Source organism: Crinia signifera, chromosome 2 (genome assembly GCF_055691185.1).
Source record: "Crinia signifera chromosome 2, ASM5569118v1, whole genome shotgun sequence".
NCBI classification, from domain to species: domain Eukaryota; kingdom Metazoa; phylum Chordata; class Amphibia; order Anura; family Myobatrachidae; genus Crinia; species Crinia signifera.
Window position 1 is genome coordinate 198,178,693 of NC_139218.1, and position 72,089 is coordinate 198,250,781.

A 72,089-nucleotide genomic window follows, 5' to 3' on the forward strand; every position below is an offset into this window, starting at 1 on the left:
GATTTGCTATATTGGCGGTATTTTCACAGATATCTGGAGAATTTAGAATGCCAGGGTTGAGGTGTTGATCTGTGATGGTAAACCGTGGTTGCTGGAGTCAAAAGTAGAAGTAAAATATGCATTATATAGGAAAGCTGCTTGTTTAGAGCAGGAGAGAAAGAGAACAAGAGAGATATATGATTAAACTATAGAGGATAAAGAAATGGTGTTGACGACACCTGATTAACCAAATGCCCACTCACATGGGAGGGTGAAGTGGTCGATTGGGAGAGACCAACTGATGATGTGACGGTAAGGAGCTTAGAGGTAGAAGATTGTGTGAGGATATTAATTTGGAAGTTGAAATCAGATAAAGAGGGAAGATATGAAGAAAGGAAGTGAAGGAGCCAGAAAGCAAACTTGTCAAGGAATTTGACAAGGAGTGGCAGGGCAACGACAAATTACAGCTACTCAAAGTTGAACAGATTGGAAGAATCAAATATGTTGCATAGACCTCAAAATTAGAATGTTAGAAATAATTGGAGAATAGAAGGATGCCAACCATGTGTGGATTGGGAAGTAAAACCAGCCCAGGAAATTTATGGAAGCAGCCCTGGAGGCGGGGTCTGTTGAAGGGGTGGAGTCTGTCAAAAGGGGGAGAATCTCTATTAATATAATCTGATTCAGCGTTGCATGCACTTGCGGGATTTCTTTTTTTATGCAGTTGCATATAATACACTTATTGCTACTTGAAATAAATAAAAAGCAAAAAAAAAACTCACTCCCAACAGGTAACCAACAGACTGACCTCCGATATTGGGGAAAGAAACCCCAAAGAAAACAAATACATATGCCACAACTCAGTGGCCCCCAAACAAAAAAAAACCTGACTCCAGACAAATAAAAAGGAAAAAAAAAACCATTAAACATTAGCCCCCACAGGAATAAAATAAAAACACATTGGGCTCCACAATGGCAAAGAAAATGGCATGGGCTTGCATGGACCATGTATGTACCTGAGGGCAGGGATATGGTCAGTAGTGTATTTCCCTGGGGTTGGGGCAGGGATACTGTGTTTAGCAAGGGGTGTATATTTTGGAGGCTGGAGTTAGATCGGATTGCGGCTATGTGTCGGGGTGCTGTATGGTGAGGCCTGAAAGAAAGCAGGGGGCAGGCTGGAGTAGTGGCAGTGCAGATATGGGCACAGGCTGAGAGTGGTAGTGCAGATAAGGGAGCAGGTAGGTAGTAGTTACGGGGAGAAAAGGGCAGGCTGGAGGTAGCAATGGGAATCAGGAGCAGGTTAAAGTAGTGGTATTGCGGATAAGGGGACAGGCTCGGAGTAGTAGTGTTGGAAGCAAGAGACCGGCTGGAATAGTGGGAGGGAGTAGTAATAGGCTGTGAGGGGCAGGGACCTGCAGTCAGGGGAGGCAGGTGAGGTAGTGCCTTCCCTGTCATTAGTGATAAATATAATAAAATAATACAAAGAATATACTCATGACACATATTATGTGTCATAAGCATACTGTATGCTTTATATTAATCTATTATTTTTTACACCATAATTTGTTACGAAGGCACCTAGAGCAGTGCCTCTAGCTCTTAATGTTAAGTTTAAAAAAAGAGGGGTGGGCAGGGGGCAGGGGGCAGGGCCAGGCACCAGGCTGCAAAATCCCATTAAAAAAACCTCTACAAGCGGCACCTATAGCGGTGCCTCAGTGACAGGGTCATGCTTTGAAAGCAAGCCCCTGTCAGTGAAGCAGCTGCTATTGGTCAGTGCAGTAGAAGTAACCCAGCTGCACTGGCCACAGTCTTTCGCAAACCCACCCCCTTCCCCCGCACGGCGAGAGCACGGACCTCCGCACCCCCCCCATCCTCTTCCCCACCCGGCGGCTGCTTGGTCGAACACCCCACCCCCCCATCTCCTGTTATGCGCATGATGAAACCTGCACACCCCCACCCCCATCCTTACCCGGCGGCTGCATGGACACCCACATCTCCCCCCTCTGCTGGTGGACGCATGATATAACCACTTAAATCTCCCCTTCTCCACCCGACGGGTACACGGATCTCCATACCGGCGTACCCCAGCCCCCCTCCCCGCATGTCTGTGATAGGCAGCTCCCAAAACCTCTGCTGTTTACCAAGCACGGGGGCCGCAGGGGACATCCCAGGAGCCATGCTTAGAGACGGAGATGGAAAAAAGCTGGAGACGGCATTGCAGCAGCCAGGGGTAATGCAGGTACCGGGTGCCTTATATCTGGAAGTTGGTTGCCGGTGAGTGAGAGCCGGGGAGCGGACAGGGGGAGGGGGCGAATGCTCGCTGTTGGCACAGATCACTGCACGGTGATGGTGTTCAGCGGCGTAACTATAGCACCGCAGCCCCCACCACCGCGGGGGGGGGGGGGGGGGCGCTGTGCATGTGGGGGCGCCGGGGGCTGCAGTGCTATAGTTATACCCCCCTCCAATCCCCCACAGACTTACCTATCTCGCTGGTCCTGGCGGCTCCGTTCTTTTGCTGAGGACCATCACAAAATGGCCGCCCCCATATAGCACACAGTTCTCTGAAACTGTCTGCTGTATGGGGGCGGCCATTTTGTGTAAGGGTCATTCTGTGTAAATGGGCCATTTAATAATGTGGGGCAAATATAAGAGGCACTATGTGGGGCATTATGTGTAAAAGGGCATTTAACAATGAGGGGCATATGTAAAGGGAATTATGTGTATATTAGAATTTAAAATTTTGGGGCATCATGTGTCATGTGTATAAGGGCATTATTAGTGTGGGGCATATGTGTAAAGGTCAATTTTGTGTACAGGCAATTTTTATGGTAAGGTGCATTATGTGAGAAAGAACATTAATAATTTGTAGCAAATAGTTTGTGTATGGGGGAATTATTTGTATTAATGGGATTAAGTGTGACATACTGTAATGTGTAAAAATGCATTAATAAGGTGTGTCATATGTGTAAGGGGCTTTATTGTGTGGTAATATATGGATAAGGACATTACTAGTGTGTGTCATTCTGTGCATATGGTGTATGCGTACTGCGAATAAAGGTACGACTGTGGAGGTTGAGCGCAGTGGCATAACTACCACAGGTGCCGGGGATGCGGCTGCTATGGCACCCTCGATGTTTGCAGGACCCGGCGCTCCCCTGCACCAAGTCATGCTGCTGCCATTGCCTCACCAACCACTGACCTCACCTCACGTCACTGGTGAGGGGGTATGTTTAGAGTTAGGCTGCTGGGGGGTATGGTTAGAGTTAATCTGCAGGGAGGGTATGATTAGAGTTAGGCTGCAGGGGGAGGGGGGTTAGAACTAACTCGCAATGGTGTGTGTAGGGCTACAGCTAGGTTACGACAGTGTGTGTCTTGCTAGGGGCATATGCCACACTCTGTAATGCCCATTACACATTTCGGCACACACCGTGATGCCCATTACACATTTAGGCCCACACCGTGAGGCCCGTTACATTTTCTGTCAAGCACCATAATGGCTATTACATATTATGCCACATTATTGCCGCTTACTTACATGTTAATTGCTAGGGGTTTCTGCTCAATGCTTGATGCCAGGACCTTCATTCTCGATACCATGGGGGATTACATGCTCATCGCCATGGGGGAGTGAAATGCTCATTGCCACAGTGGCAAACAGGCAGCCGGGCTGAGTGTGTTGTGCAACCTATCCATGGAGGACCTGGTGAGTAGGATTTACTTCCACAGGTCCAACATGGATTTTCTTCAGACAGGACGCCGACCTGGAGCCGCCGACACTGGAGCCGCCGACACCGGAGCCAGCGACCTACCGACGGGATCAAGATAGGTAAGTATCAGTGTGTTTGTGATGTGTGTATTAAACTTTTATTTAAAATGTGTGTCAGTGTGTTTTGTGTACTATTTTTTTAACTGTGGAACTACAAGTGCCAGCGGGCCCTTTAATGCCCAGCAGGCTGGGACTTGTGGTTCTCCAAGTCCCAGCTTTCTGGGGAGGCTTGCTGGCACTTGTAGTGCCACAGTAAAAAACAATAGTTTAATCTTTTTTTTTACACTTAATCAGCCCGATGCCCACCGCCCAGGGGCATCGGGGACAGTACCAGGCTTCAGCCTGGTCAGGTAAGTCCTGGAGGGGGGGTCCCCACTCCCCCAGGGCCCCTGGCCAGGCTGAAGGGATGAATGCTTTGGCCGGGGGGGACTTGTATAAAAAGTCTCCCCCCGGCTGTGGCATTACCCTGCTGGCTGGTTTTGCCTGGGGCTGGTTCTTAAAATAGGGGTGACCCCTAGTCATTTTGTCCCCCGTATTTTGGGAACCTGCCCCAGAGCAGGAGCCTGGGGCTGGTTGTTAAAAATCGGGGACCCCCTATTTGTCGGGTTCCCTGATTTTTAATTACCGGCTCCAGGCTCTGTCAGCCTGGTGCTGGTTACAGCTGTGGGGGGGACCCCACGCCGTTTTTTTTTATTTATTTATTTTTCTATTTTTTTACACCTTGCAGCCTGCACGGATCTGACTGATCCATGCAGACTGCTAGAAATAATTTGTATTAGCAGCCGTATATATGGCCAGCTAATACGAATTGTTACACCATCGGAGGGTTACAAAGCAGTCGTACATGACTGCTTTGTAATTTCCCCTCCGGAACACGACTTTGCATACGACTAAAACAGTCGTATGCAGCCGTAGGGGAAATACCAATACGAAAAACGAGGTTTTTCATATTGGTAAATTTCCCCCCATATCTCCCTATGCATTCTATAAATCACTACTCAGTTATGTGTCCCATAGCTCCCTACATAGTATAGACCCCTACATGTACAGTCTATGCTCATCTGCCCTCATAGATCTATACAGATATATAGATATGTATCCCTGCTCCATATAGGGGCTTATTTTTATGCTCCCCATATATCCTATGTACATATGTCGTCGTCGTCCCCCAGGTGTGCCTGGCCTATGCTCCAGTGCCCAGAGCGGGCGCACACTCACAGGTAAAACTGCAAAGTGGTAACCACAGCTCAGGGCAAAAGCACCAGCATCACTCCAGCAGCCGGAACTAAACTCCACTTTCAGGACTTGTCACGTGGAAGAGGTCACTGGGAGTGACGCCAAACACAAGAGGATGAAGGAGTCAAAGAGTAGTGACTCCCTGTCCCTGCAGCTGCTGCCTGTACAGTGGTTAGGGAGCGTTGGTCCCGCTATCTATCACAAGGCGAGCGCACACGCAGTGTAGAGTGAGGAAGCGTTGGAGGTGTGCAGCTGCTGGAATGCCGGACTCTGCTGACCCAAGCACCACAGGAGTAGCTGTGTGCGTCTGCACATGCGCACCAGCTCTCCCGCAGCCATTTTGACTTTGGTAAGAGCAGAGGTTGGCTGCCGCCATCTTTGTATTGGGAAAGTTCTGCAGCCGCTAAGCACCGAGATGGCAGTTCACATGTCCGCAGCCCAGCCAGGGGGGTGAACGTCCCCTTCCTGCCTGGAATGGGCCTGCCCACTGAGAAATGGCCCAGTTTCTCGCGGGGCCAATCTGCCCCTAATGCCAACACCACCGCCATGTATTTATTTACCTTCTTATAGAGCGAAGCATATTTTGTTACGTTTACAAACTACTATGATGATGTCTGGCATGAGTGTTTGTGTGTTTGTTTTTGTGTGTGTGTTTTTGTGTGTGTGTGATAGAATGCGACTCCCCCAGAGCAAAGATGAGCAGAATAAATTGGGTCAGGAACTGGTGGGAATTCAGTTTAGTAATGGCTAGGCGATTCAGGAAGTTGGGAAATGAAAGATAATGAGTGTGGGGTGTGGACCAGTTTCTTAAAGATTTCAGTTTTTTATGGTGTCAAACAAACATCAACAACTGTAATAATAAATGACATTCATGAATTAAAAAATTTGATCAAAATTAAATAACATTATGTTATGAAGGACTGATTACATATACTCCTCACACAGTGGCTGTCATCATCAATGACTGTTAAATTCTTTGACCATAAACATTGTTCACTTACACAATGGGTGGCAACTCTCAATTTAAAACAATATTCCTCAGAATGCTGTACACTTTCTTGAAGTTTGGATGGAAAAAAAAAACATATTTTATACTCATTGTTGCCATCACTAAGTTATTGGGCCTGCATGCTTTAACTATTCTAATAATTATTATACAGTATGTTCACAATTTTTTTAACCCATGTAGTGTAGATAATTATCATAATATTTATATTATATTATTATATTTATTCTAGAAGGTGATTTTTGGTGATGATCCCTTTATCTCTCCTCATACTTAACCAAAATTGATAAATGAGGTACTATTGTACAGATTAAGTTGTCCACTTCTGGCAAATTGTTAAAATAGAATTGCACATTGTACAGACTTCCGGTTCTGGCTTCATGCTTGCAGCAGCGTGAGCAAGCTGCTCCGCCGAGAGACCAGCTCACCGCCAACATATAAGGCAGCAGATCGCCCAGATTCTTATACCGGAGGCTCCCTAACATCTCCCAGAGCCCATGGAGAAGTTTCTGACCCCCGGAGGTGCCGCTCAGCCACAAACTCCACGACAGGAGAAACGCCGCGCAGAAGCCAATACGGCGCCGGTCCCGGCTCAGCACCGCAGTCCCTGGCATCTAAGAAAACGGCTGGAGCCCTAGACGCATTTTCACATACACAGGTACCCCACGACCCAGACGCCCCTGTGACATACAGGGACATTGTAGATGCAATTTCCTCCACCATGACACCACTTCTTTCTAAGGCTGTGGCTGAAATTACACAGCAAATACAGCATCTAACTGTAAGAGTCACTGACAATGAGCAAAAAATAGGAGCTATGTCCCATGATCTTCATCTGGCTCAGAGAGATGTTTTAAAATTACAAAAATAGAACTTTCATCTCTTGAATAAGCTAGATGATGCTGAAAAGATATCCATAAGAAATAATATTAGAGTAGTGGGTCTGCCGGAAACCATTAAAGGTGGAGCATTGGAGTTGTTTGTCACTACCTCACTGCCACAAATTATAGGTATACAGGAAGAGTGCAAATACTTGATCATAGAGCGGGTTCACCGAGTGGGTCCTAGCCCAAAATCCCATGACACAAGGCCCTGTGTTGTTCTCTTTAAGTCTTTGAGTTACCTACACAAACTCTCCTTCTGGAAAGCCTCCCGGAAAATTCAGACTCTACAATGGGAAGGAAAAAGACTGCGTTTGTTTCAGGATTTTTCTGTGGAACTATCTAGAGCCCGCAGAGCTTTCTCCCCAATCTGCTCAGTCTTAGTAGCGAAGAAACACAAATTTGCAGTGATGCACCCTGCCAAACGGAGGATTTTCCTAAACGACATGCACTATGATTTCTCTACACCTGACGACGCCCGAGAATCTCTCAAGGAAAAATTCACTCATGACGCCTCTGATATCTCAGACCACCCTGACTGACGCCTTACTGCCACTGGATAACCTCACTATATCCAATATATTTACATGGAAACTTTCTCTTAGTCAAAATCAAGTTATGTCAGTTCCATACTCTCTGACACCTGCTGAGAATGTGTATCTCATCTGCTCCAAATCTTCATGATGAAACTTTCCATCTAGGGACACTCTTATGGTTATGTTTCCATGCGCATGTGTAGCCTGCTTTATATTACGCTCTATAAGCAGCAATCTGTGGCCTTTAGGCCACTGACACTGACCCGAACAACTGTTTCTCTTAGCATTTTACACTGTTATTACTGTATTGTTATGTGACAACCCTCCCCCCCCCTTTTTTTGCTTGTCATATTTAATCCATTAGGATAACTACTCCCCAAGTTATTCTGCATTACATTATAAGGGTCTCGAATGCAAGCATTGTTCTGTTAACCAATCTACCCCCATATTACTTGCAAGGTTGTGGCTATTCATTAAGCTCTCTATTTTAGGAATAGTACATATTTCGTGCTCCTGAAATGTCATTGTTTCATAATGTTTAGTATGCTGGGCCTACTATCCCTCCTATATTCTACTTGTTCCATGTCTTGTGCTGTTTTGTCTCCCTTTTGTTTCTCTCCACCCAGACCAGAAGGTTTAATCCCCAAGGCGGATTCGCTTCTTCAGAGATCACCAACATATCACTGACTGACTGACTTGACGGTGGGCTCTTTCAATGTCGGAGGCCTTCACTCTCCAGCCAAGCGCAGAAAAGTACTACTATACCTACGTAAGCAATCCCTTATATTGTATGTCTCCAAGAGATACACCTCCTCCCCCCCAGAGATAATCAAGATGCAGATGTTAAAATTGGACGGTTATAGCTTCAGCTCCATATTCTAGCAAATCCAGGGGTATAGTCATTTTAGCATCCAAATCCCTCCAGATTGAAGTAATTTCTACTACCCCAGACCCTAAAGGAAGATATCTCCTTGTTCATCTCACGGTACATAACAGACCTTTTATCCTATGTTCCATTTATGCCCCAAACGTCCACTCTAGAATATTTTATAGAAAGATAATCAGCCTCCTCATGCCACATGCATCGTCTTCTTTAATTCTTTGTGGTGATTTTAATCTCACCTCTCACCCTGTCTTAGATAGGTCAAATTCATCCCAAAAGATCAGACAGTTTCCTAGACTAAGTATCCCATTCATACTTCAATCCTTACAGTTATTTGACACGTAGAGAGCACTTCACCCCACACTTAGGGAATATACATGCATCTCTGCAGCACATAGCACCTTTTCCAGAATAGATTTTATATGTATTTCTATCTCCCTCTTCTCCCAAGTCAGAGATGCTGAGATTTCCCCTATCCTATTGTCGGATCATGCCCTTATTTCAGTATCAATACGTGTCTCCAAAGAATCCTCCCCATACAGATGGCGCTTTCCAGTTCACCTAACACACTCCCCCAAATTCCAGGATCACCTCAACACTATATGGCAGGATTATGACACACAACCGTCAAATGCTATCTGAAAATCCCTCAATTTACTGGATGGCTGCAAAGGCAGTGATGCGTGGAGCCATCATGACATTTGAAGCCTCCCAGAAAAGACAGCATGCTCGCTTGTATTTATCCCAACAAAAAACACTCACTGATTCCTACTCCGCCTATATTGCTCACCCCTCGTTAACGCTTCAAAATAAATATCTACAGGACAAAGCACTTTTAGATGAAACTCTGCAAAATATGGCTGACAAAACTCAATTCCTAGCCAATTACAAATACCACAGATTTGGAAATAAAACCAGCAAACTTCTCACCAATATCCACCCCCTGCTCTTGCCGGACAGATCACTTACCACTTCCAATTCCCAGATAATGGTTCAGTTTTATTCTTCAATTTACACTGCTCCCCCTTCCCAGTCAACCTAGCGATGTGCTTTGATCTGTATCTTCTTACTAGTAGATAAGTACAGTATATAGCACCTTTATTATTGTATAGGATGTTGAGAGCTTCTTTAGGGTTTAACATTTTTAGTTTATTTAAAGTATTTTTTTTTTATCAATGTACCTTTTTTTGCTGTTTCTGTCACATCAATCTGCATACATGGTGCAATTTAACCGATCTAAATTAACTATATAGTCAAAATCGATAGCAAGTTAGTGCAAATCGCACCGTGTTTTGCCAAACCTGATCACGCATCGATCCCGATGTGGGCCCTGATGCATTGGAATCAAAATTAGACATACTGTAGCTTGTGCAGCACAGTCTATTTATAAAATCTCTAAACAAGAGTCATGCTCATTGCAGCATGACCCCCGCTTCCCTCCACACACCCCACGCCCACACCGTCTTTCCCTCCTTTCCAGCCAGTAGCCGCCAATATCAGTATGCCAAATTGCACCATTTGTACACACCAAATGCCATATATTTTGCTTTTTGTTGAAGATAAAGCAACTGTTGATTGTTTTTTTTAACTTGACCAGCTTGTCACTGTATCTATTAATTAATCTACAGCAGATGTCAATTATAAGAAAGTCTGTCTACTGTGCTCCCCAACTGCTTCACAGTATATTTAAAGCTATAAGGTTTTAGAGGGGCATTGGTGCGACCATTGGTCAACAGGGTCATTAGGTCAACACAAGTATTAGGCCTACATGGGCAAGGTCTACTGTCAAAAGGTTGAAATGGGTTTTTCCCCAAAAAATTGACCCAGCAGATATATTTCCGATCCTCGGAAATATCTGACCTTTTTGCGTAGAATAAATCAAATTCATAATCGATCTATTCAATGTTTTTTCTGCATTTTGGAAACATTCCAAACAACATGGATCAGTGAATGCATGTCTTTTCCCATGGAAATAGCTGCTAATTCACAAATTTAACAGCCATTTCCACAAATGCAGATTCATCTTTTCCAAGAGCCAAATCTGCGGCAGTGAGCCCTGGACAAAAACGGCGAGATTGAATAGGCCTTGGCTGACATTTCAGAGTATTGGAAACATCGGCCAGCATTGAATACCCCCCTTAGATGTAAATTAACTAAGACTCATGTTTGGCCGAAATTTAAGTTACTGAGCGTCATCAGGATAGGTGTGAGCTTTTTACAATGTAACACTTACATTTATTATGAATCGTGTCAGAATGATGTGTTTGGATGGTCTGTGCAATCGTGTTTAGTTAAGTTCAATATGATCTGTGCAGAGCTTTTGTGTGATACAGGGTACATAAATAGTAAACAAAAATAGTAAAAGATTACATGTGCCCCCGAAAAAAAAAATGAAAAAATGTAAAGTACTGTATAACCATCTTTGGGCCAAAGAGCAAGTTCTGGTCCTGGAAGAACAAACATCTGCCGCCCCACTTTGCTGCACATCGCTGGCTACCACATGGATGATAATCACATATGCGCTAAGATATCCGTTTATCTCTCTTTATCACTCTTGCATTTATCTCTTGTTAAGGAGATACATCTGCCCCAATGACATTTGGCGCTGAGTAAACCATGACCTGACAAGCCAAGAGTGGCTCTTTTAGTGTGACTTTAGTTAATTTATCCCATTGTCATGTCCCCATTTTCCTTATGATTTATATGAGGCCTGACCACAAACTGAAGTTTGTATGGTCACTCAGTCCCAGAATCATTAGGTTTTATTATTTGCTATAGTCTATTGAGTGCTGAGAAAATTGAAATGGCATGGAGAGGTTAATTATTGCCATGCAATTCATGTCACAACAGGACACCTACAGTGCAAGAATTACACTAGCCACTTCAGGTAGGATATAAATGGAAACAAGCATATGCTTGCTATGCAACTTTTATACTACACAATAAACATTCAGGGGGTAATTTCTTCAAATGATCCCTCCGCTTATGCTGCTTATAAGCATGTTGAGAGCCATAAGCTGTCTGCATGCCTCCTGTTGCTAGAAATGATTTTATCTTAAATGGGATCAATTTAGGGAAAAAGTCACGCTAGCTTTCTTCGAGTCATTTATTTTTGAGCCGGTCTCACTGCTCTTTATTATCATGATCTTACACACTTCACTTGGGTTGTAGCAGTGGCACTTGTCATACTAATGTCCTTTGTGGGAACCTAGTAAATCCAGCACATAAGAGGTTAACCAGTTTAATACCCGTTCTAATGAATTAGAAGAGAAATTGCTTGGACTGAGGTGATATGATCCGGGGAGCCCATTAAGCGAAATCCTAAAGAGCATTGTGATAGAGAGAACAAAAAGGCAGAGATGCATTAACATGTACAAGCCATCAGTCAGCACTTGGAGAAGTGTAAAAATCGCAGTAATGGTTCACAAAGCAGCTTATGCTATTTGGTATACTATGCTAATGAAGTTAATGGGGCACACCATGACCTCTGCCAGACTCATTTCTTATGCTCCGTTAATAGAAGCTGTAGGAGGGATGATTGGCAGAAGCTAAGAACTGAATTGGAACTTTTAACACACTGCTCATGGTAGTAATAGCTCTGAAACATGTGCATATTTGTATGGAGATAGAAGAAAGACATGGAAGTGTTGAACAACTTAAAGCCAAACTCCCATTTAGATACTATAGAGGTCATTTATAATAGAGTGGTGTAGGACAACAGTGCATTTTTTCCCCCTTTGGCATGTAAATGCTTGACTTTTCATTGTCCTGTATAAAGCAAATAAATTGCAAAAATTACCCATAATACACCTCAATGATTATGCGATGAAGTAACTCTTATGACAACTGTTCCCATATCACAGGAAGGTTTCTGTCAATTGGATTTTAGTAGAAGTGTAGATTTGAGTTTTTTGGGGGTCTCTTTGCTGACATCAATCCATTAAAGAGCCATAGCCAGGAGTCATGGCTGGAAAAGAGAAGTGGCACCCTACCCCTCCATGTCAGTAAATATGCTTAACTTGTTCTCCTTGTACAACCTTATAGCCAAGGTAGATATTTCCATTTAAAAATAATCATGGCAGAGCAGACAGGGGCAGGCAGTCTTGAGCAGTGGACCAGTACATCACGCCCTGGGTGATGGCACCAGCTGCACTACCATTGCTATGCCCCTTTAATCATTGCCAACACTGGCAAGTTTAATAAGACTCACTGTAGCTACTTGGCCTGGCCAAGAATGTGACTGGGACCTCCAGAGGGCAGTAGAGGGCTCCGACGGAGGGGGCGCATGAGCATCTCGTGCGTGCTTGCCTCTTTCTGCTGGCTAGTGGCAGCTGGCGAATGACGATTCTATCCTCCAGGAGCGGCTCCAATGGCAGCTGCTCCATCTGTATTGTAAATGTTATAATGTCTGGAATATCTGCTATGGTATATAAATAAAATATATATATATATATATATATATACATCTTTATATAAATAATATAAATAAATATACATCTAACACAACATATATTTAGTGCAGAAGAGGAATAGTATTTCTTAGAAAATCCTTCTTTTTGAAACCCCCCCCCCCCCAAGCCTCCTGATGATGAGTCCCCGCCAGCCCTCCTCCACCCCTTGTGCCTTCTCCGTGACAGTTTGCTGGCTCCCTCTGTGGCAGTGGCAGTTGGAGATGCTTTGGGCAAGTGCAGCATGACCTCTGACACCATGCTGCGTACAACAGCACAGACAGGCAGAACTGGGCAGCATCTGAACTGTCTGCTCTAGGTGCTCAGCACTACCCAGTTTTAAAGAAAACGCCTATGCTCTTGCTAATCCCCAAATCCCAGTATCCCAGTATTCAAATCCTGATAATCTTGGACCAAATCCAGGGATAGGCCTCCCTAGTCATTTCAGTATGTTTGTTCTGTTTAATTACAAATAATAATAATAATAATAATAATAATAATAATAATAATAATAATAATTGTATTTATATAGCGCTCTTTCTCCAATAGTACTTAAGGTGTTTAACAGATAGAATGAATGTAATACAGTACAGAAAAGGTTTCATAAACAATACTTAAGGGAATGAAGGAAATGCTTGAAAAAACAGGAAAGTCTTGAGTCTATTTTTTAATAATATGGTTTTTATTAGAGTTTTTGTTCCGTATTGTACGGAAGGGGAAGGGGGGTACAGAAAGAAGAAGACGGGTGGGGTAGGGAGGAGGAGGGGGGGGGTACATTCCAACATATGACAATATATATTATTTCAAAGAACAATTACAGTGCATTCAAATCCTACTGTGTGAGTATAGAGGTGTCACAACATACAAAGGATTGCCTGGAGGTAAGAGTGGAGTAGGCTAGATGGATATAGCAATGTCTTAGACTATGTCATAGAGTATTGTTGCCCCATCTGGGGAGGCCACATATTCTTGCCAACAGGACCATATCGCTAGGGGAGAGGAAGCATTAGGTGAAGATGGAAGCCCCATGGTTTCCATTTGGAACGAGTGATGTACTTTCTTAATAATTTTGTTAATAGACGGGGGGGATGGATTTTTCCATTCTTGGGCTATTGCTGCTCTTGAGGCTATAAATAAGTGTCCTAATACATAGCATTTAGTCTTTGGGAGAGTCGGTGGGTATAGGTGTAACAGCGCAGGGAGAGGGGACTCCTCAATCGTGGCTCCCATGACTTTGGAGGCTAGGCTAAATACCTCTCCCCATAATCGTCTTAGTTTGGGGCAAGCCCAGAAAGTGTGATAGGTATCTCCAGTCTCACCACAGTCTCTCCAGCATCTATCCGAAGATGAAGGCCAGATTCTATGGAGTTTAGCAGGGGTGAAGTATAAATCATGTAGTAGTTTGTAGTGCATTTCGAGGTGATTACTACATTTAGATATTTTATGTGAAGTAAGATAAATTCTTTCCCATTGGTGTTGGGAGAAAGAGCACTTCAGGGCAGCTTCCCATTTGAGCTGAGAGGGGGTCCTATCCTCTAAGGTGACATTCTGGCTCTCTGAGTACCAGAAGCTTATTGAGCCTTTTGAATTACCAAGGGATAGTTTTGTTAGTATTCTAGGGGGGGGGGGGTAGAAGGATAGGTCCTGAGGTTCTCACCACGCTTTTTAACCAGTGGGCAATTCGGTGATAATTGAAGAGCTCTTTATCTGGTAAGAAAAATTGGTCCTGTAGGGAGCTAAACGGGGTGATGGAGACACCATCTATCAAGGCTGCTATGGAGTCAATACCGCAACCTGTCCAGGAAGATAGATTCATATTGGTTAATACTTTTGATAGTGCATGTGTGGATAGGTTGCGAGCTGGTAGAGAGACTGTTTTGGTCGATACAACCAACATGTCCCACGCAAGAAGGGAGTCAGATATCGCCCGCGAGGTAGATTGAATTGGGGGTCTCTGTTGGGCAGGGGTCCACAGGAGATCTAATAGGGGCATCTGGGGAACTAGTTGGCTCTCCAAATCCACCCACTGTTTTTTGCCTCCGGAGAGGGACCAATCGTTTATTTGGGCCACTAAGCATGCAAGTTGGTATTTTTTAAGGTCTGGCACGGCGAGTCCTCCGTGTTTCAGAGGTCTTGTCAGTTTCTTATATGATATACGGGGGGGTTTATTCTTCCAAATGTATTTCCGAATTAGAGAGTGAATTTGGGTAATGATTTTCTGTGGGACTAAGTATGGGATAGCCCGGAAGAGGTACATCAGTCTTGGGAGGATGGAAATTTTGAAAGCTGCTATTCGTCCCAGCCACGATATTTCTAGGCTAAACCAGGTTTTCAATAAGGCTTCTATTTGGGATATTAGTGGGTTAAAGTTAATTTCATGGATTGTGGATAGTGTATTGGGAATGTTAACTCCGAGGTAGACTATGTAATCTCTCTTCCAGTTATATTTGTATCTCTGTTTAAAAGAGGATAATTTCACTTCACCCAGATTAAATGGCAGGGCTTCTGTCTTCGTGGTATTTAGTTTATAGAAAGAAGCCGCGCTAAAGCGATCGAGAATCTCATGAAGGACAGGGAGAGAGGAATCAGGTTTTGATGCCAAAAGGAGAATGTCATCCGCAAACATGCTGATCTTATGAAGGGACGAGCCGACCCTAATTCCAGGAAATGCTGGTGATTGACGAATTGCCATAGCAAGGGGTTCTATGGCTAGTACATACATAATAGGAGATAGGGGGCAGCCCTGTCTAGTCCCGTTAGAGATTTTGAATGAGGATGAAGTGAAACTGTTACTGAACACTACTGCGTTGGGGGAGCTATATAGGGCTAAAATAGAAGACAGGATCGGTCCATTAAGGCCAAACCTTTTTAATGTGTCCGTGAGGAAACCCCAGTGTAGCCTGTCAAAGGCCTTTTCGGCGTCTAGGGATAGGAAAATGACTTCCTGTCCTGACTGGGAAACATATTCTGCAAGGTCAAATACTCTTCTCGTATTGTCAGATGCTTGGCGACCTTGCACAAATCCCACCTGGTCTGGGTGGACCAGGCTGGGTACGAGGGGGGCTAATCTATTCGCAATTAGTTTTGAGTAGAGTTTGAGATCCGTGTTGAGAAGGGCTATTGGCCTATAATTTTGGCAGAGTGAGGGGTCTTTCCCTTGTTTATGGATCGTAATAATGCGGGCTTGTAGCATTTCATCTGGGAGAGAGCCGGATTCGGTGGCGTAGTTGAATAGAGAGGATAGGGAGGGGGAAAGTTCGGTGTTAAATTTTTGGTAAAATGTGTTAGTGAAGCCATCTGGCCCGGGGGCTTTTGCTCGGGGTAGGGATTTTATTACTTGTAAAATTTCCTTTTCTGTCCATTTTGCATTAAGTGCATCTAAGTTTGCTGAGGACACCTTGGGAAAGGGTAGGGTTTCCAAAAAGGAGGTAATCAATGCGGGGGAGGGTTGAGGGGTGGCAGAGTCTGAATGAAGGTTATACAGATTTTTGTAGTATTTAGCAAATGCTTCAGCTATGTCAGGGGGGTTTAAGATTTTTTTCCCGTCTTGGGAGTGAATAAATTTAATTCTATTCCTGGTTTGGCGGAGTCTGATTTTATGAGCTAGGAATTTGCTTGCTTTATTACCCAGGGAGTAGAATTTCTGTTGAAGTTTCGCGTACGTGTATTTTAGTCGATCTAAGAAAAGCTTTTGGAGTTGATTCCGAATGGCTACTATTTCCCGCTTCAATGCTCGTGATGGGCGGGATCTATTAAGGGACTCTGCCTGGAGTAGCTTCAGCTCCAAGTCCTCTTGTATTTCTAACCGTTGTTTCTTCATCCTGGCTCCCGTTTGGATAACAACACCCCTAATGACCGCTTTTAGGGCGCACCAGTGAGTAGGGATGGATGTATCCGCTGGGGAATTGAATTCTAGATACGAGGAGATCGTTTTTGAAATGGTTGTTAAGGCTTCTGGGGAGTCTAGAATATAATCTGGGAGTCTCCACGTTTTCGAGGAGCTCAGGGATTGGGTAGGGCGCCACGTCCAGGTCACAGCCGCATGGTCAGACCAGGACATGGGCACGATGGCTGATTTGGAAGTGTATTGTAATGACCATTTATCTGTTAATATTAAGTCAATACGCGAGTATGAGTTGTGGACATGTGAGAAGAACGTGTAGTCCTTAACTGAGGGGGAATGAGTGCGCCACACGTCATATAGATCAAATTCTGTTAATAAGCGGCCTAAGGGAGAGGGGGGCTGCTTATTTGCAGGAGTTCTTGGGTGGGTATAGGATTTATCGAGTTTCTCATCTAAAAACAAATTGAAATCCCCCATTATAATTACTCTACCTTTCTGGACTTGGTGGATTGTCTCCAGAAGTTTGCGTAAAAACGGCATTTGGTTAGTGTTTGGTGCATAAAGTGATACTAGGGTAATGTCAATGTCATCTAATTTCCCCACCAAAATCAGATATCTCCCATCTCTATCTGTATGTTGAGAGGTTACTTCGAATTGGACCGAACTATGGAAAAGAATCGCTACTCCATTTCTCTTGGCTGGGCCATTTGAGAAGTATCCTACAGGGTAGCGGGAGTTATGAAATTTGGGGGGGGCCGAGGCTAGGAAATGTGTTTCCTGGAGCGCAATAACTTTGGCGCGTTCTGTGTGGAAAGTTTCTAGGGCCTGGCGTCTCTTGTTAGGGGAGTTTAGGCCGTTTACATTTAGCGAGAGAAATTTAACCATTGGGGAGGAGGAACCAGATTAGTCTTGGTAGAACAATATTTGGATATATCTTGGAATGTGGAAGGGGGGGGGAATGGAGGGAAGGAGGCGGGGGAATAGTAAAGGCCCTGCGGTCAGGGCCACTGTGTTTGTCACACAAAAAGGGTTGTGACAAAACCATAACCATTGGGGGGTGGATCCCAATGGGTCTCACACTTAACAATAACTTTAATACTGTCGAACATATGAGTGTAATAACCATTTTCTCAAGTCCTCACATTGAAACCTAATAATTGAACAAGATCAAAACCTTATAATACTGTTCTACTGACCTAGCTCAAAAGTGAACTTATGCAAATTTACCAGGAAGTAAGCCATTAAACCACTAAACGGGTAATACTGTCCCAGTCACAGAGAATATCCCACTGTTACGGGTGGGCAGCCAACTTGTATGGTATGTGGGCCCAGTGTCTGAGTGGTCGGTTCTGTGGTTACTTCACTCCTGACTTAAAAGGAGGTAAAGTGACTATATTATAAGGCCCACAGATTGGAGCTAAGGGGTAGAACAAGATTAAAACTATTATTTTTTTTTTTTTTTTTTTTTCTAACCCAACTTTTAGGCAAGTTTGCCTGAATTTTAACCAAATAAACTACGAGGTGGAAGGCTACAGTCCCAAACCCGGGGCTTTTCCCACATCTATAGTAGGGTAGCTATCTCGTATAAAACCTCCAAGAGGAGGTTTTTTTCTAACCCAACTTTTAGGCAAGTTTGCCTGAATTTTAACCAAATAAACTACGAGGTGGAAGGCTACAGTCCCAAACCCGGGGCTTTTCCCACATCTATAGTAGGGTAGCTATCTCGTATAAAACCTCCAAGAGGAGGTGCAAGGCTAGGTAATACCTATAAATGAAAAACATGATACGACCTAGGTGCAGGATTTACGGTCAGGTTGGCGCTGCAGATTCTGGTGCTGTGGGTTTGGACTGTGGAATCTGAATGTCCCAATCTTCCAGCAGCTTCACTCCGGACTCAAATGAAGAAATTATGTATGTTGAAGAGTCATGGGTTACGATTAGCTTGACCGGAAATCCCCATCTGTAATGGATGTCGTTATCTCTAAGGGCTGTGGTGATCGGTCGGAAGGAGCGTCTCTTATCCAGGGTGAATTGGGAGAGGTCAGGGTAGATTTGTAGGCCTCCTAAGGTGTCGGAGGCTTCTGCGTTCCTTGCTGCTTTAAGGAGTTCCTCCTTAATATGGAAGAAATGGACTCGAAGGAGCACATCTCTCGGGTATGGTGATGAGAAGCCACCTCGGGGTTTTGGGAGGCGGTGAACCCGGTCGATAATCAGTTCCTGCACGGTCGCCGTAGGTAGGAGTTTCCGAAACAGCTTAGAGACATAATCATTCAGTTCAGGAGGGGTTACCGAGTCTGGGATACCTCGTATCTTGAGGTTGTTTCTCCTCGACCGGTCCTCTATGTCGGCAACCTTTTCCCGGAGGGTTGACACTTCGGTCTGTAATTCCGCATGGGAAGAGAGCAGGTCATTGTGGGAGGATGCAAACTCCTCCATTTTATCTTCCAAGTGTTCTGTGCGGGAGGTGATGCCCACTAGGTCCGTCCGGAGGGCTTGGATAGATGAGTCTAGGCCCGTGAGGATATCCGAGCGGAAGGCCGTAAACATTTTTAGCATCATGTGTGTCGATAGGGGGGCTTGTGGGTCAATATCCAGCTCCAGGTCAGCTGACGTAGAGGGAGTCAGAGATTGTGATACATTTGTAGGGGAGAAATTAAGAGTCGGTGTGGGCGTGGTGGTTTTACGCCCTGGAGTTGAGGGTTTAGGGAAGTGCAGAGGGGCGGGTGTTTTAGGTGCCTTGGTACCCCTTTTCGCTGGCATTGTAGCAGTGTAAGGTGACCAGTGGGTCGTTGCTAAATAAAGACGACCAGAGCACGCAGCCTGTAGGTGGTGTTGTTGTGAAAAGTAAAAGGTGAAACGTAAAGCGGAGGACCTGAGATACCGCCTGCGTTAGAAGCTCATGCGTTCGGGGAGGACAGATATGGTGTGAGACCCCATCCAGAGGGATTAGTAGAGATTCATTGAGAGAGGAAGGCTTCACATCTTCTTAGTGCCTTAGTAAAATGGTTCCTGGCCAGCAGAACGAACCACTTAAGCACGGCTCAGGGGCTGGAGAGTTGGGGACGTCAGAGACTCAGCTTGGTGGGCTACAACTTGTAGATGGGCAAGTGTTTTTTTGTGTGCAACAGGAGCAGCTGCTGGGACTCTGCAAGTGGCAGGTGTAGGGGTGACGTCACCACGGCAGGGGGATAGGGGTGCTCTGCTCAGTGTGGGATACTTCGAGGGCCACAACCCGCAGGGGCCACAAGCGACCTCCCGGCTCCGTAGCCTCCAATGCACAGGGGTGTCTGATGGTTTAGTAGGGGGGTTTGGTCGGGAGCAACCCGTGGGGGCAGGTAAGAAAGTCAGTTACAGTTGTTGTTTTTTTTTTTTTTTTTATTATTATTATTTTTTTTTCTTGCTGGGGGACCCCTGTTTCTGGGAGGGGTGATCAGGTTATGGGGGTCTGTTTAGCAGGCACAGTGAGGCAGGGGGTGCTTTGGGCACGTCAGGCACTGACTCTGTCCTCAGTGCTAAGCTTAGCTGTATTGGCAAGATGGCCGCCGCCTACAGATTCTTGCCTCCAGTGGGCTCAGATGTAGGGGTGCTCTTATTTGCGGGCACTTGTTCACCCAGGGGGGGCCCCGCAGAGCCGCTCAGCGACACCCGCTATCTGGTGTGCGGCAGGGGAGAGTGTGGGAGCGCTGCTGCAGCAGCTTCCGAAAACCAAGATGGCCGCCGCTATAGTTATACGGAGCTCAGGCGGCTCCTGATGTGCTGCCTACCGTCAGGTGGGGAGGCTGGAGGGATGGCTGGGGTCCTGCGGTACCTGGGGTCACTCTGGGAAGGTGGACTGCCCCCGTTTGTTGTCTAGAGGCCCGTCCTCCCGCGATCGCTGGCGTGGGGATCTGGCGGCGGGTGGGCAGCCAAATCGAGGTCCCGGCTTGGGGGGGGGTACTAGGCCACAATCTGCGGAGACCGGCGGAAAGGGTCTCCCGACTCCGTGGCTGTTCCCACGCTGATCCACCAATGTGCAGGGAGCTGCTATGTGTGCAGAAAAGGGCAGAGTCGGCCAGATGAGCTTTCTTTTTAGCAGTTTTGAGGGCTAGGGAAACGGAGCTCTGTGTCAGTGCTGCTATCTCCTTCCCTGGTCCCTTGAGTCTATTTTTGAACCATTCTAGAGTGGGCGCCTCTGGAACTGTGCGGAGAAGTGAGTTCCATAAATTTGGGGCTGCATGAATAAAAGCTCGACCACCAGAGGAATTATGGGAGATCCTAGGTACTGCTAAAAGTCATTCATACACAAAATGAGGATTTGATAGTGGATTATATCTGATATTTAAGTGCCAAACCACTATTCAGCGACATGTCAAGGTTCCTCACATGATCAGACTTTTAAAATTCTGTACCCCCAGGTGTCAGTCCAGTTGGGTGGCTATGCTGCATTATTTTCCTTTGATGTTGAGGTCCTATCATAAGGACCTCTGTTTTATCAGGATACAGTATCAGCCAACTGGCACTCATCCATTTCTGGAGCTCAGCTAGACAGCCATTTAGGGGTTTTATTGGATTTTCAGTGCCTGGAGTAAAGGACAAGTACAGTTGTGAATCATAATCTAGATTAGCACCCCTCCCCCACCACCCTCTATGTTTTTAAGCAGGGAACCAGCATGGACTGCACTGAGACAGAGGCACAATTCCAAGTAAGTCCTATTTATTTGTGCATAGTGTCAGAAAATTTGGGGTTGGCATCTGGGCGTGGGGGCCCCGGGCTGCTCTGGCTGGCCTGTCTCAGGGCATCACAATTTAAATACACAGTCACTTTTTACATCATGTTTGTTTATTATTTATGTATGCACTCTTTATTTCACATACCTTCAAACATATAGTAGGGACCTCCATACTTATAATTTCACCACTTTATCCCTATTCTTTATTGTGATGCCCTGGGGGGGTCCTTAGCTGGATCGTGTTTCGGGGTTCTCTGCGTCCCAGGTGGTGACCCCAGAGTGTTAGGGACCTGCTGGACAAGAGGTGACCTGGACGATTGGTGGGCAGGCCAATATCACTGGCCATTGATATACCAACAACCTCTTATTATATATTATATTATAATGTAATGATAGCATAGTGCATTTGCACTCTCTTTCTCTGTGTAACACATTTTATTCTCAGCAGATGGCACCTTTCATTACTAAGAGTGTGCAATTTAGAGCCAATTTCCCCTTCCATTCAATACCCGCAAGTTCAAGATGTGACGTTTCGGTGATTTCATACCTTTCTCGTCTTTGATCAGATCTTGAACTTGCGGGTATTGGTCTGCATTATTTTAACACATTGATAATCCGAAGAGTGCCGTCTTAGGATACCCCGTGTATCTACCCTGTGCATGCTACATTGGAGGGCACCACGGTTGTTGGCTCTGCATTTTGAGTGCCGTACTCCAACCCCTGTTTATATATACAGTATATATATATATATATATATTATAGATAGATAAAATCTCCACTGCAACATGAATGCTCCCCTGTTATCGCGATATTGTGAAGTCGTTTTCAAATACTGCTGCACACTTATAAACACATCCATTATAAATAAATCCACATTTATACCTTTTTCTTCTATTACGTTGCAAATGGTTTAAATACTGAATTTGACATTTCAGAAACATTCTTAGCAAGAAATAATTTTTTCATTTGTTTTTCTTTGGATGATATGGCTTCAAACCTTAATAGTGTAAGAGATACTGTATTACATAGCTACGGAAACAGAAGAAACAATGGCCCTTATTCTAGTTTGTTCGCTCCCCAGCGCGATTGCACATGTACATCTATGCGCTTGTGCAGCCGCACTGTACAAGCGGGCACGGTGATTTGCAGTGTGGGCAGGGGGCATAGGGGCAGCGGCAAGGGGTAGTGTCCATGGGAACGCCAAGCGTTTCCTGAATTAGAAACTGTACAAACTTGCTTTTCATTTTTGTTTTTCTTCCATTATAATTTCATGCTATTTCCCCTTCATAGTAAGTGCATAATATATGCTGATTTTATTGTAAAATAAATTGTATATAATAAAAGTCATTCTGTTTCCTCTTGTGAGAATCCTGAGCAATAAACCAGTCAGTTAATTTTCCATTGTTAAAGGTTCTTACTTTTTAATAGATGTTTCGGATATTTTAAGAGTCAGAAACTCTGTGTGATGCTGAGAATCGCTCCCAGTGCAGGGATAGTAACTACACTGCCAGCAATATTGTCACATGAATAATACATAAGTTTATCATAGGAGATTGTGTATGTGATCAAAACAGCTACACTCATCATAAACAAAGCAGCATACTGTATCTGCGATGAAAAGGGTGACTGCTGACAGAAAGGAAGAATGAGGCAGCAGGTAACACCTGTTTGGGTCACCTTCTGTATACTGTGGGGCCATTTCTGTCCCTGATACATACTGTAAATGCCAAGCCCTTTTAATCCTATTCCTTCTTAGATTTTAGTTTTCTATTTGTTTCAGTACTAGCTAGTTGTAGTATATTTTTCCTAAAGGGGACAGGAGGAAATTAATCCAATGGCATGCGCTAAAATGGAATATTCATGAGATTTTTAAAATAAGAACATCCTCCTACATCCTGTCCACTTTCTTAGTGAAGTGGACAGGCCCAAGGCTATAATCATAGGCTCTGGAACAGGGGGGCACAAGGGGTTGGCCTCCCCCCCAATATATTAGAGGCACCAGTCTGGGTTGAGAGACGCAGTGCAGCTGTCCTTTACACTTAATATGGGCAGTGTCAGGAGGGAGGATCCCCTTTCCTGGCTACTCCACCTCCTCTCTCCAAACAGCCCAGAGCTGGATTAAGAATCTCCTCTCTCCAGTCTGCCCAGAGCTAGATTAAGAATCTGGCGGGCCCGAGGTAGTTAAAAAGACTGGGGGCCCTAAGCTAATTACAAACCTCAAAATGCCAACATTGCCTGCTGGCATCCGACCAGTGAGTATGCGGGGTGGGCTAGTATGTGGCTGAGGATTTTAACATTAATTGGAGGGATTTAGGGTTGGCCACGGGAAGGGGAAGGTTATGGTTAAACTGTAGGGAGAGGGATAGGTTTAGACACCCACACAGAGGTATAGGATCAGGTGGCGGGTTGTGGGGGTTAGGTTTAGGCACTTGCAGGGATGGTTAGAGTTACGCTACAGGGGGAGGGAGGGGATGGGGCAGTAGGAAGGTAAGTATACTCACCTGAACCCTGTCGGGATTCCCTCTTTCAGGATGCTGGTATTGGTATTCTGACCACCAGTCATCCCTGTGTATCCCATATGGTTTACCATTTGTACCCATAGAGCATTGGGCATCTACCTACTGAGGAAGGACTGCTCCTAATCCTGTCCCAGAGGCATCCATCTGTAATACAAATTTGTTTTTTTTTAAAGTCAGGAGCTTGCAAGACAGGCTCAATACACAAAGCTCATCTTAAACCCTACCAAGCAGTTTTCACTGGTCTAGACCATGTTATTTCGTCTGGGGACTGCTTTTTAAGACACTTGGTTAGTGGAGCCGCTCTAGTGGCGAAATCTCGAATGAACCTGCGATAATATCCCACCAGACCGAGAAATGTCCTAACTTGTGACTTACATTTAGGTTTAGACCAGGTGAGGACTGCTTCTATCTTATTAGACTGAGGTTTAACTTGTCCTTTGCTCACAATGTACCCCAAATATTTGGCTTCTATCATACCAATGGCACATTTATCAGGGTAAACACGTGTGCCGTAGAGACTTTAAAACTGCCTCAACATTTGGTAGGTGTGATTTCCAGTCAGAGCTAAAGATAACACCGAAAAAAAAAGAGTTTAACAAAGGTATTAAAATAGTAGCAAATGTAATATTAAATCATAAATACAGAATAAAAAAAATTATAATGATAAAATGCACTGAGGACTAGTCAATTGAAATATAGCATGTGAGCCCTACACAGCCACCGCTGGTAAATATATATTCGGAAGCTCCCTGACTCCATATCATTGTGACCTGTTAATCGCTGACACCACAGTACCTGGAGCATACCCCTGATTAAGGGGAGAACTATACTCTAAACAGAGATTATCACAGTGCCCAGGAAAGGACTTGGCATTAAAAGCACATGGTCAATCGAGATGTGCATACCATGAAGTAGGACTGGTAACTACGCAGTAACTTTTCAAATGATTGCCTCAATTCATGATCTATTATAAGACTATGAATTTAAGCCATATCAGAAATACTGTACTAGCCTTATGAATTTACTGATGTAGCTCTTTTCATCACCAGCCGCCGCCAGCGGCCAGCTACTGCCAGGGGTGCGCGCCCATGAGACGCTCACGTGCCCCGTGGCAATGGAGCCTGCCGGGGGTCCCCCTGTGCCTTTCCCGGCGTCACCACCGGTCCCACTCGCCGCCCTGACACCCCCCCCCCAAAGTGCGCAGCTGCCCAGTCGCCATGATACTGGGACGCGCGTGGACACCAGTCCCTATTGTCGGCACTCACCAGTGAAAGGGATCTGGCGGGTGCCGGGCAAAGAAGGGGGGCTCTACATCTGTATGATAATTGATAGTATCAGTCATATTTTTTATATATATGTTTTATGTTGTATGTTATATATTGTCTATGTAGTATATGTATTACACTGCACTTTGAGTATTATGAATTATATTTTTATTAAAATAATAATCTTATACAAATTGTTGTAATTATTGTTCTGGGTACAGCTGCACCTTTTAAAAGATGACAATTCAGGTCGCCACCACCATAGCAAAATCTAGCATAAGTAACAATACATAAATGAGCAAAAAACAAATAATGAATGACAGCACAAGACAATTTAGGACAAGTACATGGTAAATAAGGATGGTTACATCAGGGGACAGGACACTGAAGCAATTATCAGGGTGGCAGAGGTTTATATATTCTAAGAAAGGCACATGAGGAGAGAGGGCCCTGCTCATGAGAGCTTACATTTGCACCTTGACAAAGGGGTCTAAGCACCCCTAAACGTTGGGTTTTACTCTGCAACGTTTTTTCCAGTAAATTTTTTTTTGATCTGTATGACCAGTCTCTGGGTGCCTCTACCCCCCTCTCTGCGTATCAATACAGCAGGCACCGGAGCACTGCTGCACCAACAGGGCGAGTACCGACCCGCCCTCCATCCATATATATATATATATATATATATATATATATATATATATATATATATATATATATATATATATATATATATATATATATATATAGATAGATAGATAGATAGACAAAAAAAGCAGGCACTCCGGGGGATTGGTTAGATGCAAAAGATTTGTATTAGGCAAACATGCCAAAAACGGCCAACGTTTCGGGGCAACAAAACCCCTTTGTCAAGGCAATACAAAATGAAAATAACAGCAATGGATTGCTGTTATTTTCATTTTGTATTGCCTTGACAAAGGGGCGTTGTTGCCCCGAAACGTTGGCCGTTTTTGGCATGTTTGCCTAATACAAATCTTTTGCATCTAACCAAGGCCCCGGAGTGCCTGCTTTTTTTGTCTATCTGTTTATCGCTTAGCAAGGCGCCAGGGCAGCTGCCACGGAAAGGAGAGTGCCAGTCTGCTGTTCTATAATATATATATATATATATATATATATATATATATATATATATATATATATAAATATATATATATATAAAAGTGAAAGAATGGGCACTCAGGGACTCTCAATAAGGTGGTATATACTTGTCCTGACGAAGGGGGAGACCCCGAAACGTTGGCGCTTTTGACTGAAAAACCAGTCCACCTTCACCTTATTGAGAGTCCCTGAGTGCCCATTCTTTCACTTTGTATCTACAAGGGGCTGAAAGGTTCCTACTGCTGGCACCAGGGCACGCTACCTACGCCTGGCTTCCTTTAAGTCCTGCAATGCCGGTTCTGACTGTTGTGTGTGTGTGTGTATATATATATATATATATATATATATGGGGAGCAGACTCTCTTTTCGCGCCACTAATTTTTGTAATAACTTTGTGGGGGCTGCCGTACTCACATGGACCCCTGTTGGATGGGGACAAGGAGAATGTGGATGGCAGTTGTGGGTTGGCGCCCCTTAGTGAGACCTTTGATAATTAGATCAATGAAGCCTTTTAGTCAGAATTCCAAACACATGCAAGTAAAGTCCAATGATGTATAAATTTATTAAAAAGTCTCTGGTTCCACACTACAATGGTGGTTAGATCAGACCATAAAAAGTTCAGTGGTATATTTCACAATAGCTCTATAGACGATCCCAACGCGTTTCGTCCCCACACGGGACTTCATCAGGGGTTCGCTAAAGGTATAGGGACAATTTCCACCAATTTCTTGGTAAAAGGTGTCTTCAGAATGGATTTGTATGCTAGGTCCTTAAGAATTCGAAGGTACCATCAATATTTCAATGCTTCAGATGTACACACGCTTCTTTGCTCTGGGGCTTGATCTCTCACGAGTTCGGTATAGATCATCAATGTGGTCCGTATAGGTGCAGATATTAAAATAACTTAAGGTTTAGGGGTTCGAGGGTACTTTCCCTGCTAAGACGCCCACAATTCTGTTCACCTTATTGGGATGGTGAGGTATAGGAACCGTTAGGACAAGCACTCAATATATTGGATGTTGCTGCTCCAATTAACCCTGTTAGGTGGACACTCTCATTCAGGGGCCGCTTCAGATCAATGTATACTTGTACAGAGGTGCAGTCAGTATACAGTCACAAACTGATCGGATATACGGTTATCACTGTCCTTTCTAGAGATGTGTACCAGTGTACAGGTTCCCACTGAACCTGTACACTGGTACACATCTCTAGAAAGGACAGTGATAACCGTATATCCGATCAGTTTGTGACTGTATACTGACTGCACCTCTGTACAAGTATACATTGATCTGAAGCGGCCCCTGAATGAGAGTGTCCACCTAACAGGGTTAATTGGAGCAGCAACATCCAATATATTGAGTGCTTGTCCTAACGGTTCCTATACCTCACCATCCCAATAAGGTGAACAGAATTGTGGGCGTCTTAGCAGGGAAAGTACCCTCGAACCCCTAAACCTTAAGTTATTTTAATATCTGCACCTATACGGACCACATTGATGATCTATACCGAACTCGTGAGAGATCAAGCCCCAGAGCAAAGAAGCGTGTGTACATCTGAAGCATTGAAATATTGATGGTACCTTCGAATTCTTAAGGACCTAGCATACAAATCCATTCTGAAGACACCTTTTACCAAGAAATTGGTGGAAATTGTCCCTATACCTTTAGCGAACCCCTGATGAAGTCCCGTGTGGGGACGAAACGCGTTGGGATCGTCTATAGAGCTATTGTGAAATATACCACTGAACTTTTTATGGTCTGATCTAACCACCATTGTAGTGTGGAACCAGAGACTTTTTAATAAATTTATACATCATTGGACTTTACTTGCATGTGTTTGGAATTCTGACTAAAAGGCTTCATTGATCTAATTATCAAAGGTCTCACTAAGGGGCGCCAACCCACAACTGCCATCCATATATATATATATATATATATATATATATATACACACATACACACACATACACACACACATATATATATATATACACACAGTCCACAATAACTGGCACTCCCTCAGCGTCAGCCAAACTTTCTTAACCAGTGCCTCCCTGTTAGGAACTTGTCCTCTTGAATAGAGTGTAGGCAATGAAGGTGGCACTCACAGATAAGTGAAAAAAAAGCTAATTTATTGCTAGTACAGCACCTGTACTAGCAATAAATTTGCTTTGGCTAGCTGTAAGTCCTTCCAATGGTAGCCTCTATGTGTAAATTTGGCAATCATGTCATCCATTTCTTTGTTGGCAAGGATAGGGTAGAGGCTACCATTGGAAGGACTTACAGCTAGCCAAAGAAAAAGTTCTTAGGCTAGATAGAGATAAATTAATCAGGGAACCCACTAAACAGAAGGACAAGGGGGCTATGATGCCTTGGGTGTGCCAATATAACCCTAATAGTGAAAATATCAACAGAATATCTAAAGATTTGTGGCCTATGGTACAGAGTGATGGGGACTTAGGACTTCAGAACACTAGGCTACTATCATGCTACACTAGGGGTAAAAACCTCAGAGATATACTAGTGAGAGCAGATATCTCTGAACTGAGTTTAAACATCAACCCATATGCCAACACCCGCAAAGGCTGTATTAGATGTACCTGTACCACTTGTCAGTATATGATTGTGGGTGATACATTCTCACACCCTTTATCAGGAAAATTGATGTTCATCAACCATCGTTTGAGCTGTACATCCACATATGTTATATACCAAATCCTATGTTCCTGTGGGTTGTCATACATAGGTAAAACTGAATGTCAGTTTAAAGAGCGTATGACGGCCCACAGGTCAGCTATTAGGAATGCTATTGCAAAGGGACATAGTGAACAGCCGGTAGCCCGGCACTTTTGCAATCACCCCACCCATTGACATCACTGAAATATTGTATGATTGATCATCTCCCCCCTTCCATTAGGTGGGCGATAGATCGAGGAAATTGCTTCGACTAGAGACTAGGTGGATATTGCGCCTAGGCACTCTAGTGCCTCGGGGGTTAAATGAACATATTGGGCTGGGTGCCTATATTTAAGTTGACTATACTGCATTCTGCCCGTGTCCTAATTGCATGGTCATTTCTGACCGCTTAAGATATAGGTATCTCTCTGCAAGTGATGTATATCTATAGCAATGTATATTATGTGCTATATACTCATTTTTTTCGTACATTGATGTGTATGTTACTGATGTTTATATATATGCTGTTTTTCTTCTTCCAGTGTTTATGTATTGTTTCCATGGTGATGGGTGCACGTTGGTCTCTTGCTGTGAGATCATCATTCTGCGCTGTTAGCCAGAGGTCGTTTCCCGCCCCCAGGCTTGGTGTGCTCACTTGGTGTTTTTTCTATTTAAGGTAAGACTGTTTATTCTATGCTTTTATACCTGATGAAAATGCCGCTATAATAAAGGCATTGAAATGTTGTAAGTAAACCACGATTGTGGCCTGAATTATTTCACCGTAAGTAAGCCGCCAGGAGTGCCATACCATCCATTGCTACTATCTACTATTGCTGTATGGGCACCCGGCGCAGAAAGATTTAAACGGAGAGCCGGATCCCCACTGCTTGCTTTATATATATATATATATATATATATATATATATATATATATATATATATATATATATATATACAGTATGTATGTATATATAGAAATTGCAGTGCCTACTATTGAAGGAAGAGAAAATAAGAGGCACTATAGGGAAGCCAGTGAATGCTGGGTCCAGTGTGTTGTGCAATAAAGGCGTAAATGATGATGGTTGTAGTATAAAGGGTCAACATCATCTAGGTCAAATCTCATTAGGTTGTAACTAAATGGATGACAGTGGCATGGTTGACATAGACTAAAAGTTGACACAAGTAAAACAAATACACTGAAATGGTCTACATGGTAAATGATTGACATGCATTTAAAATTTCTTTGGGTGTCAATATGTAGCTTTCTTCACCTGCTTTGGGTGAGGTGTCTCACTCCACACTGTGCTCAGCACACTTTACCATTCTCAATCATATGGTAAAGCATGAAGAAGTAAACATGAAAAACGCATGTTGACCTTTTCATGTGTCGACCATTGCTGTGTCAACCTTTTGCTTGTGTCGACCTTGTCAATGTTGGCCATGCGGTATCAACCTACACCCTGTCAAACTATGGACCGGATACCATGGTGAATGAACAGGACTGGGAAAGAACAATTACTGTAGGTAACGAGTGAGTGGAGATGAGGATGCATAGGAAAAAAACACAACCAGATGTTTTTTCAGTGAAAACATCAGAATCGCAAATGTAATAAGGTGCAATTTAAAAATAGAAAAAATAGACTTGGTCCTGGTAGTCGAGATTGACAGAACCATGCGCAGATCAGTCCACACTGCTGTCCATGGTCCTGGCACCTGTCCAATGCAGATGACAGGTGCATGTGCAGTATTGGGGATTGTACTGTGCATTTGCATACCCCCAACTTCTATGGACTGAATCAGATGCAACCCATAGAAGCTAAATTGGGCTGCATGGCAAGGCAGGGAGTGGCTACAGGAAACCAGCTCTCTGCCTATAGCAGCCCAAACTGGCAGTCTGGGAGAGAGGGAATACCTCACTTTGGGGCAGATGTATGAACGGTCGGTATGGGGGAGAAGGGGTATTAGCGCACGTTATGTGCACTGATACCGCTTCTCCCCCATGTATGCGCCCCTGTCCATATCGGCGCTGCTATCAAAATGATAGCAGGCCGAATGTATGAACGGTCAGCATCGCTGACCGTTCCGCACGAAGCCAGGTTTGGCTTCGCCAGCATCAGGCTGGCGAAGCCCTATCTAAACAGGAGGGACAGCGCTGTCCCTGCTGTTAGGGTCTGGGCTGCGCTGGGGATCTCGCGTGAACAGCGAGATCCCGCGCATGCCCAGTGCGGCCGGCCGGGGGACAGGAGATAGCGCATCAGTATTAACTGATGCGCTATCTTCAGAAAGGGACATCGCCGAAGGGGGGAGTTAATGCTCCCCCGCTTCGGCAGACAAGATGTTAATACATCTTGTCGATGTCCCTTCCTGCTTCGCCTCGCTATTGAGGCGAAGCAGGAAGTATCATAGCGGCGCGATAAGCGCTGCTATGATACATCTGCCCCAATGGGCCTTATTCTGATCGGTGCGGCCCGATCAGAATATGCGGCCACGACCGTGCAGGCGAATCCCCGCCTTCCATACGGATCGCCACCTCCGTCCGTACGCGGATATGTGGTGATCCGCATGAAAGTGGACGGGGATACGCCTCCTCCGTCTTGGGAGCAGCCCCTGCATTCGATGGTCGCCGAACATCGAATGCAGGGCCGCACGCTCCACTAGGTCCCGCCACCTAAGACCACACGGACACTTGTCCGTGTGAAATCATGTATGGGGGCGGGCAGCTGACATCCGGCGATGTCAGATGCCCGCCCCCTACACACGCGTCACAGCTTCATTATCATGCATACGCCCCGCGTTTGCATGGGAACGCCCATGAAATGCGGGGCGTATGCATAGGGTAATGAGGCTTAGTAGTCCCTCACGCCCCTCTACGCCCCCCTGTGCGGCGTGTAAAGAATACGTGAGGCGAAATCGCCTGCACATGCGCAGAGTGACCTCTGCACATGCGCAGACGATAACCATCGGCGGGACGTCCGCATGCGGAGAAATCCGCACCGATCAGAATAAGGCCCAATGGGACTGCCTTAACGCATATGACTGACAGGTCGAACTTCCATTAGGTAATCACTGCCAGTCACAGTAAAGCCAGTGCAGTCTTACTGACTGCATCTGGCTTTATTAAGACCGAGCACAGTGGTGGATTTTACCTGGAGGGACTGCAGTCCTGCAGCCCATAGGTAAAAACCATCACCTGCATTGTACTAGTTAATTGATGAGAAGGGTGTTTTTAACACAGGTGACAGCTATCATACATTAAGAGAAAAGACCAGGAGCAGAGCATTTTGAATAGGTCATGTTGAAGGGTATGCTCCTACCTATGCTGGGTAGAGGAGCTGCAGCTGCCATGCTACCTGGTCTGCCAATGGAGGAGAGCCCCTGCTGCCACCGACACTGTACGAGTCCTGGCACCTGCATAATGTAGCTGACAGTGTATACGCAAACCTCAGCTTCTGTGGCCTGCATCAGCTACAGCCCATAGAAGCTGGCTTCGGCTCATGATAGCTCTCTGCTAATCAATGCACAAACTAGCAATCTCGGAGGGAGGAAACACTTCCCAATAGGACTGCCTGTATAGTCTGTGACTGACAGGTAGGACTACCAATAGGAAGTCATTGCCAGTCACAATGAAGCAATAGTAATCACAGACTTATTTATCTCTTCCCTGCAATCCCTGCAGTCCATAGGCAAAATTTGCCACTGCACAGGTCTCAAACACACAAGGAAGCTTAACAATACCATTTGCCTTCATTCAGATCAGCTGCAGCTAGAGCTTCTAGCTCATACTTGCCTACTTTTGAAAACTAGTTTCAGGGAGATTATAGTTGGTAGTAGAATTTGGCACACCGCCCCATTGAAGGGGCGTGTTATGCTCCACCCAAAGAGCGTGTCTAGTTCCATATATGGAGAGATTATATGAAAATAGATTGTGCACCTGGCACCTAGAAGCGTGGGTGTGTACTGATACATCAGAGGGGGCGTGTAATGCTCCACCCAAATGGCGTATCTAGTTCCATATATGGAGAGATTGTGAAAAGAGATTGTGCACCTGGCACCTAGAAGCATGGGTGTGTACTGCTTCATCTGAGAGGAATCTTTCAAAATGACATATCCAAATGTAGATGATCCCCAAAGCAGTTAGTAAGAGCTACTATACTTGCTAAAGTGCTTGAAAATGGTACTAATGATTCAATGTAAGAGTATCTATATCTCATTCCATTTTCCCCAAAAAATGTAACAGTGTAATGTGGGCTAGGTGAAATGAGGGAGATTGGTAGACTAATCAGGGAGAGAGGGAGATTTCTGCTATTTCAGGGAGTCTCCTGCAGAATGCAGGAGGGAAGCCAACTATGTCCTAGCTAGAGCAAAATAAACTTGAAAATCACAATTTCAGTGATTTATAGTACAGTATGTATATATGACACGTTTGTCACATGGTTCAATGATATACCTGCACCCAGTGTATTTAAAAATAGTAATTTGTCTCTGTATATATAATCTAAACTGTATTTCAAATGCTGTTCACTAGTGTGGATGACCTCTTCATTCATTATTGATATAGGCCCAATCTATTTGATTATTATGTATTATAACATCTCATCGTACGACCTCCAGGAGAATATGGTAAAAAAGGATCATGTTAGCTAATATATTCATTGTGTAATAGCTCTAGATTTTAATTTATATATTTCTATCAATGAAAGTTAATAACTAAATAACGAGTATTGTTTATGATTCATGACTTCATCACAGGTAAAGCAAAGCTAACAGTGTAAAACAAATGCTTATATAAATTATTTTTATTACTTGTAACAGTTTACTTACAATTGAATATTTCAGTGATTTAGAGATAACAAATTAATTAAGAAAATAAGATATATAAGAAATAAATAGCTCTAGTTTAATAACCACAACGGATTATTTTCCTCTTATTTCCTATTTTCCAGACTGACCAATAGAGGGGGAAATGGCTCTGTGTATGACTGAGCAACCAGGGAGCACAGCACAGTATTTCTGATCATCGAGTGTTGGAAGAGAAGTGATGAGTCTTCTTTCTGTCATTAATCAAGTGAGGACGAGAAGCAGACAGGTAACAGTGGGGGGCACTTAATAAACCTAATGAATCAGCTCCAAGTAAACAGACGCTTGCGACAAGAGGGGGAAAAATAGCAGTGGAAATTAACACGTGCTAATTAAAATCTTTAAGTACAACGATGTATCTTAATAGATGATCTATTAAAGAACAGCTGTGTGCATTTAAATTGTGCATCACTTTGCATCACTTTGTTATGTATTTAGTTTCTTTTTATTCTGTTTTTCAACCAGATAATGCATTGTATTTTCAAGAGTTTCTGTAAAATGTATGGACTTGTATAGTTGTATTGCCCTATAACATTGTAGCACCCCACTATAAAAAGTCCTAATTTGCTGAATTAACCAATATAATACTGTAAAAATGATGGGTTGCAACAATATTATATACTGTACCTGCAGAGCTGTTCTCAATATGAAGACAGCTGGACTGTTTCCTTATTGCAGTCTGGGGACTTGTATGTCCATCAAGCAGTCTGTATGTATCATTTATAGTGTCCTCCTACGTTTTGAAATGCGTAAGCAGCAAATTATTTTAATGCACAAGCATCTTCTGCGGCTGACATGTTTGCAAGCAGCTGCCGGTGGGCTGACTTGAATGCATTGAGGATTAGATTGTGGCTCTATCTTTACAAGGTGGATAATTTAAGCAAATGGTTAGCTGGGTTTTTATGTGCCATTATTTTAAATCTTTATGTCAAATATATATTTGCTTTATAAAATACCAAGGTTATGAAATACATAATATAGAGCAAGTAACTAGCCTAGGAATAGAGACCTATTCATCATTGTTTGCCCTTCATCAGCTGTCCTTACCATCAGTAACACTGCTGTTCTAGTAACAGGGATACTTGCCAATCTTACTTGACGTCAGGCATGCACACCTCCAAAGGTTGTGTGTTGAGAAGGTGGGGCTCCAGGAACAAATGCCACCAGAACATGGCCTTTGTTTGCGCAATTAAAGTTTGCTGAATATTTCTCAGCCTTTAAAATATAAACCATGTGGAAACTAGCATTTCTGCATGTTCATTGGGCCATTCAATGATGTTGAATACAGTAGGTCCAAAAAATTAAATATAGCAGTACTATTATTTGAACAGGTTTAGTATATATAATAAATTGCCATCTTAACATGCCCAATAAATTATCAAAGTACATTAGGGAGGTCATCTAAATGCACAAATGCCCACCTCACCACCCCCCTTGCAAGCTGATTTCCCCGCATGCATGCAAATGGACATCTAGCATAAATATCCACTCGCAGCCTTGCGTGCATGGGTGAAATCAATTGATGGTCACCGATCATCGAATGATTTTGCAAGCGCTCGCAGATCTAAGTCAGCCTCTGTATGGGACATCAGCTGCCCATCCCACGCACCCATGTCACGGTCGCAATAGCATGGGAATGTCCCGCATTTTAATGGGGACACCCATGAAAGGTTGGACGCTCCCATGTGCGCTACCCCTTGCTGCCGCCCAATACCCCATCCCGCACTGCTAGGTGCGAACGGGCCGATGAATAAGCAATTTGCCACACCTATTGACATAAAGCAGCTGCACATGCAGGTGCGAACGCACAGGGGAACGCATGGATCAGAATGAGGGCCTATATTACAATCATTTTCAGTAACAAATAAAAAATGTAAAGTTTAGCATGGACAGCAAAATATAAGAATATCATACATCAAGAGCATACTGGATCACCGAAACATGGCAGGATCACACCTGTGCAGCCGCCATCTTTACTCCTTTACATCACAGTTCAATGGGAAAAGGTATATGCAGCCTTGAGCTTATGTCAAACGCTCTCCCCTAACAACGATCAGGCATGTCTAGCATTTTCTTAGGCACCCTGCGTTTTTCTTAGCACTCCCATTAAACGGCTAATATCTACCCCCACGCCTACTTCCTGTCAATCACCTTGCAAACGGTGTGCGTAAAGAAATAGTTGCAGGATTTCTTCACAGGATGGCCTCATACATGTGTACTGAGAACTGTACGCGTGCCCATAGTATCGATAGTTGTTCATTGTGCGAATTTGCAGCAGTGAAATTAGGTCTGAATCAGGATCAATGTCTGTTTTTGGGCCTAGAGATCCTGCCTGAACTAATGATGAAGTATGGAGCCAAGTTAGAGGACTCTTCCTGAGAGTTATCTTCATAAAGTACAGTATAGGCATGTGATCATCTGGGACCACAGTGGCGGTGCTGGCAGTAGGGTATTGGTATAGAATGATGCATGTAATGGATCTATCACAATCTCAGGTAAACTTAGCAACTAGCATCTGTAGCACTCAAGTAGGGCACAATCTATTACCACAATCAGTGGTCAAAGTGATCCTAGAGAGGTGGTGGAAACCACCTCTCTAGGAATGGACCATACCCCACCTACACATTCCTACCAAGCATATACAAATATTTGTGGTACTTATTTGTTAGCCGGGCTACACTACGCAAACTACGTAACGGGCACCCAAATAACATAAGTACCATATTTGTATAATGGATATAAGAATAGGGAGGCTATAAAAAAATATTGACCCTCACACTCACACACACACACACACACACACACACACACACACACACACACACACACACACATTACTACCCTGCATGTACCAATAATTGTATAATAGGTATAAGAAGTGGCTTTAAAATCCTATAATATATACTGTGGGGGAAATTTACTAAGAATACGAATCCAAAATTTTGTATTCGTATTCTTAATACGAATGACTACGACTGCATAATGCTGTTTCAGCCATATGCAAAGTCGGGTTCCGGAGGGGAATTTACAAATCAGTCAAATACGACTGCTTTGTAACCCTCCAATGGCGTAATGATTCGTATTAGCGCCCGTATATATGGCCGCTAATATGAATTCGTACAGGCAGTCTGCACGGATCAGTCAGATCCATGCAGGCTGCAGTGTGTAAAAAAAAATAGAAAAATAAATAAATAAATAAAAAAACAGCATGGGGTCCCCCCCACAGCCGTAACCAGCACTAGGCTGAAAGAGCCGGGGCTGGTATTAAAACATCAGGAAACCAACCAAATAGGGGTTCCCTGATTTTTTTAAACCAGCCCCAGGCTCCAGGTCCAGGGCTGTTTCCCAAAATATGGGTGACAAAATGAGTAGGGGTCCCCCGTATTTTAGGAACCAGCCCCAGGCCAAACCAGCCAGCAGGGTAATGCCACAGCCAAGGGGAGACTTTTTATACAAGTGCCCCTGGCCAAAGCATTCATCCCTACTGACCAGTCAGCCTGGCCAGGGGCCCTGGGGGAGTGGGGACCCCCCCAATAAAGGGGTCCCCCCTCCAGGACTTACCTGAGCAGGCTGAAGCCTGGTGCTGTCCTCGGTGGCCCTGGAGCGGTGGCCACCGGGCTGATTGAGTGTAAAAAAATAGAATAAACTACTGTTTAATACTGTGGAACTATGAGTCCCAGCAAGCCTCCACCGCAAGCTGGGACTTGGAGAACCATAAGTCCCAGCATGCGGGGCATTAAAGGGCCTGCTGGCACTTGTAGTTCCACAGTATGAAAAATAGTCAAATAAACACACTGACACACAAGAAAAATAAAGCTTTATTACATCCAAAGCCCACACATACTGATATTTACCTATCTTGATCCTGTCGGTAGGTCCCTGGGTCCGGTGCTCCTGGGTCCGGGGCTCCAGGGCTGTAGAATCCGGGATCCGGGGCCTTGGTCCTGGGTCCGGGGCTGGTCCGGGGCTCCAGGGCCGAAGAAATCCTAAAGGGTTACCTGTGGAAGGAAAACCAACTCACCAAGCTCCTCCTCTTCATTCCGAAATAGTCCAGGTCTTCAGAAAATAAGAGACTTTGGCTATTCTGGCAGGTACCCGAGACGGACTGAGGAGAGATGGAGAGATGTTTCATCTTCCATGCCTCTTCTCTGAATGATTCTATTTGCCAACTAGCGGGCAATCAGGAGCTGAGAAAGTTGGCTTAGTAAATTTCCCCCTGTATGTCTAGTGTCCGTGTGTCTAGGATAAAGTGCTTTGAGTGGGCTTACTAGCATAAATATATATATTTAGAGCACCTTTTGTTCCAGTTATGCAGTCAGCTGTCCTAATGAAGGAGCGTAAGCGGTGACTAGACGCAGGTCAGTATCTAGGCGGTTTAGGATGTGACTTTAGTAGAGGCATATTTTAGTATGTCGGGGCTCCGATCCTCTAGCAACGGAGGTATCTGAGCGCTATAAAGATTTTCAAATAGCTGTGCACAGCAACATTATTTATGTCAGTTAGGTTTTTTGATCTGCTGTTTTGTATATGTTGATACTGATTAATTTTATGTTCCGCTGATAATTTTTCACATGTATATTAATATAGTTATATGTTTATTTGGCACTGGTTGACACATTGTTGCGTGCACTTGCTGCGCGATCTCATTTTCAGCACTATCACATTTTTTTGTTTAATATACACTTTGTGAGTTGATATACTTTAACATTTATTTATTTGTTTATTTCACATCATTGTTTATATACAGAACTGTGTGTGCCCGCCCCATTCCCGCCCCTCCACCCGTCGGCTCCAGTGGCGGTGACGTCATCAGGTGGTGCCCTCCTGCCTGGCGCTCGGCGTGGACGGCGTGGGAACAAGGAAAGGTATATAAATCTTTGGATTCTGTATTCTTATTGTCTTCTGCACCTTGATAAAAAGGCTGCACTGGTCTAGAAACGTTGGTGATACATCCAAGCTCCTGGTGTTATTTGTCGCCGAGTGCAGGTCTTTGCACCTTTGTAGACTTGTGTCCGCCGGAAACAGAGTCAAAACATACGATTTAAACCGAGGATCGAGCACGGTGGCCAGAATATATTCCTCTGACTTTAACAGACTTACCACCCTCGTATCCTGGCAAAGCATATGGGGGGCTTCATCCACAAGAGCTACATGCTGTTGCAGAATCGCAATGCTTTAGCTCCTCCTTCACTTTCTCCAGCTGCTTCTGCAACAGCCTGATCAGGGGAATCACCTGACTGAAGCTGGCAGTGTCGGAACTGACTTCACATGTGGCAAGTTCAAAGGGCTGGAGAAACTTGCACAACATGGAAATCATCCTCCACTGCACTTGAGTCAGGTGCAGCCCAGCTCCTCTGCCTATGTTGTAGGTGGCTGTGTAGGCTTGAATGGCCTTTTGCAGCTCCTCCATCCTCTGCAGCATATAGAGGGAGTAATTCCAGCGCATCACCACCTCTTGTTTAAGCTGATGGCAGGGCAGGATGAGGAGTTTTGCTGCCGCTCCAGCCTTCGGCAGGCAGTGACAGAAGGCCACCGCAAGCATCTCCTGCATGCCTCTGTCACTTCTGATGAGATGCTGCACCACCAAATTTATTGTGTGGGCAAAACATGGCACGTGCTGGAAATTGCCCATGTGTAATGCCTGCACAATGTTACTGGCGTTGTCCGACACCACAGATCCCCAGGAAAGCCTAAGGGGGGTAAGCCACTGAGAGATGATTTTCCTCAGTTTCTCTAAGAGATTGTCGGTGTTGTGCCTCTTCCTGAAACCGGTGATACACATCGTAGCCTGCCTTGGAAGGAGCTGGCATGCAGGAGATGCTGCTGGTACTGCTGTTGCTGCGGAAGGCGATGCATCTAAACAGTGGGCTGTCACAGTCATATACAGTAGTCCTTAGTTTGCCCTGATCCACATGTCCACATGTCCGTAGTTAAGTGGACAGTGGGTACAGTCTCATTTTTCAGGGCACTGAGGACACTTTTTCTGATGTCCCTGTACGCCTGCCTAGTGAAGTGAAATCTAGATGGGATTTGGTACCGGGTACACAATACCTCTATCAACCATCTAAATCCCACTTCACTGAAGGCGGACATCAGATGCACGTCTAACAACAACAACATAGCTGTCAAGGCCGCAGTTATCTGCTTTGCCATAGGATGACTGCTGTTGTATTTCATCCTCATGTCAAACAAATGTTGGACTTTCAATTGCTTAGTGAAAGACATAGTGGTCTAACGACTCCCCCTCTGGGATGATGACCGACTCCCAGCAGCAGCAACAGCAGCAGTGGCAGTAGTAGGCGTAGCCCTGCAGGATCCTCCAGAGGAATCCCGGATAGAAGAGGAGTCAGTCATGCTGGTGACATGGCCTACAGGACTCCCCCCGATCCGGATCAAGGAGAAAATTGACGAGGGGTGAGTTGGTGGTGTGCTTTTGAGGTGCTTGGCTCCAACAGGAAGACCAAGGGATTTAGGTGTCCCTGGACTGCTAGCCAAAGTTCCTGAACTAAACTCTGATTTATGAAGGGTCTTCAGGTGACCTATAAGGGAGGATGTCCCTAGGTGGGCAAGATCCTTACCCCTGCTTATTGGAGCTTTACATAAGCTACATATGGCAATACATTTGTTGTCAGGTTTCAGATAAATACAATTCCAGACTGTAGTGGTGGGTTTATTGGTCCTCTGCCCATGCATTACAATGGGCTTTTTCATCCCATGGACAACAACTGTTTCCCCCTCTGGTGCCTCATTTAAGCAAACCACCTCAGCATCCTCCTTGTCAACTTCCTCCTCAGCGCCAGCTACATCAATATCCTCCTCTTGGTCTACAACATTGACACCTTCATTATCAAAATCAGGGACTGCACTGTGGGTGATCCTTCCAGCATATGCAGAGGGAGTGCTGAAAATGGTGGAAGGAGCCACCTCTTCCCGTACAGTGCTGGGAAGGTCAGGCATCGCAACCACCAACACCCTTGGGCTCTCCTTGGGTGTTTGTGATAAGATGTCTTCTTTAGTAGGCAGAGATGTTTGCTGTGTTTTTGATGAGAGCTGAAATCTCTAAAAAAATGTATAAAGGGGGGAGTAGGAGGGCTTGGATAGTCATGTGAACAATATGGCACATGCTGGAAATTGCCCATGTGTAATGCCTGCACAATGTTACTGGCGTCCATTGGCCATGGACGCCCGTGACAGCCCCGGGCTTCAGCCCTGGATAGGTGAAGCCAGGAGGGGGGACCTCTTTATTAGGGGGGTCCCCACTCATTCATGTACCCCGTCCAAGGCTGACCAGCCACGGTGTTCATGTTTTGGCCAGGGGACCTTACATAAAAAGTGTCCCCCAGCTGTGGCATGACACCGCAGGTTGTTGGAGCCCGGAGCACGTTTCAAAATACAGGGGACCCCAGATATTTTGTGCCCCGTATTTTTGGAACCAGGACCGGTCCAAGAGTCTTGCAGTGTTCTGGCCAATGTGCATATCAGAACCTGGTCTAAATGTTTGGCGATTTTTAGGCACATTTTCCCGAATTCGCATCTCATTAAATATGCACATTTTATACTTTTCAATAGAAAAACATCAGGATGCGAGTTCCAGCGCGAGTAAAATTTGCACTTTCAGAAAGTGCGATTTTGCGGAAAAATCAGCGGTTTTTGCAGGGTTTTTTTCGCATCTCGAAATAGGCGAATTCGGGAAAAAGTGTGATTTCGGCCGTTTTTGGCAAAAATATCGCAAAAGTCACATTTTCGCATCCTATTAAATGTCACCCATTATTTTTATATGGCAGTATATGCACCAGCAGAGAGATATTATTTTTATACGGCAGTACGGCAGTATATGCACCAGCAGAGATATTATTTATACGGCAGTATTTGCACCAGCAGAGAGATATTACATATACAGCAGTATATGCACCAGCAGAGAGATATTATTTTATACGGCATTATATGCACGAGCAGAGAGATATTATTTATACGGCAGTATATGCACCAGCAGAGATATTATTTTTATACAGCAGTATATGCACCAGCATAGAGATATTATTTTTATACAGCAGTATATGCACCAGCAGAGATATATTATTTATATGGCAGTATATGCACGAGCAGAGAGATATTATTTTTATACGGCAGTATATGCACCAGCAAGAAGGCTCAGCAGCGGCTATACTTCCTGAGACAACTCAAGAAATTCGACATTCCACAAGAGCAATGCGTATCTTTTACACGGCAATCATGGAATCCGTCCTATGCTCCTCTATCACAATCTGGTATGGAGGAGCACAGGAGTCCGACAAACGCAGACTGCAAAGGGTGGTGAGGACAGCAGAGAAGATCATTGGGGCTGGACTCCCCCCTATACAGGAACTGCACTCAGCTGGGGTAAAGAAGTGTGCGGAGAAGATCGCGGCAGACAAGCTCCACTCTGGACCAGTGGCGTAACTATTGTAAGGCAGCCCCAGCAGCCGCTTGGGGGAGCAAGCAGCAGCAGGGTCTGTGTGGGCGCCGGCACCCACTCGACGCACTGACATGCTGCTGCCTGCCGCTACCCACTGACTGAGCACTGGAGGCGAGTCAGCCGCAGCGCGGGTGGGGCTATGGCAGAGATGACAAATTCCCCCACTGATTCAATTGACTGTACACAGAGCCGGCTATTGGCTGCTGTGTACAGGATGGGCGGATGGATGGGCGTGCTAGGGCAGCCTGGGATGCATCGGAGCCAAGGGAAGCAGCAGTGTCTGCTGGTCTATCTTCCTGTCTCCTGCTTCAGTTTCTCGGTTATGCGTGTGGTGTCACATGCTGGAGAAACATGCTGGAGAGGAGCCTGGAGGGGGGGGGGGGGGGGGGGGCACACACTTTTTGGCAGGGGGGAGCAAAATTTATAGTTACGCCACTGCTCTGGACACTACCTATTTGACATTTTCCAATTGGGAAGACGCTTCAGGTCGATCCCTGCCAAGTCATCCAGAACCGTGAGAAGCTTCTTTCCGACAGCTATCCGCCAATTAAACAATGTATGACTAACTACTGCTAACCGAAACGTATAAATATGCTTGACTAACTATGCTTATCCTTATCCTGTAAAACTTGTATGTCCTCCCCCCCATTGTGTCCCCTTGCTTGTAGCTGCACCGTAATCCGCAAAAAATACCTAGTATATGCGAGTATACATGGCAAATAAAGTTGATTCTAATTCTGATATTATTTTTATATGCAGTGTATGCACCAGCAGAGAGATAATATTTATATGGCAGTATATGCACCAGCAGAGAGATATTATTTATACGGCTGTAGATGCACCAGACTGGTATACAAGTGGTTAATAAGTTTAACAACAGTGTACACTGTACAGTCATATACTATTACTGATTGAAGTGGCCAGGTACTGGCTGGGCTGGCAGCCACTGGCAGTGCAGAGCACACACCAGAGAGCAAAGCAGACAGTGGCACTAGTAGGCACTGGCAGTCGCCCCAGCAGCAAAAGAAAGACTGCTCCTAAGTTCTAACCTAACAAAGCTCCGCACACAGAGTCTAAATATCCTTTCCCTACTCAGTTTAACTCACGAGTGACAGATGCTCGCTGTATATATAGAGTTCCGGATCTCGCGAGAATCCGGCGCCGTTTTGCTCGCGCGCCCGGATCCGAGTCAGGTTGGGAAGCTCTGAGCGCCGCTCGGATCCGGGCTTGGATTAGTGACATTCTTGTGGAGTGCAGCTGGTCCTATCCCCTCACCTGCTGCTGTTGCTCGGGTCTGGCTCACTGTCTGGCCGCATTGCCCCAGCTTTCTGGTCGGTGTCTGTGGGAGAGAAGGACTATGACTCCAGATGCCGGACGGAGGGGAGCTTCTGCAGCCGGGCAGAGGGGGAACGGGAGCTGCTGGGAGCCCGCTGCCTCAATTGAAGTTTTCAAACACCTCAGGCATGCACATCTGTGTGGGCAGCAGTAGGGAGGAGAACGTAGCCTGTGAGCAGTCACTCACGAGCTCCGCAAAGGCCCATGCGAGGTGCTGTGTGCTGACACGCTTGTGTGGTAGCCCTCCTGCTGCGATTTTGGATTTCAGCGGATACTACCTATTGTTGTATGGTCCACGGCCTACCAAGCCCAGGGGGAGCGCGGAATGCCCAGTTTTAATGAGTTTTGGGCCAACCCACTGGGAAATGGCCCGGTTTCCCGGCGGGCCAATCCGACCCTGGGTAATGGACAGGATTTACTTCTGTTTATCCACTATTTGCCTATTATACTGCCCATAAATAAGGTTTATTTGACACGGTGCCATGTCACACATTTTGGGAACCACTGCCATAAGGTATTTGGCAGCTGAGCTCTAAACCAGGAAACAAGTACATGTTGATTTTAGCCATAATGTGTCAGCAGTTGCCAGGTTCTTAAGAGGTTGGGTCCCTTGGAAACGCATTGATCAATTCATGAACTAAACCGCATTTTTTATTTGAGTATTTGTGTATTAGGGTTACCTTATTATGGTGAGTGGTCGGAAGCACAGCATACTTATTTAGAATAATACAGTTGTGCTCATAAGTTTACATACCGTAGCAGAATTTGTGATTTTATGGCCATTTGTCAGAGAATATGAATGATGACTCACAAACTTTTCTTTCACTCATGGTTAGTGGTTGGGTGAAGCCATTTATTGTCAAACAACTGTGTTTACTCTTTTGAAATCATAATGACAACAGATACTACCCAAATGACCCTGATCAAAAGCATACCCTGGAGATTTTGGCCTGATAGCATTCACACAAGTTGACACAATCGGGTTTGAATGGCTACTAAAAGTAACCATCCTGACCTGTGATCTGTTTGTTTGTAATCAGTGTGTGTGTATAAAAGGTCAGTGAGTTTCTGGTGTCCTGGAAGACCCTTGTATCTTTCATCCAGTGCTGCACTGACGTGTCTGGATTCTGAGTCATGGGAAAAGCAAAATAATTGTCAAAGGATCTGCAGGAAAAGGTAATTGAACTGTATTAAACAGGAAAGGCATATACAAAGATATCCAAGCAATTTAGAATGCCAATCAGCAGTGTTCAAACTCTAAGTAAGAAGTGGAAAAAGAGGGATTCTGTGGAAACCAAATCACTGTCAGGTAGATGAACAAAAATGTCAGCCACAACTGCCAGGAAAATTGTTCGGGATGCAAAGAAAAATCCACAATTAACTTCAGCTGAAATACAGGACTCTCTGAAAAAAACAATTGGTGTGGTTGTTTCAAGATGCACAATAAGGAGGCATTTGAAGAAAAATGGGCTGCATGGGAGTCACCAGAAGAAAGCCATTACTACACAAATTTCACAAAGCTTCCCGCTTACAATGCTCCAAAAAGCACAGAGACAAGCCTTAAAACTTCTAAAACAAAGTCACTTAGAGTGATGAGACCAAAATTGAACTTTTTTTGCCACAACCATAAACATTACATTTGGAGAATAGTCAACAAGCCCTATGATAAAAGGTACACCATTAGTACTGTGAAACACGCAGGTGGATCACTGGTGTTTTGGGGGTGTGTGAGCTACAAAAGCACTGGAAAATTGGTCAAACTTGATGGCAAGATGAATGCAGCATTTTATCAGAAAATACTGAAGGAAAATTTGCACTCATCAGCACGGAAGCTGCACATGGGACGTTCCAACATAACAATGACCCAAAACACAAGGCCAAGTCGACCTGTCATTGGCTACAGCAGATAAAGTGAATGTAGTGGAGTGGCCATCTCAGTCTCCTGACCTCAATAACTCTGGGGAGATCTCAAACGTGCAGTTCATGCAAGACAGCCCAAGAATTTACAGGAACTGGAGGCTTTTTGCCAAGAAGAATGGGCAGCTTTACCATCTGAGAAAATAAAGAGCCTCATCCACAACTTCCACAAAATACTTCAAGCTGTCATTGATGTTAAAGGGGCCATACACGGTATTAAGTATTGGGGTATGTAAACGTTTGATCAGGGTAATTGGAGTAGTTTCTGTTGTCATTATGATTTAAAAAGAGTAAACACAGTTGTTTGACAATAGCTTCACCCAACCACTAACCATGAGTAAAAGAAAAGTTTGTGAGTTATCATTCATATTCCCTGACAAATGGCCAGAAATTCACAAATTCTGCTAGGGTATGTAAACTTATGAGCACAATTGACTTACTATATGTTGGGTGTCTGTAGCGTGAGAGGACCTGATCAAAGTTTGTATTTACTGTTCATAAAGAGTCCTGCTCCTTCCAGCTTAGTAAGTGGCACAGGTTTCTACCGAATGGACAAAGCTAGCAAGGGCAGCACAATGTCGCGCATCATGGTCCAGACCAGGTAACTCAGTAACTGTGGTAACCAGGAGGAGGACGCATGATCACTGCATGTCTTCTCTGGAGATTGGAGTGAGTGAGTGATCCACTCCACTCCAGAACACAACTCCACGCATGGGTCTTTATTCAGATCTGACCGCAGTACAAATTTGTTCTCAAAATGGGCAAAACCATGTGCACTGCAGGTAGGGCAGATGTAACATGTATAGAGAGAGTTACATTTGTGTGAGTTATTTTGTTTCTGTGCAGGGTAAATACTGGCTGCATTATTTTTACACACACCTCACCCAAATTTAACTTTCTCTGCATATGTTACATCTGCCCCACGTGCAGTGCACATGGTTGTGCCCATTTTGAGAACAAAACTGTACTGCGATCAGATCTGAATAAGTGCCATTGTTCAAAGATCCTCTTAACAAGGCCACAGCAGAGCTCAAGAGACAGATGCACAATTACATAAGTACACTATCTCATTCATACCACCGCTGCCATTGGAGTGGGCGGGCCTCCTTATTGACTCACTGTAGTGGCGCAGGTGCACATAGGGGCAGCCAGATAAAAAACTAGCTGGCTCCTTCATAATCAGGCAAAAGCAGCCTCAGCTTCCCTCAGTCTAACAGGCTGGCTGAATGAGCACCACCACCCACAGTTCCATCCTGTTCCGGCCCACTCTGCCCCTGACCACATTATAGCTGTTGATCATACTGGCAGGTTGTTGTAATTGGCCATGGTATCAAAACTCACCAGGGTATCCACACATATAGACTGACCAGGGAATAATTGAAACAACAGGGCTGACTCAGGTTGAATCGCATAGGTGATCCAATCTGCAGTTCCACCAATGGTGTGGTTCTGTGCATGTGCACAGAATCACAGAAAGGCATTCATGAGGGGGCGGGGGAGGTGGTCATTTCCAGAAATGGGGCCGTGTTGCCCACGTTTTTCTGGGAGTGGCCAGGCCAAGGGCTGTGCCACAAGGTGCATTTTACTTGGCCTCACAAGCCAGCCTGCACCATGACACCATGTCCAATGGTCGCAATATTCCCAGTTTGCTGTCATCGCAAATGCCTATGCAAATGGTATGCACCTCCTCCTGCATTTGTATTGCTTAAGGATCGCATATGCTAAGCTGCTGCAAGCAGCTAAATATATGCAATCCTCACTGAATGAAGGTCAATGTGATGATCTGTTGTACAGTGACTTTAATTTCTGCCTAGAAAAGGTCAACACATTCTTCACATCATGTTGAACTTGTGGTGGCAGCTTTCTTGTGGCCATGGATATTGTATTGAGAGTATTAAATGTAGATGTTGTGCAGATAAAAGAATAAACTCTATAGAACATTGCTTGAGAAGATGCTGATGATGGTCGATCAGACTGCTCATTCAGCCTGCCTGATAGACCTCGGGTAAGGTAACTGAGGCTGCGGATTTTATGGTATGGGTTTATGTCACATTCAGCTAGTGTACAAATCTTTTAAATTGTATGCTCACAAAGTGCATGGAATTGTCTCTGAACTGCTGGGTTATGCCATGTATAGAGAATCGTCTCAACATCATTATTGATTACAGCCATACCTGTAATATTGGCCAAATAGCCAAGCTCAAACCCCATCCAGAGTACGTGTTAGAAAACACAATGGTTGACCACAGCATAAGAAGCTTTTTGACCTGTTTGGATGCAAGGCACAGGAATCTGCAACATGTTCAATGTCAGTAGTAATAGCATCCATGGACCTGCACTTGTCAGCTTCCACATCAGGATGACCCTAATGCACTTGGAGGAGAGATATAAGGATTACGTAACACTGGCTTCTGTGAAACACACCATCATAAACCGGACACAGAATGGGTTTGGGACAAATTAGTGCGCTAGGGGCAGTTTGACCTGTACAGCAAGTGTGTCACCACACACACCATACATGGAACAGAGAAAAAAAATACCGACAGTTTTTCAAGCGCTCCTTATATATATATATATATATATATATATATATATATATATATATATATATATATATATTATATATATCTACAAGTAGTGGCCGGCATTTAGGTCCATGGAAATGAAGGCGCCGGGGTGCACAATGGGGTGATGTATTTGTAGCAGAAGGGGATGTCACTCAGGTCGTACCACTGTTGTTGGTGTATTTTTTTCAATCAGAGCCGAGTACCGCACCCTCCACGAACTGTACAAATTATCTTGGTGCAGGCACCGGCCACAGACAATTACCCTTATTGGGAGTGACGGACCTTGGGATACAATATATATATATATATATATATATATATATATATATATATATATATATATATATATATATATATATATATATATATATATATATCCAGTTGTCACTCCATCATATGTATCACTGATGGTTGCTCATGGGACATAGAAAGAGAAACAAAGTATAGTGTAATACCAACGGGTGACAGATGGTAACCAAGAAAGCTGTTTATGATGGGAATTGTACCCTGTGTAGTTGTCCACTTAATCCAAAGTAGACAATAATCGCTCAGGATTTAAGGGAGCAGTGGATCCTCAATAGTGTTCTCCGGTATTCTCCAACTTATTCCACATGCAGAAACATCAAAGAATATATCTCCAAATGGTGAAATACCATTTTAATGATTATAAAGACAATACATGACACAATGGGTGCAAACAATGGACTCTCACTGGAAATAAATGATGTCCACTATGCAAAGTAGACAAACACAGCAAATATGGTAAACCTCAGGCGTCCCTGGATGCTAGCTGTAGATGTTAAGTCCTGATGTTGTGTCCAGTGTTTGTATCATAAACTGTTAGTTCATTGCTTTTGGCAAAGGGATAGAGATCCTGGAACAACTCAATGGAGTAGTAGGACCACCAATATAATGCAATGTTGGATGAAAGACAGCAAAAGTCATGACTGAAGGTAAGATTACGAAGCTCATGTAGCTCATCGAACAACTGTAATTCTGGACTGCTGGTTCGTATGGGCTTCAGGTGGGCAATAATAACATCATATTGATTGGAATCCCAACACTAAAAATGATCCTGTGCAATAGGTGACTGTCACACTCTGTTCAAATTGTGTGAATTACTGGATCATTGTCACATGCCATGTTTTCTGCCTTCCCTGTGCGAAATCCCACTGACACCAAAGTAAAGAGTTGTTTACCTGAAGTTACAAGCTGTTCCTTGTTCCATGTGTGCAAGTGAATAATTCTGTTATCTGGCCCAGAATTACAGTTGCTATAATTCCCTGCCCTCCAGCTAAGTACTCCTCTGCAAGGATTCATCCTGCTGACATCCAGGGAGTAAAATACAAGATTTACCTAGTTAAACCTGCAAACTCCAGTGTTACCTGCTTCGACAGTAAACTGCAATCACCATCTGCACAGTACCTGGTGAGATTCACTCTCAATTTAGGCTCTGTTACCTGCTTGTTGGTTCCAAGCTCATACCAGGAGTCACCCAGTTGTGCATAGCATTATCAGTGTCCTTTGTCTCAGGGTCTCTCACCATTCCAGCATTCTTCCTGTGTGAAAACCCTTGTTTGCATTACATTTCTTGATATTGGTACTGACCTGGCTATTTCTGTGACAAGAACCTGCTTAATCCTTGTATTTATTCAGCCTCCTAATTACTGTTACCGACCCAGCTATCCTTGTGACCAGCATCTGCTAAAACCCTTGACTGCATTACGGCACCTTCCAGTGTTAACCAGCACCTGTAGAAGAAGCCTAAACAGAGGAACACAACCAATGTGTCATGCGCAGCGATGTTCATCAATGTGTGAACCATAATCACATTTTAAAGCTAATTCTTAGATTTGACACATACCATAAGATTGAATGCATTCAACAGGGTCCTGCACTGCTATATTAAACACATGTCTGCCCATGGTAACATTTTTAAAAGTGAGACAGAGCTCCTCAACCTTTGCTATCACCACCTCTCTGTCCTTCGTCTTTCTAAAAATACTGTATTCTATACAGATGGGGCAGGTCCCATCTTGGCAGGGGATGGCGACGCCAGCCGCCATCCCCCGCCAGCGCCATCTGCATAGCAAGAAGAGGACGCGCGCACACAAGAGGCGCGCGCATCCCCTTCCGACGACGCTTCCAGACGCTCCCCCGGGTCACCGCCGGCTTGTCGGCAGTAACCCGGGGTCCCCACCGCCTGCCCGCACCCCCTAGTAACCCTGTTCGTCTCCCTGAGGCGGAGAGTGACAGGGTTCCCGTCGCCCCGCCGACGGAGATTGAGACGTGTGTGTGCGTGAGACGCACGCGCGTCTCAGTCAGATGGTGAGGTAGGCTGCTGGCGGATCGCCAGCGCTGACGTTCTGGCAATTCGCCAGCAAGGAAGAGGCCTGCCCCATCTGTAGATTATAAGCTTGTGAGCAGGGCCCTCAAACCTTTGACTGTCTGTAAATACCTAGTTTGTTTTATTCTTGTCTCCTATTGTAAAGCGCAATGGAATATGCTGTGCTATATAAAAAACTGTTAATAATCATCATTTTCAACCACATCAGTACCAGCAAGAATCAGAAGCTTATAAGCATGTACCTTCTTGGACTTATCCATCAGTAACTTGAAACAGCACATGCAGTGCTGTAACTAGTGGTGTGTGGATGGTGCTGCTTGTAGGTGGCACCTCTGAAGCCCAATGATCAGCCTGGAGTGTCTTAAGGATGCTTCAGAAATCACACCACAAGAGTTACAGATATAATTCTCAGTGTTAGTGGACCCTCTGTGGTACCCTGCTCTTGGGGTACGCACTTCAGGGACTTGTGGCCTGTAACTGCAGCCTATGCTGCCCAAGAGACTGTCACAGTGTGCTGCAGGGGTTAACTTCTCACCTGGGTTGCCAAGCAACCAGCCCACTGGGCAGGGGCGGGCTGGGCCGGGGGGCAGGGTGCCATGTGCCCCCCGGGCCGCTTACCCAGCCACCTGCTGCGGGCCGCGCGGCGCACTTCCTCCAGCTCTCCTGCGCTGGCCGCGTCTTCCAGAACACGGCCGCGGCCACAGGAAAATGGCCGCCGGCCCCCTGCACTGAGGACATATCCTTTGTGCAGGAGGCCGGCGGCCATTTTCCTGTAGCCGCGGCCGTGTTCTGGATTCTGGAAGCAGCGGCCAGCGCAGGAGAGCTGGAGGAGGTGCGCGGCCTGCACCGGACTGGGGCTGCAGGGTGTGGGCAGGAGGGGCATGAACTGCGCTCTCCCCCGCCCCCCCTCCCCCAGCAGCAGCATCAGCAGCAGCAGATATAGTTGAAACAGCAACAATGGTGAGTTGCAAATTCTGGCACTGGGGTATATGTGTTTCTGGCACTGTGGGGGCATGTGTATATTTGGCACTGTGGGGGAATATCTGGCATTGTGGGGGCATATGTGTATCTGGCACTGTGGGGGCATATATGGCACTGTGGGGGCATATGTGTCTCTGGCACTGTGGGAGAATATCTGGCACTGTGGGGGCATATCTGGCACTGTGGGGGCATATCTGGCACTGTGGGGGCATATGTGTCTCTTGCACTGTGGGGGCATATGTGTCTCTGGCACTGTGGGGCATATCTGGTACTGTGGGGGCATATGTGTCTCTGGCACTGTGGGGGCATATGTGTCTCTGGCACTGTGGGGCATATCTGGTACTGTGGGGGCATATGTGTCTCTGGCACTGTGGGGGCATATCTGGCACTGTGGGGGCATATGTGTCTCTGGCACTGTGGGGGCATATGTGTCTCTGGCACTGTGGGGCATATCTGGTACTGTGGGGGCATATGTGTCTCTGGCACTGTGGGGGCATATCTGGCACTGTGGGGGCATATGTGTCTCTGGCAATGTGGGGGCATATGTGTATTTGGCACTGTGGCGGAATATCTGGCACTGTGGGGGCATGTGTATATTTGGCACTGTGGGGGAATATCTGGCATTGTGGGGGGCATATGTGTATCTGGCACTGTGGGGGCATATGTGTCTCTGGCACTGTGGGAGAATATCTGGCACTGTGGGGGCATATCTGGCACTGTGGGGGCATATGTGTCTCTGGCACTGTGGGGGCATATGTGTCTCTGGCACTGTTGGGGCATATCTGGTACTGTGGGGGCATATGTGTCTCTGGCACTGTGGGGGAATATCTGGCACTGTGGGGGCATATGTGTCTCTGGCACTGTGGGGGCATATGTGTCTCTGCCACTGTGGGGGCATATGTGTCTCTGGCACTGTGGGGGCATATCTGGCACTGTGGGGGCATATGTGTCTCTGGCACTGTGGGGGCATATGTGTATTTGGCACTGTGGCAGAATATCTGGCACTGTGGGGGCAAATCTGGCACTGTGGACATCACATTGTGCAGTGCAATGGGCATCATGTTATGGGGCGTAATGGGCATTACAGTGTGGGGATCATTGGGTAATTGCCATCACATTATAGAGTGTAATGGGCATCAAGGTGTGCGGCATAATGTGTAATTAGCATCACAATGTGCAATCTGCAGGTACACAATACAATCATGGAATAGGCCACGCCCCCTTATGTTAGGCCACAAGTCTAATTTTTCTGCGCGCCTCCGGCGCGCGCAAGCGTTCCGTCTTCCAGAAAGTTGGGGGGGGGCTATGGGCCAGTGCTCTGGACTTGCCCCCTAGGCTAAAAGTTGCCAGCCAGCCCCTGCCACTGGGTGCTGGAAAAGCAGGAAAGCCAGGATCCTGCAGGGATTGGTGAGCAGTGGGCGCCAAAGCTGAAGAGGAGGAGTCATGCTGGGTGGCAGGGTAGAGTGTGCCGTTGAGGAAAGGAGACCGCTCAGTAGCAGTGAGGAGGAGAGCAGCATGACTGAGAGTGGGGAGATCCGGAGTGCGACGGACCTGTAAGCTGCTGATGGTGCAGGAGAGAGAGCTGCGGCAGCTACCAGGAGGAGAGCAGTACTGGCGCTGTGAGAAGATGCTTGCCAGGAGAAACAAGTGCCATGCTGCAGTGGTGACTCTGGTGCCATTGACTCCAGAGATGCACAGCACAGGAGAGACTGCTGTGAGAGTGCGGCCCCCATTGGTGATTGGCGGTATAGGCGCAGGCTGAGAGGCAGACTGATCGGCAGCGGCTGCCTCTGATCTGGCAGCTGCGGGACACGACGGGAGAACTCGACACCTGCTACAGCACCAGACGCACAAATAGAGTGATGACTGTCCCGACAGAGGAGAGGCAGCTGACACAGTTGAACCTTTCCACACCAGACGTGGCAGTGTATGGCAGGTGGAGGACACAGGAACCATCCACACACACATCATAGGCGGATGGTGGTGAATACGCAGTCCAGGGGTTAGTGCGCAGAATACTGCACTTGGGGCCACAGAGAGACACAGGGGTGAACTATTTTCCCGAAAGCTAACAGCACAGTAGATGAACATTTATCTTATTAAAGCTAGTGCATGACTTATAAGACCAGCTCAATAGGATACAGTTTCAAAGACTCGCTCTAAGTAAGAACTGCTTATTAGTTAGTATTGCTAAGTAGATTTGCATTTCTGGAAAGATCCTTTTGTTGTAAAGACCTTTCTATTACCCTGGTTGATTTACTCACCCTCAGCAGTGAAGTTGATATCCACACGCAGCAATTATAAGGAGACCTTCTTGAGTGAGTTGCATTACGTGCTGGAAACGTGCCAAAAATCAGTTACTACCAACTAAAGTTACGGTGCACCTATCCATTAAAGGTACCTTATTCCAAAAAGCCAGGGTATAAAGTGGTCATGCAGAGGTGGGGGAACTCCTTTCTTTATGCCACCTAATTACACCCCATCCCCTCCCCCCATTAGGCAGAGACAGGGCCAGTGGTAGGGTTTTTGGCATCTCCCTGCAAACTAGAATCCCGTTCCCCCTCACTTTAACCCCTGCAAAAAGCTAAACTGTGCCGTTTAGGGACTGAACTGTTGCTTAAATGCATTTTACTGAGTTGTGTTATATTGCACTGCAATTTTACTGTATTGTATTTCATGCATTGTTGCCAAATCTTTGATATTTTTCTATTTTATACTGCATTGTCTTCATTTGGTAAAGTTTGTCGCTTACCATACCGTGCATTCTGCGGCTGGACCGTTGATATTTATCCCATTATGCACAATACTTTGCATTATTACAGTCATTCTTTATTCTTTTGTCATTTGTGCCATACGCCTTTGCCTAATCCAAAGTTGCTTTCAGCTGTGAACCGTGATCTTTGAAGCACAATAAAAATCCACTAATCACTGTCCTCACGTGTGGTGATAGTTTTGTCTGGTTCTGTTTGGGGTTCTGGGTTTCTTGGGGTTTCTTCCCTCTGCCCTCAGAGTTCAGGTGAGCGAAGAGGCGAGTTCTCGGATTGGCAACAGCAGGAAGATTTCAAGGGCCAGATGCACTAAGCTCCAAAAAGTGATAAAATGCAGAGTGATAAACAACCAACCAACCAGCACCTGTCTGACATTTTTCAAACACAAGAAAAAAGACTACCCTAGGGCGGTCAGAGGGCGCTGCCGTGGGATGTAAGTCAAGTGAAGCTGCTACTTGAAGGGACTGAGTAGGTCCCTAAATATAGAAAAAAATAGCGCTTACCAATGAGGAATTTTCAATGTAAAAAACATTTAATATGCATAAATGACCATAAAAATTACATAAACATAATAGACAATAAAAAAATGGTATAATAAAACTCTCATATATGGCCCTCTCTATGGGCTTTATTCTGGTTGGAGCGGCCGGTCCGTACGCGTACGTCCCGGGATTTTTTATGATCTGCGCATGCGTACATTCGCTAATGCGCAGGCGCGAACACTCCACAACGCTTACGGACGGGCCTCTACGTGCGAAAAAACCTATACGCGAGTGTACGGGCATTGGGGGCGGCATAGGGGCGTGAAGAGGGGAGCGGCCGAAATAATGAGGGAAAATGGGCGTAAATATGGGCGTACACGGGGGTGTGCACCAAAAATGAGCGGTGCTACTACCGCACGATCGACTAAGGCACCGTCCATTTCGGACACAAAACAGGCGGCCGCCAACCGCCATCTCAAACCACCCCTACAGATACCGCATGCCAGCGTGCGCCTGGGTTTGCTAATTTACGCTGATTACTACTCAAACACATACACCTGAATGTAATAAGCAATGCTGCAGTCTATTAAGTCCAAACCATGATTTCACTACCTGCAAGCCACACACAGCACTCAAACACATTGGAAGCTTATCTTTCTATACTTCTCCACATTTAAAGGTTTGTTTAATTTAAGGTAAGAATCTTTTTATACGCTAAGGTAGGTATTTGCTAAACAGACACATTCACTACCTGCTTTCATAGACTTTACACAGTAGCACACTCAATCTACACAAGTCGACATGTGTCAACGTGTTCACTCTAATACAAACATAGGTTTTGTATTTATGATACAATAACATAAACCACATCTAACACCTACAAAGGATGTTTCAGCAATGTTTTAAGCCCATGCCCACTATTTTGCACACAATCTTTGTATAGTACCCAAAATACAGAACTGTACCACTATCTGATCTGCTATGAATTGGATTTGACTACACTCTGGATGTAAGATGCCACCAATCACATTATTGCACTCACATCTCTCTAACAAAGGATTCCTACATCTGCTTATGACACTGTAAAATCATATATATTTAAAAACTTATACATGTTTGTTCACAAGCAATTTTATCATGTTTGGCCGATTCACACATCTTTTTTTAGGGAGGACACATATGCATTCCTACACAAATGTACCTTTTGACCCTTGTTTGTCTGCCTCACCCACTCCATGAGGAAAGCATTGTTCTGGACCTGCTTTTACCTACTACTGTAGGAGCTACCTCACCTGCACACAAACTGCTTTCTCACCTATTAAGTTGCTCTGCACATGTGCTGACACAAACTAATTAGCAGGGAAAAGTTGGATAGGAACATGGGAATGACCATGGAGAGGGTTACACATGGGAAACTTCGACCACACTTCAACAAATGTTCAAAAATACCCTGGTCAGTAAGTACACATAAATCTAGTATTTGTTTCACACAAGAAATTACACATACAACAATTTTGTTTTAATTGGTAAAATAAATTTATTTGCTGTTCAGCATCACAGCTTAGTAGACACTTTCATGTCATAAATCAAATAAACAAATAAAATAGACACAAAAATAAAAAAAACAGCCAGAACAAGAGGTTGCATATCTCCAAACATGTGTTACCCTGCAAATGCAATGGTGAAAGAAATGGGGACACCAGAATACGTACTGCAACAACCAGGGTGAATACTAAGCAAGATACACACCACCAAAAATGTATCCTGCATTTGTAGAGGTCAAAATAAGAACTTTAATGCCCATGGCATGAAAATGGATAGATGGCCAACTCAGGAAGTGGATGTCCAGTGCAATTTAAACATTTGGGGTCCAACCACAGAGGAAGTGAACCAGGTCTCATTATTTGGGCCCTTTTCTCCCCCTTTTAGATGGGGCCTTAGGGACAGGGGCCTTTGGGTCAGATGGCTTGCGGCGTCTTCCCCTAGTGGACACAGGAGGGTCAGCAGAGGTGGAAGGTTGGGGAGCAGCTTGGGGTGGGCCAGCAGATGGGGGATTGTCCCTTAGGGACCTGGCGGTGGGCAGCAGCTCCGCAAGAATGTCATTCAGGCGGCTGAGGTGTTGGCCAATGTTTTGCATGCCAGCCGCCAGAGTGTCATTAATGCGGTTGAAGGCCTCACCCTGCTGCCTGTTTGTGGCCTTCCAATCCTCCAAAAATTCCCCAATCTGCTGCTGACGGAGCGCAGCATCCACCCCTTGCTGCTCGATCCTCTCCAGCGTCACCATCATGCTCTCATCCCATGTCTCCTGTGGCTGGGGCTGGGGGTGTCTTCTTGGTGGAGGCTGGACCACTTGCTCCACCTGTGGCTCTGCAGAGGAAGATGCTGCCGGTACATCCTGGGTTTCTGCTTCTGCTAGGATAATAATTGAAAACAATGTCACCATCACATACGCACTTAAAAATCTCTTTCAAAATACAATGCATTACTGTGACTTACCATCAAAAGCAGCATCAAAGACCTCCGCCGGGAGCTCACTGTCCATATTGGAGATCCCCCTGACCTCGGCCACATCAATGACGTCCAAGGCGTCCTGCTCCAGGGGGGTATACTCCAAAGTATCGGGCATAGGACCTCTCCCGGTGGACATGCTGTGGTTGTACCGGTCAGTCATCTTCCTCTTCAGTGTACTTTTGAAGTCGGTCCACCTACAAGTTTAAAAATACAAATATCACCATGAGATATGTGCACCACTGTGCTAGTGAACATCATGACCACGTTACATTTCCTAGTGTGGGTGATCTTATGTTTTTTATCCATATGTGTCCCACACACACATTAATGTCTCCATTAGGAGGCATTTCAGTGTCTCATCTCATTCATTAGGCCACTAAATGCACATACATAGATCACTATGCAGAAATGACATCATCCCTGGCCAAATTAGGCACCTCCACCTGTTGTGAAACTACACATTCCACCATAGCTTGACAGTGTGGTTATTATGGAGTCATTTAACTATGGGATGGCATACTGGGATGTGTAGTTTCTCACCAGCTACATGTGCACAGTTTGCTCATTCTTGTTTCAGTTGCATCATATGGAACATGTAAAGGTGGCCATACACGTTACAATTATTGTATACAATATTGCATCTCATAGCATATCGGTTTTGCGATGAGATCAGATTAGATGAGATCTAGTACAAAAAGTATGTGCTGCACATACTTTTTGTACTCATCGCTAAACCGATATGCTATGAGATGCGATATTGTATACAATATTGTATACAATAATTGTAACGTGTATGGGCACCTTTACAACAACTCTTTCCAAAACACACTTTCTCTTGTCCCATCACATACTTCACATACTTCACATGAGCAGAACTGTGCCCATAACCTCACATCACACCAATGGTGCATGTTTCATATATCAATGTGGGTTATTAGACATGGTTGTGTTCACATGTGACATTGAAGTGTAGCACTATCTACAAACACACCTTTCTATTATTCTCAAAACATACATGTAACATATGTACACACATATGACATTATCAGGGGGACAAACACACTTGCCTTTTCTTCACCGATAGCCAATCTCTGACCACTGGTGACACCTGGTTCACTTCCTCTGTTATCTTGTCCCAAAGGTTTCTCCTTGCACTGGCACCCGGCTTCCTGATTGGCAATTCTATCCATTCACGTGCTCTGGGCACTAAAATTCTTAATTCTGCCTCTACAAATGCAGGGTTTCTCTTTTTGGAGGTGGTATCCTGCTCAGTCCTCACCCTAGATGTTGCAGCTCGTTTTCTGGTGGCCCCAGTTCTCTCACCATGCACCTGCTGGGTCACACCTGTTTGGAGAGATGCAACCTCTTGTTCTGGCTGGTTGCTTGGCCCTTGTGGAGCTGGTGGAGGTTGAACAGGGCCTGTTAGTGAGGGGCCCGCTTGGTCTGGCAGGCTAACTCTCTCTTGAGCCCTCCTTCTCCGCTCCTGTTCCCTCTTCTGTAACGCTTCAAGCAGGGATTCTGCTTGTGCTCTCTGCAGAGCGTCCTCAGCTGCGGAATCGTCTGAGTTAGACATGTTTGCAGCAATTCTGGCCTGCATCTGACTGAATATTTATATGTTAATCTCCCGCCATGAACAAGGGGGCGTATATTTTTCCCCGCAATGTACTTGCTAATTTACGCCGATATTTCCCGCCGATAATTGCCGCTTAAATTACGCAGGTCTCCACGCACCTGATCAATCACCTGTATATGCACATACACAGGTTGTGGAGCATTGTGTGCTACATCGTGAAATGTGTGCACCTGTCATTCCAATGATGAGTGTTGTCAGCTGGTATCTGTTTGAGTTCGTGTATGCTTTGTGAGTCACATTTCAAAACATCACGTTATAATGCTTTCCTTACATATGTAATGAGTCTGAAATTGTCATACACCAACATGTTGCATTGGGCCCCTTTTAGCAGCGTATTTATTAGTAGACGCTTGCGTGTATTCTTTTTCGCACACTGTATATACAGTTCCTCTCTATACATTGAATGCATGCTGTTGGTTATGGTGTGTGTATATCGGAACGGTCCGCGTAAGTTTCTATTCGCATCCAGTTTGTTCATGTAAGAAGGATTAATAAAGTTAATACTAAACAAACAATTTTTTACACCAATCAGCAAGCACCAAAAGTGATATATGTACCTGCAATTAATAAATGCGCCATTGCCACTATGACTTCAACCAGGGCTAGGGCGTTTTCTACCCAGGAGCTATTGGCCTTGGTTGAGGTCATGGACCGCCTGGGGCCCAGGGGCCCTTATGTGTCAAATCTTGACAAGCGGCGGGCATATAATGCTGCCCGCCGGCTAATTTTCGCCCGGACCGGCGTCAACAGAAACCTGGGCCAACTTGAGCGGCGCTGGTCTGACCTGCGCCGGCGGCAGCCAGTGTTGCTATGCTCACTTCGCCGCCATATTGCCCGATGTAAGTTTTTATTTACTAGTATGACTGCGTTTTTTTGCAATGTTTTCTGTACTTTTTAAAAATATGTTCCTGAGTATGGGGGTGTATATGGGTGTATATGGGGTGTATAGGGGGTGTATATGGGGTGTATATGGGTGTATAGGGGGTGTATATGGGGTGTATATGGGGTGTATATGGGTGTATAGGGGGTGTATAGGGGGTGTATAGGGGGTGTATATGGGGTGTATAGGGGGTGTATAGGCGGTGTATATGGGTGTATAGGGGGTGTATAGGGGGTGTATAGGGGGTGTATAGGGGGGGGTTAAGTAGTTGCTCAGTTTTTGGGTGTAGCATATCAATTAGTTTGCATGATAAATGTCTGAAATATAACAGCAATGATAATGTGGAAGGTTATGAGCATGACTAATGTGAATTTTTCTTTCCCCCTTTTTTATGAAACCCAATCTTCGATTTCTATGCCATCAACGAACATTTCAGCACGGGCAAGAGCCCGCATAGAAGCCCGGGAGCAGGCAGCCCGTGACCAGGCAGCCCAGGAGCAGCCGGAAGAGGAGGAGGAGGAAGAGGAGGAGGAAGAGGAGGAGGAAGAGGAGGAGGAGGAAGAGGAGGAGGAAGAGGAGGAGGAAGAGGAGGAGACAATGGGTCAAGCTGGGGCCCACCAAATGTCCCCATCCCCTTCCCCAACCCCCACCCCCTCCCCAACCCCCACCCCCAACCCCTCCCCAACCCCCACCCCACCCCCTCCCCAACCCCCACCCCCACACCCTCCCCAACCCCCACCCCACCCCCTCCCCAACCCCCACCCCATTTCCAACCCCCCTACACCTCTCCACCACCCACCCCCAAACCTCTCCAATCCCCACTCACACCCACTACCAGCATCCAAAGTCCAATCCCATCCCCCTTGCTCCTGACCCCCCCAACCACCGCACACCCAACCAGCGGCGACCAGGATGGCTCAAGTAGCCGTAAGTAAATAATGTGTCTAATGTTTACCTACACATTTCTACACATAAACAATCACAACAACCACATATGTGTATCCAACATCAACATTAGTTGCAACATATCACTGCAGGGCGACCATGAGGTGTGGCCTGTCCTTCTCCAGGAACAAGGGTCCCCTTGGTGGTTTTTTTGAGTGTGGCCATGCCTCACCCCTTGAATAATTGACATAACAGTACATCCAATGAGATATCCGACATTAGTGGTGTTGTAGTTATGTGGCTCCAGGTGTTGGGTAACTCCAGTTCCCAGCATGATGTGCAACATAAATTTATAGATTGTTTTGTTAATAGTGTGTGAGGCCATGCGGATGCATGCTTTACAAACATAGCTTTAGGCCTATAATTTGTACAGCAATGTCCTAAATTTCAAATAGTAAGGAGTGCTTAAGCCGCAACAATGTCATAACCCTTAAATAGCACAGCCTAATTGTGAGGTTAGAGGAGAGTCCCCCAAAACCAAACTACCAATTGGGATACAGCATACATTCATCCAAGAAGGAGTAATTTAATTAATGTTATTTACTATGTACAGTATGTGTGTGTTAACATATTATTTTTAAGTACTGTGTTTACAGCAGACCCATCTTCAATGTAGTTTAAAAATGTATGTGGCCTTCACACATAACTCACAACTTTTTATTATGTACAAATACAACAAACATTTGTGTATGTTATATATTAATTTTTTTTTTTTTTATCCCTTCACTACAGACACTGAACAGCACCAGGAGGAGGTGGCCAGAATCATGAGGGAAATGTTCCTGACCCTCCTCTATTTATTTATTCTTTTTGGGCAACTGGAGGCCCTCATTTAATTTATTTTTATCCCCCCCCCCCTTATTATGTTTGTTACAAATAAAAGTTTCAATTCTGTTAGAAATTGCCTGTGTTTTTAATAATAAATATGTTAGAGGGCTTGTAAGGGTAGGTACATACAGATGTGTAATGTAAGTTATATTTGTAATTTGAGGTGAGGGGTAATGATTGATGTGTGAATGTGTGTGTTTTTGAGTAAAATAACACATAGTGAAAATGCATGAATGTTTAATGTTGTTCGATTAAAACATCACACATAACATCAGGGTAGGTATACATGTTACACATTTTGGACAAACTAATTATGGACATAATTTAGTACATATACAGAAACACCAACATAACTTGATTTAAAAGTAACAGCAATATGGGGACACATAGATAGTGATTAAAATGCCACATTAGAACATAACAAATATACATGTAATGAGGGTTAAAATGTTGTTTTATTAGGGTCTTTATTAAGGTAGACAATTGAGTTAATAGAAAACAATAATTGAATAACAAATAGAATAATTAATTAATTGACAGAATTGTAGTTGAAAGGCAAGATTTGCAGGTCCATATATGTGAAGGGTATGCCAGCGTACACGGACGTACGCTCACTCTCACGAGCGGGGACATAAGCTGAGTTTTCCATTGAAAACAATAGCGACCCGTCCGTGCAAGCTGGCGTACGCTCAGATTTCCGCAAGAAGTCGGCGGGAAGACGGACGAGAGACGTCCGTAAACGGTGGCGTACGCTCAGTTGTACGCCAGATGTCGGAGTGTAAGGGCTGGCCTGTCCGTGTACGTTGGCGAACGCTCAATTGTACGCTACTCCCCTTTGACGTTGTTTCTGGCCGTACGTATGCGGCTGAGTTGTGGGTGGACTTAACCCCAACGGCCGCGTACGGATAGCGTACGTTGTTTTGGAACGTACGCACGTTTGGCCGCTACGATCAGAATAAGGCCCTATGTGCCACTGTGTAGATAGTATTGGTAGGATCCGCTCCTATTATGCCGCCTTAATAAAGTCCCAATTGGAACGATGCAGTTCTTAAGAGGGGGTACAGTTAGCTTTCCACTGGATTCAAAAGATGTAATTGGAGATTATTTACCACTGATTGTCCCCTTGGAATCTTGTATCCATTTAGGATTGCTGAATAAGCTGTGATCTCCGTTGGGAGGGGTAGGTGGAACTTTCTCCGCTTAAGGAATCACGATGTCTGTGGAGAGCGATGTAGATTGTCCCGAATGTGCAATTCTCCAAAAGAAAGGAGATAAAGACGGCTGTTGTATCCAAACGTACACAGGATAGGATCCTTGAAAAAGCTGCCCCTAGAGGCAGTGAAACGCGTTGGAAGCTGCTACTCTCAAGGCCCCTCACTGTCATCGCTACACTGTGTACGTTTGGATACAACCAGCCGTCTTTATCTCCTCACTTTTGGAGAATTGCACATTCGGGACAATCTACATCGCTCTCCACAGACATCGTGATTCCTTAAGCGGAGAAAGTTCCACCTACCCCTCCCAACGGAGATCACAGCTTATTCAGCAATTCTAAATGGATACAAGACTCCAAGGGGACAATCAGTGGTAAATATGCCTATCTCCAATTACGTCTTTTGAATCCAGTGGAAAGCTAACTGTACCCCCTCTGCATCGTTCCAATTGGGATTTTATTAAGGCGGCATAACAGGAGCGGATCCTACCAATACTATCTACACAGTGGCACATAGAGAGGGCCATATATGAGAGTTTTTATATACCATTTTTTATTGTCTATTATGTTTATGTAATTTTTATGGTCATATATGCATATTAAATGTTTTTTTACATTGAAAATTCCTCATTGGTAAGCGCTACTTTTTTTCTTTCTTATTTTTCAAACACAGGCTGTGACATGGCATGTAGTAGCTGATTGGCTGTTTTTTTATCACTCTCCATTTTATCACTTTTGAAGCTTAGTTCATCTGGCCCTCAGTGAGAAAGGTACGGACCTACTGTGTACAGTCTGACACCTTCACACCTCTACCTGCCTCATGACATAAGACCCTCCAGAGTCTTGACCAGCACAGAGTGCTGTGAATCTCGATTATGATGCAGCAGAACATTAACCATGCAATCATTGAAAACCTGTGTATCAATCTGGCAAAGACTCTGAGCCATCACATTGGTTCAACAAAGAATGATCTAGATCAGGGGTGGCCAACCAGTCAGAGGCAAAGAGCCAAAAAATATGGTATGGTAAGACTAAGAGCTGATTCCAGGCAAAAATGGGCGTGGCCTAGATACTGAAAGGCCACGCCCCATTTTTAAATGGATTGTGGCCTAGCTGGCACAAGGCCATGTTTCATTTTTGTGTTCACGCCTTTAGCAGGTTTGTAGGAGAATGACCTTGTGTGGCATTAGGTTTAGTAGTGATGACTTTTAAACACTTTTTAGATATTTTACAAGTTTAAATGACTACTTGCCAACAAAAAAAAATAAGTCCAAATAAATTAGTAGCATTGTTTTTTTTTACTTGAGGTTTGAAAGCCACTAAATTATTTGGACTTATTTTTTTGTTGGCAAGTAGTCATTTAAACGTGTAAGTGTACACAATGTCATACAGAGGGGAACAGAGTGTCTCACACATGGGTAGGGGGCTACAGGGGGGTCACACGCAGGAATGGGGTGCAGGGGGGTCACACAATGGGTATAAGGTGATAGGGGGAGAAGGTGTCTCACACACAGGGATGAGGGGGGGGGGGTCACACAGAGGAAGGATATGGGGAAGGTTTGACACAGGGGTTGTGGGGTACAGGGAGTCACACACACATGCACACATAAGGGTTACAGGGGATTAGGATGGTAGGGGGGTTACACACAGATGAAGAGGGTAGGGGTGATATAGTTACACACATATGCACACAAGGGGGTAGGTGGCTCTCTGGGCACTTACCAGAAGCTACAGCCTGAAGAGTGTCAGTACAATGGAGAAAAGCTGGTTACATCTGATGGCACAACGGAGTTGGCTCCAGATTACACACTTCACATGCCACAATGTGGATCTCTGCACAGAGCAAAGGGGAGGACAGCACAGAGTGGACAACTGCACTTCTGGATGGCGCTGGCTGAAAGCTCAGCTAACTCATCGCTGTGCGGGAGCAGGTGCAGCTTCCCTTCATAGTCGGTGCAGGCATGGTTGCTTAAGGAGGACGGTGTCTGCTCTGCTTGGCAGGGGAGAGGATGGCTTTCCCTCATGGTCAATGCAGGGCAGGCATGGCTGCTGGAGAAGGGAGGTTCCGGCTGGGCTGTGTGAGGGGAGAGGCAGGGGACTGACATTTCTGTGTGGAGGGTACTGTAGTTGTGCTACGGTGCTTGGGTAATAGCGGCTCCGGTGCTACTGCCTGGCAGGTAGATCTGGAGCAGGAGGCCAGGAGCCAGAGATGCCTTATCTATAAGGCAGCAGCAGTAGCCTGTAAATGGCAGCTCATGCGCCGGGGGCCGGCCGGTTCGCTTCATACAAGTGCAGCCGCGTCCCAGATACCGGCGCTGCTGCAATCACTGTGATTGCTGCCCGACAGCCCGAGCTGCACATCACGAAATGAAGAGCCGCGTGCAGCTCCCGAGCCACGGGTTGGCCACCCCTGGTCTAGATCTTCACAGTGCAGCGTGCAGCGTGCATCATTACTCTGGAGATGCTAACACTGCACTAACGGGTCACATTCCAGACAAAGGGTAAAATGACAGGCAAAGTTTTTGCCATCATCACACACATCTTCTACACAAAACTATTCCCAACACATTATCATATTTTAATAACCCGTATTGTGCAACACTTGGTCGGAAGTGGTAAGCTTTGTACCACAAGGTTCAGTGCTGGGGCCACTCCTTTTGAATATTTTTATTAATGACTCAGGAGATGTTCTAAGGAGCAAATTATCCATTTTTGCAGATGATACTAAACTGCGTAAGGTAATAAAATCAGACCAGAATGTGGCCTCTCTACAAAGTGACTTAAATATTGGGCAACAAAATGGAAAATGAGGTTTAATATTATAAATGTACGGTTATGCATTTTGGGACCAGAAACATGCATGCAACCTAATGGGTAAAATATAACAGAATCACTAATGGAGAAGGATTTGGGGGTGCTCATAGACAATAGACTCAGCTGCATTGCTCAATACCAAGTAGCAGAAGCAAAGGCCAAGAAGGTATTAGCTTGCCTAAAAAGGGACATGCAATCTAGAGAAGATAGTGTAATCATGGCACTGTATAATTTATTGGTACCAGTCTCATCTGGAATACACTGTACAGTTCTGGGCACAAGGTTCAGAGAAGAGCAACTAAATGAATTAAAGGTTTGGAGTCATAGGGTTTTGAGGAAAGGTTAGCCAATCTAGATACTGGTATGTTTAGGATAGAAAAGGGACATTTAAGAGGGGATATGATAAATATATAAAGGGTCAATTCAGAGATCTATCAGTGATCTGTTTATCAGGAGGACTGCACAAATGCTAGAGGAGAAGTATTTCATCCAGCAAAGAAAGGGTTTCTTTACAGTAAGGGCAGTTACAGTAACTTATGGAATCCTCTGCCAGAGATGGTAGTGATGGCAGACACATTGGATACGATAATACGTTGGCCATAGAACAACTTACAGTAGCATATGATAAGCCTCTGTAAGTCAATGCAACATACAGTGTAACTGGTAATGTAAAATGACTTAATACTGTACTGTATGTCATCTAATGCCGTACAATAGAAGAACACAATCCAATTGAATTTCAGCAAATACAAGTATATTGCAGAGTTAAACTCATTGATTTGATAGAATTTAGTCCCCAGCACGGCAGCAAAAAGTATTGTACTGTAATTTATTTCTCATTCTACAATGCTTAATACTCACTATGATCCCAGGCAGTGTTGTATCAAATTGAGTTCTTCTTCCAGTACTTCCATAACAGTAACAATCATATTTATAGCCATATAGAATAGTTGTGAATAAGCAATGCCTGTACTGTACAATTTTCCGAAGGCATTATATGTGTTAAACCAGGTTAGGATAGGCAAACAGGAGTTGCAGATTGTAATAACACTGTGTTTGGGACTTTGACCACCAACATTTAGAGAAATGGGAACAGCTGAAGATAGTGATGTAGAAACAGAGAGGTGAATGTAATAGGGTGCAAAAAGCCAGAGGTGCGGGATTATTTTATACAGTAATGTTAACATCTTGGCAAAGTCTTGCTTAGCACTGCCAACTTGCCGCCAACTTCATCAAAAACATGTAACAATACGAAACTGGTAACAGATCAATTTCTTCAAACAATGTATTTTGTTATCCAGATCGTTTCGTTTGTCCACCTTCTCTGCAATATGCGGCCAAAACTTCAGTTTTTTTTTTTTTTTCATCATTTCCTTTAGACCAAAGTGTCAAGATAAGTATCTAACTTCATTCAGTTGCAACCGTTACATATTGCAGTACCTCTGCCGTTTCTCTGAACTCTACTTTCTTGACTGATGACCTGTTAAATGCAGTGTAAACCTTTCTCAGAAGTGCGGTATCTCCTATTTAATGAAGCATGCATGCAGGCATTCTCAGCCCCCAAGTCAGAAACAGAAATCTTGTCACACATTACTCTTCCAGCAAATGTCAGACATCAGGAAGAAGTTGGCATTATGTAAACATAACCTTTTTTTATATCCAGCTCTTTGTCTGTTTAAAATATTTTAACTCCTTTACTGCAAATGATGGGACTCATGATCTATATAAACACTATGGCCCTTATTATGGTTCACTCGCAAAGGCAAATTCCTTCTCAAATGGACAAAACCATGTGCACTGCAAGGGGGGGGGGGGGGGGGCAGATGTAACATCTGCACATCATGCACATGGTTTTGTCCCTTTGAGAAGGAATTTGCCTTTGCGCCTGAACCAGAATAAGGGCCATATACTGCAGATGAAAAGGGTTCCACCAGCACAGAATAAAAAATGATCTTCCCCATTAGTCTGGACTTATTCCAGGAAGACAGGTTCTGGTCACTGACATTGATATAACTGCATGCAATTTACAGTTCTGTAATAATAAAATTATGAAACTATGGGCCAGATCCAATAAGCTTCAAAAAGTGATAAAATGGAGAATGATAAACAACCAGCCAATTGCTCCTGTCTGACATTTTTCAAACACAGCCTGTGACATAGCAGGCAGGAGCTGATTGGCTGGTAGTTTATCACTCTCCATTTTATCACTTTTGAAGCTTAGTGCATCTGGCCCTTTATCTTCCCAATCCTGACACCTGCACGGTTGCGAGACTTTTTATTTGAAACATTGGAGTTCCCTCTTTCCCAGATGACCCCATGACAGCTACTGTCTAAAGGCAAGAGTTACCCTGTCTTATAAGAAAATCATTTTCTTCAAGTTCTTTTCCCAACCTGGCATTCCAAAAACTCAGGGGCGTTAACATTTTAAAGAGGAAGGGTAGTCGTGCTTTCCAATGATTTAGCCCCCTGCTAGGTGATCACAGATGATCCTCAGATCATCTATTTATGGGGGGTGGGAATTATGGGCATACTGTGTGTATCAAAGCTTGGAGAGAGATACAGCAAAGTAGAGCTAAAAGTACCGGCCAGTTAGCTTCAAACAGGGTCTGTAACATGGCAATTAGGAGCTGATGTGTTGGTACTTCAACTCTCTCCACTATCTCTCTTTATGCAGTATATTAATACAGTTGTGCGCATAAGATTACATACCCTAGCAGAATTTGTGATGTTTTTGACTATTTGTCAGAGAATATGAATGATAACTCACAAAATTTATTTCACTCATGGTTAGTTGTTGGGTGAAGCCAATCAACTGTGTTCACTCTTTTTAAATCATAATGACAACAGAAATTACCTAAATGACCCTAATTAAAAGTTTACATACCCTTGAGATTTTGGCCTGATAACATATACACAAGTTGAAACAAACAGGTTTGAATGGCTACTAAATTAACCTTCCTCACCTGCAATCTGTTTGCTTGTAATCAGTGTGTATGTATAAAAGGTCAGTGAGTTTCTGGTCTCCTGAAATACCCTTGAATCTTTCATCCAGTGCTGCACTGACATGTCTGGATTCTGAGTCATAGGGAAAGCAAAATAATTGTCAAAAGATCTTCTGGAAAAGGAAATTGAACTGTATAAAACAGGAAAGAGATATAAAAATATACCCAAGCAATTGAAAATGGCAATCAGCAGTGTTAAAACTCTAATTAAGAAGTGGAAAATTAGAGATTCTGTGGAAACCAAATCAAGGTCACGTAGACCAACAAATATTTCATCCACAACTGCCAGGAAAATTGTTTGGGATAAAAAGAAAAATCCACACATAACTTCAGCTGAAATACAGGACACTCTAAAAAAAAGTGGTGTGGTTGTTTGAAGATGCACAATAAGGAGGCAGTATAACTGTGTGGACATAATATGGTTACAGGGGCATAATGTAATGTCAGGACCTAGGGTATTACTGTGGGAGCAAAACATGCCTGCTATACTCCCATATTACATCAGATGGGCCATCTGTGCATCTAGCAGATGCAACCTCCCTGTCACTCCCCAGGAATACCCAATACATTTTCAAGTGATTTCTGATACCATGCATCTCCTATGTGCTTCAATTGCAACTCTGACTCTGTATGCATGCAGGATGAATGAGCAATGCAGATATGATCCGTGTGCAGTTGTCTGACATTGCAGAGCACGCATCTCATAGCCAGGCCCAACAGCTGGTTGAAGCTTTCTATATTTTCATTTTTCTAGTGCTCATACATAACCACTTCATATTCATGAGAGTGGATCCCAATTGTACTATATAATAAATTATTGGATCTCAATCTGATAACAAAAAAGCAGAAGAACAATTCCCAGTGGCTATTCACTATTTTGGCAGGAGAAGATTGTGCATCAAAGCAAAAACTTTTCTGATTCTCTGTATTGAATTGCTGTGTTCTGCACACAACAAAAATAATATTCAATTATAATTGGTTGCAGAGTGAAAGATATTCTGTTTATTGCACATACATTATAGACATGAGGAAAGTAAATTGTTCTCTTTGGGAAATTGCTAATTTCTTGCTCACCAAATCCTGCTCTTTTTGGGTTGGGTGTGAAATCCCGACAGCAGCATTCTGATGGTTAAAATCCTGATGGATCCCAGCAAGCATTTTAAACCTATTCCTAATCCTAACCATCCCCTGCAGCCTAACCCTAAATTTCCTTTCCCCCTTGTCATAGGGATCCGCTGGGATTCTGAACTGTCAGAATTCCTCTTTTTACCACGGATCCAGTAACCAGGCACTTTCAATGAAATCAAAATGATTAGATTCTTTGCATGAGAAAGTGTGTACAAAGTATTGTATTAGATGGGGATGAGCATGCAAACTATGCAAGTGTGCAAAGTTTCCAATGCAAGTAGTTTTGACTTTTCACATGCATGCAATCAATCAGTCACCTACTGTCAATTTATAAACCAGTGTCCTAAATCCTCTATTACGCAGGTTCTCAAAGTCGGTCCTCAGGACCCCACACAGTGCATGTTTTGCAGGTCTCCTCACAGAATCAAGAAAAGTAATTAGCTCCACCTGTGGTTCTTTTAAGATGTGTCAGTCAGTAACGAGTGCACCTGTCGGGTGACCTGGAAAACGTGAACTGTGTGGGAGAAGCACTAATCTATTAAAATGAAAATGTTATAAGATGGATATTCTGTTTTTTTTATGTATCTGTTTTCTAGCTGTTGGTAGAGACTTCCAAACAGACTAAAATCTGTGTGCTCTTTGTGTTTCATTAGTCTACTTCTGAATTCAATAAACAAGTGGCTTCGTAAATATTTAATCGAAAATATAATGCAGTTTCCTACTTCTAAGCTAAGCTCCAGAAGTCTGTTGTCTGCTTGATGATTTTTCGGTCTCCCTTGGAACAGTCTTTCACTGAGGCCAATTAGTTACTATTAAAGTCATGCGATTTCGGTAACAATGTGGCCAGGATATGAAATGCCACCTCCCTCATATTTCTTAATGACCTTTCTAATGTCTACTCTTTTGTTGGTGGTATTTAAGGAGCTCCTCAGCCTCTCCTGGGAGAATTCTTATTCAGCAGCACTTCAGAAACCAGAATCTGAAAGGAAGGGTTGGGTGGGGGGAATACCAGAACGGATCTAACCTCTCATAACCTTCAGAGACACGTTAAATGTCACCTAGGAATTTCTCATCTCAGGAGGCAAATTAAACAGACATTTCTCTGAGAGGCATATTTGACACCTGTCAATCAAGCTTAAAAACTAAGGCTTTTATAAATTCTTTCGATCCACACGACTTCTGGAAATAAAACATTTTTCTGTTATAATTCTACCCTCTGATTTCATATATGCTGGAAAAGGCTACACTTAAGTAATGAAACAAACTGCCATATGCTACAATTAATATTTAATGTTAGTACTTAGGGAAAGAGCCAGAAGAAAAGACAGAATCCAGGGGAGAGTGGAATGTACTGCTCACGACATATCGCATTTGATCCAGGAGGAACATTTTGTCATTCTTCAGGATCAATCTGAGTTCATTTAGAGGCTTTCTGGCTTTGTTTCCTGTTCTCATCTAATTGTGATCAGAGGCAGTGTTTGTTCTTTTCATTTAATTACAGAGCAACATTAGAGAATTGTGTCAAGCAAAGACTCCTGTATTGGAATATTTAAACTATGGCCTTTATTGTCACCAGGGAACCCTGTAATGCTGGTTAACCATTATGATTGTGTAATACAAGGACATGTAAAAATGGGACGTCGCTCATTGAAATGTCAATGAACTATATAATTGCACAAAGCAAGTTCTGCATGTACAAAAGTGCAGTCACTATGGTTAGAATTACTCTCTGTATACAGCACTTTTCAGTTGGTTTAATCTTCCTTTTGAAAGCACCAGCAATAAATATTATAGTACAATACAAAATAATGAATTATATTACATAGCAGAACATGTATAAAAAATGGTATCCAGGATAGTGTGCCTTAATATGTCTAATATATTAAATAAACCTTGTTAAGAAACAAATTAGGAGATTGCTGAAACAATATATTATAAAAATAGGTGTTGCTGTGAAATAATTTCCAATGTTGGCAGGAACCGCTTCCTTAATAAATTAGGCTTTGGCTTTATGAACTGTATGCTACACTGAGCAAAGTAAAGATTGATATTTTCAGAGTATACACAGTAATTCAGGTGCAATTATTTTTTCCTTTCAGCCACATCAGCGTCTAAAATTAGCTTCATCTGAAAAGCACAGATAAAGAAGTGAACTCCAAAATTCTACTTTAACTTGTCCGTCCTTTTTCTTTCTTACTGCTATAAAAACTTTTGTACTCAGATTTTCTCTTTGTCAAACTAGGAAATTCAAAGGAGACTTCTGAAACCTGGCAGGTTAAAAATGCATGTATTGTGAATATATGTGGTAGAGCAGACAACCTTATATTATGCAGAAGAGGAGAGAGGTACAGGGCAGCAAGAGGGGGTGGAACTGAATCCATCAATGTGGTTTTCATCTACATTTAAAAAGACATGTTATTTGGTATGCTTAGGGCGAGTGGAGAAGAGAGATATATGAGTGCATAGATGGAGTTTAAAACAAGGGACTCCCGGGATAAGCTAGGAGTATGCTTGCAGCAGCTTAAAGATCAATGGTAAAAGAAATGTAAAAGCCTACTTGTCT